At 36.6% G+C, this 72,089-nt stretch overlaps 1 protein-coding gene across 1 annotated transcript in view; it reads right to left on the bottom strand.

The window, feature by feature from the left end:
• Positions 1–1,425, bottom strand: part of LOC131030559 (protein ARABIDILLO 1) — a 1,855-nt gene extending 430 nt beyond the window's left edge. Inside the window, exons 1-2 of the mRNA XM_057961422.1 lie at positions 1,223–1,425; positions 1–1,065 (exon numbers count right to left, since the gene is read on the bottom strand). The exon at positions 1–1,065 is cut by the window's left edge and continues 430 nt beyond it. Of these exons, the coding sequence (XP_057817405.1) occupies positions 1–1,065; positions 1,223–1,277 (1,120 nt within the window). The 5' untranslated portion in view covers positions 1,278–1,425. The remainder of the gene's footprint in view (positions 1,066–1,222) is intronic.
• Between the last annotated feature and the right edge of the window lie 70,664 nt (positions 1,426–72,089).

Below are 72,089 nucleotides of genomic sequence, written 5' to 3'. Positions count from 1 at the left end.
TCATGATGGCTCCTGCTGCTTTCTCCTGAACAAGAGGAGAGTTGGACAGCAACAAATCAGAGAGCCTCTGCGGGACTCCATGAATGGAAGAAATCTTAATCTTGTTGGCTGTGGTGGTGTTGGAGAGGTTCCAAAGTAGACTACAAGCACTAGACTGTGCAGCAAGGGATTCATGGAAGAGTAAAGCTGCAACCTTCTCCAATGCTCTGTTCTGTTCGAGTATTTTTTCTTTGTTAATTTGATTGAAAGAGAGGCTTTCTAATGCCTTAACTGAATTTCCCCTCACAGAGGAGGAATCCGATTCTAAAAAAGCTGTGAGCCTCTGGATGGCCAAGTCATGAGAGGCTATTTTTACCTCATTCTCCTCAGGCATGGAGAGCATGTACAATGCCTCAATGGCTTTCTCAAGCACTGTAGTGGAACCAGAGTTTAGCAATTTAACCAGTCTTGATATAGCACCTTCATGTGATGCAAGCTGCAGAAAGACAATAGATTGAGAGAACCCCAGCAGCAAGTCCAGCCCTCTGATCTGATATGTTTCAAAACCACAATCTAGCATTGAGACACACCACCCCATAACCATTGGGGAGTTGCAATTCTCAGACCTTTCCAAAGCCTTGACCTGTGCAGGCATATCAAAGCTTTCTATCAAATACAATAATCCTTCTGCAATTCCTTCAGTTGATGAAACTTTACTTCTCATGTCCTCATTCTTGCATAGATTTTGCAGGAGTGCTGCTGCACAGAATTCAATCACAGAAGAAGAACAAGAACACCCACAAAAACGAACCAGTCTTTCAAACAGCACATCGTCATTAACAATTGTGTTAGCTATCCTATAATTCATTTCTTCATAAACAGAAAATTCCCACAGAAGTCCTAGAACATTTTCCTGTACCTGAACATTACATGAACTGCAAGCCAGAATCCTTAACAAAGCAGCCATGGCAGCTGGCTGGAAAGCCTTTTTCACAACATTCTCCTCATTGTTTCTCATCAATGACCTCAGCAAGGCCACAGCTTCATGCAGATGATCACCACCACCAGACAAAGCCATCACAGATCCTATCAAATCCACAGCACCAGGATTATCATTATTGTTAGCATGCCTAATGTTAATAATCCTTTTCTTCATATTCTCATTCTTAGCTGCAATAATCCCAAGAAACTTCAATGCCTGTATTTGGACAGACTCTGAATTGGAAGAACACAACAAACATACCAAAGCCTCCAATCCCCCTGCCCTGCAAAACTGCTCCATCTCCTCCTGCTCCCATTTCTGCACTTCCTCTGTACTAACCTTCTTAGTTCTCAATTTTGCAACAACTTTAAGAATCCTCTTTGGACAAGGCCCCTGTATTGGTTCAAAACCAATCTTGTCCTGTTCCAGCTTTTTCAAGCATTCCCACATATTCACCAGATCCTCATCAACTGTAGTAATACTTCTCATGGGCATAACTGGATTAATCGACAGTGGTGTCCCCTTATTGCAATAAGTATTGTATAGACTAACTGCATGCTTCATCTTGCTTCTAGACTCTGCCAATCTGAGGCTGAAGGATCCAGTGTGAAGAAGAGATGCAACCACAGAGATCATGTACTCATCCAGAGTATCTCTGGCTTCCTCCAAAGCCTTACACATCAGTTTTAAGACTCTGTAGAAGTTTCTATCATGATAAATGTTCCCTGTGTTGAGTGTAGGGAGGCTTTCCATTATAAGTGTAGGGAGAAGGCTTAGGTCTGCCTGCAGCTCCATCGCAACAGGCTCCTTAAACCTCAATTCATTCAGGAGGATGTCTACATGATTATAGATGGTAACAAAAGAAGATACAGCTGCTGAGATTTGTGAGATTGTTGAAGTTTGGTCCTTCATTTTTCTTCATCACAATTGCACAAAATCTAACATTCTCTCAGCTTTTTTGTTCACATTCTAGCTCAAAACAAATGTGGGTATTGCATCATCTATCATTCTATCAGTTTTGTTGGTCACATTCCAACTAAGTAAGTCTTTTAAGTATTAGATAATATATCATTCTGTCAGCTTTGCTGTTCACATTGGCTCAGAATAAGTTAAGTGTAAAGCAAGTATAAAGCAAAGGTAGTGATCAGCAGACAGTCTTTGTGTAAAGAGAGGTTTATGTGCTTCTGCATGCTTTGCTTTCATGGCGGGGAAGGAACATTCTGCTTTATTTTTGTAGATTGAATTTGGAATTGAAAGGAGGATTGAAGATCGCTTGTTTCTTAATCAAAGTATATTAAAGTCCAGAATTTATTAGTTGGTTTACCAGCTGCTGGTCCATCTTCCTTTCCTTTTCTTTTTCTTTTTCTTTTTATTTCCTGCCTCATTTTATTCAATTTTATTTTAAGCAAAGATCCATGCGAATATGATTTTAATGGGCCTCTTTAATCTGACATTCATGGTGTATGGGAATGAAAACACCTTAACCTAAATATGTTGTAAATAATTAAACATAATGAAGTTTAAGCTTTAGAGTTGATATTTACACATAATAATTATAAATCTAAATTTATTGTAAATGAATAAATTAAATTAAATATTAAATTGGAGTTAGAGTTTATTAAAGATGTCGAAAATAAACTCTTTAATATATAGAAAATAATTTTTTGTCAAGATGAATGCTTCTAAATACATAAATTAATTATAATATATTATAGTTCAAACATATACTTTAAAAAAAAAAAATTATATTTATAAAAGCGTACTTCAGATACAAATATGCTTACACCTCTATTGTCTTAAAAGATGCACCCACATTTTCATGTATCTTTCCTCAAGAGAGTCATGGTGCACACCACACAAGTTTCAAACTAAAATTCCTCATTGAATGAGGAGGAACCCATATTTTTAGAACTGAAGATCTTACACAAGCACGCAAAACAATTTTATTATCATGTTATCAAACATGTATTAGTCCAACGAAAAGGTATGCAAGTTGAAGATAGCATGTGGGAGCCTATTGACATTATATCCAAGTTTATGCATGTCAATCTTTTAGGAGAAAGGTTTTTGAAGGGGAAGCCAAAGTTAGAAGCCTCATTATAATAAAAGTATTGGTATTAGTTAGTACAAGCTTGGGTCTATATGTTTTATAGGTCATCTCATATGTTAAATTAGATAGGATTGAAGTAGTTTTCTTTAGCTAGACTCTGCATATTAAAATGAATTGTCATGTGTAAAACATCTTGAATATTGTGTTTGGAGTTTATACTCTTTGGGAGAATTTTTCACTTGTGGCACCGCAAACATAACATACAAGCATTTTCTTGCTTTTATTTTATATGTATACCTATGTATTATTTTTATTTTCTTTGCGGGTTCCTTGCAAAATCAATATAATAATTATTCATATGATCTCTATCAATAAGTGTATATTTCTTACCAAAATTATCATGTTCACAATGTGCATCAAGATTTTTATCCTGGCTTGAAATATCTTAACACATGCTTTTGTATTTTTATTATGAGGAGCAACTAAAATATTGACCTTATCATAGATATCATCTACATGAATCAAATTGTTGTTTATCAAAACTTTCACTTTACGTTTCAAACTCATGCATCCGCAAATACAATGACCATTATGTTAGGATAGTGTGATATCAAATTGCAATCCTAATGTATAAAGGGTATTTTTCTAACATCTTATGAATAGGTGTTTGGATGCTATTGAAGGCTTTAAGAGAAAAACTTATTAGTATCATTCTTGGAACTTGAGACATCAATTATAATGGTATTTACTAGGTGAATCATATTAAGAGGAGTTACAATCATCATTGTCATAAGGAGTAATTGTTCATCCTAACACTTGGGAGTTGCTTTGTGATAATAAACCATCTTGATGGTTCCCATGTGAGTTGTCTACTCCATTTTGGAGCGCTATACTTTAATATGTGTGCATTTAGGATCTATAAGTAAAGATATTATTAATGGATGGTGGACTTGCATCCTATTTTAGGAGGTTGACCAGGTCGAATGGGTGTTGGATCTTTGGAAGAGGTTTCATGGTGTAGTGTCATAAAATTGCGACCCTAGCAATTTTAACCACATTTGAGGTCCTCACCTTGGCAACGACATCTTCCTTCCCAATTGAGACCTCTCACTGCACTTTCCCCTTGAGGTCCTCTTGTTTGAACCCTGTGACTGCCTCAAGACCCTGTCCAAGCCCCAAGATAGGGAAGGACAAGGGCGTGGCACCCCTGTCCCCCCTAGGACAGGAGCATGGTGCCCTTGTCCCCATTGGACAAGGGTGTGGCACTCATGTCCTCCCTCTTAGGGAGGTGCTAAGATGGGTCCCTCTGGTCCCTTTCACTTAATTCGCTCTTCGGGGTTTTCAATCTCCCCGATGTCGGCCTTTGCTGAGATGAATTAATCTTCTGAGGCATGTATAAAAGGGAGTTGGTCCTCTCATTGGAATAGACACAGATAGGCGATACACGAAATACATGATAGGCAGAATTCAAGCAAAAGGTCTTCATCAAGCATTCAAGCATTCAAGTCTTCTTCATTCACCCCTTGGAGAAACATTGCAACATTTATTTGCAAGCATGTGTGTGTGTTAGGGTTTTGTCATGTTACATGCCATTTCATGTTGTTAATCCTATGAGGACTCGGTTAATACTGAGAGGGGGGGGGGGTGAATCAGTATTAAGACCAATTGCAACTTTCAATCCAAAATCAAACTTATATCAGATCTGAAACCATTTAACAAATATCTCAACGTCTTTAATCAAATCTAACAACCTCTTTATCAAATTTTCTTAACACATTAATCAAATCATTTACCACAACTATCAATACTTTCACCACCAAAGCAATCATATAAAATTGATCATTTACCAACTCATTAACCCTATCAATCAGATCAAAAACTTTCTCAAATGATTCTTTATCAGTACCGATAACCTTTGATAAACTTCTGATAAAACATCATAACTGGTGTCTCAAAAATAATGCATGAAATGAAACATAAACAAGAACATCAAATGAAAACATTCCACACATGAACACCATAATTTTTTGATGTGGAAACCCAAATAGGGAAAAACCACGGTGGGAGTTGGCACCCACATTTATATTTGTACTCTTTTGAAGTATGCCATGTTAGGAGCTTAGCCCTGTTAGGAGCTTACAATAGACCCGGTTAGGAGTAGACCCTGTTAGGAGTCACTTGGTTAAGGGATTTGCCTAGTACCCTAGTTAGGAGCTTGATGATATGTTAGGATCAACCTCGTGAGAGGATTTAACACTCTTTTGAGAGTTTCCCTATTAGGGGACTTAAATGTTTAAGGCCTGTTAGGACCTACCCGGTTAAGAGATTTAACCTGCTGCAACTGTTAGGGAACAACAGTAAGAAAATGATATGTTTACTTGCACTTCTCTACTTGCTTGATCAGATCCAATTATATACAACACTCTGCAACTCTCAGGCATTCTCAGGCATATCTCACACTTCACTTGAACAGCTTAACACATTCTCTAAGACCACCAACACAATAAACATCAATTGTGTCATCCTAAATAGCCATCTCAACTAGGTCGGCCACAAAACCCTAATTACATCGTGAATTTACAATTCAAATCATAAGAGATCATCACATATTGTTATACAGATCATTACAATAAATTAAAATGCAATATCAACCCTTGGTTGATCGTAACCCATCACAAAAATCCAATCTGTACCAAAGTCAAACCCTCAAAACACTCTACTAAGTGTTTCATTGATTCCCAAGAAATTCTTCCTTGAATCGCACCAAAATAAAAATTAAATCTTTCATAGGGGTTGTGTCGTGTTACCAACTTCATGTAGACTCGTCGTCGATCACCGTCATAACATAAATCATTACCAGTTTGATGATTTCTTCACCGGTCTTAAACCCTACTTAAACCTTAGCAAAATTTCATCAGAAATTTGAAACATGCCTTTTGGTAATCTCCACAAGTTCTGGTTCTAGTCAGATACACCTTTCCTTGATACTGTAAGGAAGTTAAGTAGCGGAAACAACTTCCTACACTAACCTTGAGAGGAGGGTAATGCAAAACTTTTCAGATCATTACAACAGTTACAGAAAATAGAAATAGATATAATAACATTCATACCACAACACAATGATTTACGTGGGGAAAACCCTTTCGGGAGAAAAACCCCACCCTCCAAAAGCAGCTCAATATTTTATTCAGCAATCAAAAACAGATTACAACATACTTGCAGAGCAAGCTCTTCGCAGGAGTACCACTAATCAGAGATTCAAAAGCAACTCAATAGCCATGAGACTCTTACACACAACCTCTATCTCACACACCTCATAAATAGGAGATACAATACAAGAAACCGTCAAACGGTATTACAAAACCATGGGCTAAAACCACCCAATAAGGTGTAGCCGACCTTATCTCCCTTCTAGATGCCCTATGACATGTTAAAGCACACATCAACACGTGTTGCTCCCTTTTACAGCTCATTTATGTATCTGATACAAATTATTTTTCCTATTTCAGGAGTACAAACTTCCGGAGGCCATAACTTGAGAACCGGGTGTCCGATTGACGAACCGTTTGAAGCGTCGGAAAGCTCGCGAAGTGCTCTATCACCTCATAACCCACTTCACCGGTTACGGCCACTTTTCAAGGCGTTTCGGAGCCTCTAAAGTCCCCAAAATTAAGTTTAAACATTTTATTGCACCCCTCCAAGATGAAAACTTTAATATCTTCAAAACTAGCTGTGACCTTGCGACGAAACTTTACCGGAATGCTTATCTAGCCAACCAGAAGCTTCAAGGAGAGTTTCGCACCATTTCGTGCTCAAATAAAAACTTACTATAAATAGTAACCTCACATAAATGCAAGGTTGAGACACCATTTTTCCCAATAGATACAAGTTCACCATCCAAACCTCAAATCACCAATCATCGTCGATCGTCTTATCCAATCAAAACAACTCTGCTTTAATGGTTAAAGTCCTATTTCACAAACTTTAGTTCTCTACCAATAAACCTTGTCTTCCGGTAAACCAAATCACTAAGATGAAAAAATAAAACATCAGCAGCATCAATTGACATCAGTTTCCATCAATGACAAGACAAATAACTGATCATGTCATATATTCATAGAATCTCAATCTCTTCATCACAAATAGACTTTTATACTTTACAGATGCAGTCATCCAACTTCAACTGCATCACCTGTATCTGTATCAGTTATGCCACAATGCCAACAATCTCCCCCTTTGGCATTGATGGAAACACTAATCAAATATACAATCAGAGTAACATCATCATCTGCAACTTGCTCGCCGGTATCACATCATCTGTCGGTTCTCTTCCTTTTATCATCTCCCCTTAACCAATGTTTCTCTCAATCTGATCTTTAACTTAAACTTCTCCCATATCTTCCATATTGGATTTCTATTCTTCTCTTCTCCCTCTTTGACAACAATGTCAAAGATGTAAATGCAACACTTGTCTTCAATTCTTTTGTTGCCTCTTCCAACATCATCGCTACTCAAATCAGAAAAATTATAACAGAGCATTAAATCAGAACTTTACATCAAAATTTCTCCCCCAAAGGAGTATCCTTCACCTTCATCAATCCTTAGTCAAAAATAAACATGAAATCCATAGGATTGATGGATCTCTTTCATTCTAGTTCTTTCGGTGTAGGGGTCTAACACCTACTTTACCTTTAAGAAACTCAAAGGTAGCCTTCGGTAAGGGCTTAGTAAAGATATCAGCTAACTAATCTTTACTCTTCACATATTCCATCTTCACCTCTTTTTCTTGAACTCTTTCCCTTAGGAAGCAATACTTCAATTCAATGTGCTTGGTTCTGGAATGAAGTACAAGATTCTTAGAAATGTTTATTGCACTTGTATTATCACAATAGATAGTCACTGGTTCAAACATATCTATCTTGAATCCTTCTAGCACATGTCTCATCCATATTTCCTGCGTACAATTCATGGATGCAGCTACATACTCTGCTTCAGTTGTACATTGAGAAACACAAGTTTGTTTTTTGCTCGTCCATGCCACTAATCTTCCTCCAAGTAGAGAAGCTCCACCAATTGTGCTTTTCCAACTACATACTCTGCTTCAGTTGTACATCGAGAAACACAAGTTTGTTTTTTGCTCTTCCATGCCACTAATCTTCCTCCAAGTAGAGAAGCTCCACCGATTGTGCTTTACCATTCATCCACATTACCTGCCCAATCAACATCAGTAAAGAGATCCAAAGTAAAATATCCTTTATAGGGATACCATAAACCATACTTTATTGTGCCTTTGAGATACCGAAAAATTCTCTTCACAGCCACCATGTGACTCTCTTTAGGCTCTTTTTGAAATCTAGCCACTAATCCAACAGCATGAGCAATGTCCGGTCTACTATGACCAACATAGTGTAGCTTGCCAATCATAGATTTGTACTCTTTTTCACTAACAACAGGGGAATCATCTTCCTTTGACAACTTGCAACCTGTCCCCATCGGTGTTCCTATCGGTTTGCAGTCTTCCATGCTAAAAGTCTTCAACACCTTTTTGATATACTTGGTCTGACAAATAAAAATACCACCATCCAGTTGTTGAACCTGTAAGCCAATAAAGAACTTAATTTCACCGATTAGAGACATTTCAAATTCCTCTTTCATTATATCAGCAAAGTCCATACACATATCATCATTTCCACCAAAAATTATGTCATCAACAAATACTTCTGCTATCAACATCTTGTCTACATCAGTATTCAAATAAATGTTGTTGTCCTCACTGGTACGTTGAAATCCATTTTTGATCAAATGTGCATGTAATCTCTCATACCATACCCTTGGTGCCTACTTTAGACCATATAGTGCTTTGTGCAATTTACACACCATGTCTTTATCTTCGGTCAAGGAAAATCCATCTACTTGTGCAATGTATACTTCTTCTAGAATCCTATTTAGAAAGGATGACTTGACATCCATCTAGTAAACTTTGAATCCCTTATATGTAGCAAATGCCATCGACATCCTTACTCCTTCTAATCTAGCAACAGGTGCAAATGTTTCACCATAATCCTCACCTTCCTCTTGAGCATACCCTTTGCAAACTAACCTTGCCTTGTTTCTTACAATCTTTCCTTCTTCATCCAATTTATTCCTAAACACCCATTTTTTTCCAATTACATTCTTATCCTCTGGTCTAGGAACAAGTGACCATGTCTAATTCTTCTCAATTTGATCTAATTCTTCATTCATTGCATTCACCCAATCGTCACCCTTTAGAGCTTCCTTAATTGTCTTGGGTTCAATTGTAGATATCAAACATGAGTTCTCTCGGATCTTTCTCCCAATTTGCACACATGCATTCTTATGACCAATTATCTACTCTTGTGAATGATTCAATCTGACATATCTAGGTATTGCATGTGTCAGTTTTGCATCTTCTTCATTAGGTTCTTCATCTTCTTCCTCATTGTCATCACTTATCGGTTGATCATTCAATTATGCATTTGTTGGTTCTTCATTATTTTTTGTCTCTGGTTCAATGATCACAAACTTTTCCTCATTATCATCCTTTTCAGGTTCTAATCTGCTTGTACCTTCAAACTTATCAGATAGATCATCAAATTTTACATTATCACTTTCAACAATTTTCTTAGTTCTCTTATTGTAACAAATATATGCCTTACTCTTAGAAGAGTAACCAAGAAAAATTCCCTCATCAGATTTTGCATCAAATTTCTCAGTGTAGTTATCTCTCTTAATAAAACATTGACTTCCAAAAAATTTAAAATAACTTACACAAGGATTTTTTCCATACCATAGCTCATAGGGTGTCTTATTGTTACCTCTCTTTACTAGTACCTTGTTTAGAGTGTATACAATAGTACTAACCGCTTCTCTCCGAAACATTTTGGATACATTACCCTGCAATAACATGGTTCTTGCAACTTCAACTATTGTTATGTTCATCCTTTCTGCTATGCCATTTTGTTGTGGTGTCCATGGAGCAGACATTTGTCTCTTTATACCCTGTTCATCACAATACTTAACAAATTCATCAGATGTGAATTCAACTCCTCGATCTGATCTTAAACACTTCAAGTTCTTACCGGTTTCCTTCTCAACCAGAGCTTTAAATGATTTCAATTTATTAAATGCTTCTGATTTCTCTCTCAAAAATGTCACCCACATCATTTTAGAATAGTCATCAGTGAAGATCATGAAATACCTATCACCATAATAACTCTTTGTTCTCATAGGGCCACAAAGATCAGTATGTACCAAATCTAAAATATTCTCAGAAATACAATTCTTTCTCTTGAAAGAAATAGAGGTCATCTTACCGATTTGACAATCTTTGCATATCACACTATCTGGTTTGACAAGTTGGGGTAATCCTCTTACAACACTTGACTTGCTTATCTTAACCAAATTATCAAAATTAACATGACAACATCTTCTATGCCACAACCAACTGCCTTCCATTCTTGCAACGAGATAAGTATTAATATTACTATTCAAATGGAATAATTTACCTCTAGTTTGCTTCCCGATAGCCATTAGTTCACCATTACCTCCGAGAATTCTGCAGACTCCACTTTTAAACTCAAGCAAATAACCTTTATCATTGAGATGACCAACACTTAAAAGATTATGCTTAAGACCATCAACCCAAAATACATCATCAACATTACTCTTCCCATTTAGAGAGATTGAACCTTTACCTTTCACCATGCAAGGAGAGTTATTTCCAAATCTAACAACACCTCCATCAAATTCATTAAGGGTTATGAACTTACTTTTATCTCCGGTCATGTGGTGTGAGCAGCCATTATCTATAATCCATTCATCATTATTCTCCATATGAGATACTGCTACCTTTTCATCTGACAATTCCTCCTTCATGACTAAAAACACAATTTCTTCATTGTCATCTTCTTCCAACTCCTCATCGGTCACACCTTCATCTACTGCAGCATAACAATGTTTCTTGCCCTTTCCTTTGAATCTTCTAAATTTCTCTTTCTTATTAGTGTTAGGGCAATTAGCAGCAATATGACCAATTTTACTACAAGAGAAACACTTCAAAGGTAGCTTTCCTTTATATTTACCAGTGCCTCGAGTTCCATCACTTGATCTTAATTGTCTTCATTTCCCTAGTTACTTCCATGGCTTTTCCTGCACTCATGATTTTGACATATATCTTTTCCTTTTGTAGAAGATGAACCGATAATAGAAGCTTTAAAGCCAGATTCAGTAGATTTTGTCACACTATTGTCAAAATTATTTAACTCAAAATTTGTAAGCTTACCAATCAATGAATCAACAGTTAATTTATCCTTTGAAATAGATCTAAGTTCTTGGATTGTTGATACTCTTATAGCATACTGAGGTTGAAGAGTTCTAGGCATTTTACTTACTATTGCATCATCTTCTATTTTACCTCCCGCACTCTTTATGCCGCTAACAACTTCTTTGATTCTCTGACCATACTGTGAAATATTCTCTCCTTCAAGCATTCTCATGTCATCAAACTTTCTTCTCAAGCTTTCCTCTTTGGTTCTTTGAACATGCTCATCTCCTCCATAGATTGTCTCTAACTTTTCCCAAACCTCACCTGCAGTTTCCAATTCTTGAACATCAATATATTATGAATTAGATAAAGTACTTACAATAGCTTCTAGGGCTTGCATGTTATCTTATTGCTCTCTGATTTCATCTGGTGTCAAGGGAGTAGTGGTAGGAGCAACATATGTTGTTTCAACTTGCTTCCAATATTGTGCACCAAGACCTTTGATTTACATCTTCATTCTATCCTTCTAGATCTTGTAGTTATCCATGTTCAACTTAGGACCCTCTTTCTTCGTCATCTTGACTTCCGTAGAACCTTTTCCTCAATTGGTTAGGCTTTCTGCACACAGAGGACCAAAGCTCTGATACCAATTGTTAATCCTATGAGGATCCAATTAATATTGAGAGGGGGGGGTGAATCAATATTAAAACTAATTGCAACTTTGAATCCAAAATCAAACTTATATCAAATTTAAAACCATTTAACAAATATCTCAACTTCTTTAATCAGATCTAATAACCTCTTTATCATATTTGCTTAACACATTAATCAAATCATTTACCACAACTATCAATACTTTCACCACCAAAGAAACCATATAAACTTGATCATTTACCAACTCATTAACCTTATCAATCAGATCAAAAAATTTCTCAAGCAACTCCTTATCAGTACCGGTAACCTCTGATAAACTTCTGATAAAACATCATAACCGGTGTCTCAGAAATAATGCATGAAATGAAACATAAACAAGAACATGTCACATGAAAAACATTCCACACATGAGCACCACAAGTTTTTGACGTGGAAACCCAAATAGGGAAAAACCATGGTGGGAGTTGTCACCCACAAATATTTGTACTCTTTTGAAGTACATCCTATTAGGAGCTTACAATATGCCCGGTTAGGAGCAGACCCTATTAGGAGTCACCCGGTTAAGGGATTTGCCTAGCAGCCCAGTTAGGAGCTTGATGATCTGTTAGGATCAACCTTGTGAGAGGATTTAACACTCTTTTGAGAGCTACCCTGTTAGGGGACTTAAATGTTTAAGGCTTGTTAGGACCTACCCGGTTAAGGGATTTAACCTGCTACAACTTGTAGGGACCAACAGTAAGAAAATTATATGTTTACTTGCACTTATCTACTTGCTTGATTAGATTTAGCTATACATAGCACTCTGCAACTCTTAGGCAAATCTCACACTTCACTTGGACAACTTAACACATTCTCTAAGACCACTGACACAATAAACATCAATTGTGTCATCCTAAATAGCCATCTCAACTAGGTCGGCCACAAAACCCTAATTACATCATGAATTTACAATTCAAACCATAAGAGATCATCACAAATCATTATAAAGATCATTACAACAAATTACAATGCAATATCAACCATTGGTTGATCGTAACCTATAACAAAAATCTGATCTGTACCAAAGTCAAACCCTCAAAAAACTCTACTAAGTGTTTAGCTAATTTCCAAGAAATTATTCCTTAAAATGTGCCAAAACAACAATTAAATCTCTCACGCTGGTTGTGTTTTGTTCCCAACTTCATGTGGACTCATCGTTGATCACCGTCATTACAAAAATCATTATCGGTTTGATGATTTCTTCACCGGTCTTAAACCCTACTAAAACCTTAGTAAAACTTCATCAGAATTTTGAAACATGCCTTCCAATAATCTCCACAAGTTCCAATTCCGGTCAGATACACCTTTCCATGATACAAGTTCACCATCCAAACCTCAAATCACCAATCATCACCGATCGTCTGATCCAATCAAAACAAATCTGCTTTACTGGTTAAAGTCCAATTTCACAGACATTAGTTCTTTGTCGGTAAACCTCGTCTTTCGATAAACCAAGTCACTAAGATGATAAAACAAAACATTAGGAACATCAATTGACATCAATTGCCATCAATGACAACACAAATAATTGATCATGTCATCTATTCATAGAATCTCAATCTCTTCATTACAAATAGACTTCTATCCTTTACTAGTGCAATCATCCAACTTCAACTGCATCAACAGTATCTATATCAGTTATGCCAAATGTAAACACATGTGACACTTGTGATTTCATTCAAGAAGCAATGCAACCATCATCGACAAATTGCAGATCTACAAGGTATACATTTCCATTATCTACATTCAAGCATTTGCAATTAATTTCTTTCAAGGTTGATTCCTCAATCGAGGTTTGACTGAGGCAAACCCCTATCCACAACCCTTCTTCCCTTCTTTTATGTGTGTAGGTTGCAGGTGTGCAGCTGTATTTTCATATTTGGATTCCATTTGCAGAGGCAGAAATACCCTTTTCATTTTGCAGATTTTTCGGAGGACCGTGTACACTTTCAACACGGCCCCGACAACTTTTCTCCAAATTTACAAGGTAGACCCGTATCAGTCTAAATATCTCAGATCCAAAGTTACAGTGCAATCCAGAACTGTTAGCTCCTCATTTCACTCATTTTATCTCCCTTTTCCACATAGTCAACAAGTCAACTTTCTCATTTGTAAAAGAGGGCAAATCACACTTAAACCCTTGTAATCCACTTAGAATTCACATCTTTGTTTCCCTTGGATTTGGATCTAGTGGATTCAAGCCCTTCTTTTGAATGTAGATTTCCTTCAAGTGAAAATCATCCTAGTGACTTCCTTTCTCTCTCCTAGGTGGGAGTCACTAGGGTTCAATTTTCCACTTTACACATGGGCACCTAGTTATAGCTGATTGTATTTACTCCTTGTACCATAAATCATATGTGATTCAAAAGTTTCTTAATAATGGTTGTTGTAAGAAAGTATAGTTGTAAAATATGCTTCTTACACTAATATATGAGAGAGGGTATGTGCAAAAATGAAACTAATCATATAATTACAAAGAAATAAACACGAATATAACATATCATAGCATTGCAATTTACACAGGGAAGAAATTTCAAGAGAAAAAACCCATGCTCCAAAGCAACTCAATTAATTATTTAGTAATCAATGGTTGCCATATACTTGCAAAGTCCAAGCCTTTACTAGTAAATAAGATCTAGAATAATTTGGATATCATTAAAATACCTACAAAACTTATTATATAGTATCCATCTTAAACACCCAATATAGGACAATAAATACATGAAAACATAAAATAATAATTAGGAAACCATGAGGTAAAGACACCTAATCATGGTGCCCAAATCCCTAGTTAAAAATTTAATATCTAAATCTAAGATGAGTCGACAAGCTTGAAATATTTTATTCCTTCTACTTTTCATAAGATCACCATAATCTACTCTCTAATTTGGGTGCTCCATTATCTCTATTGAAAAGTTCTTTACGATGTGTCATATCATGGGTCATAAGTTGATCAACAAGTATAATTATATCTTGCAATACTCCTAAGCATCATATATTATCTTTCATATTTTATGTGGGAGGCTAACTTCTAAAGGCCATAACTTTTGCTATGGGCAGTCAATTAAGCCCAATTTTTTGAAAATTGTAGATCTTGAAGATATCCACCTCTCTATAACTAAGCACTCAAATATAGAGTACTCTAACATTTTTTAAAGGCCAAAAATAACCTTTGTAACCTTAAAAGTATATATTTTATGTTCACAACATTAGGATGCAAGATTAAGACACTTTTCCTAGCATTCTCACATTTGTTGAACATATTAGAAAATGAAGTACCAACACTATCAAGTAATTGCTAGGGACAAAATACCCATAGACTAATAAAACCACCTAAACTTCTATGTTCTCACTAACTTCATTAATGCATCTACTACATTTTGTAATGTGTCAACTTTATTCATCATCGCCTTTCCATCCAATACCATACCATGATTTTGTTTTACTAGATATCAAAATGCTTCCTCCTCAAATGTTGGGTTCTTTTCTAGACATATATTGTACTCTAACTATCACATTAAACTCTAATACTCCTTGATTCAACTACACATCTACGCATAATATCTTAAGCCAAATGAACTACTTATACGCATAACTAGAAACCATGCACTCAACCTCTATAGTAGATAAGTGATGATATCATATTACTTACTTATCCAATTAATAACACCATCAAATAAATTCAACACACATACATTTGTGGATCTTCTACTATTAACATTTTATGCCCAATTAGAATCCATAAATATAAGGATTACAACCAATTATTAGTTCCTCATAGGATCACCTAATAACAAATAGTTTTCAAAGATACAATACAAATATCTAAAGACCATCTCAAGTGCATTACAATGATAAATCTCCCAAAGCATAAGGTGTTTAAGTCATATTTTCCATCTCATTGGATGAACTCAAATACAATTCTAGAGATCATTTGCTTTCTACTAAGATAGGAATACACAAGGGTCTAAAAGTTACCATGTTAAATCTCTCCAACATTGATTTTGTTGGCATAATTGATGGAGATGATGATGAGATGAGAAGATGATTGGTAAAGCTGATATGATGGGCAGATTGTTGGCATAACTGATGGAGATGATGATATAGTTGTAATAGGTTGTTTTATGATTATTGTTAAAATTGATAGAGATTGTTGTTTGATGACCTTATTTGTGTTGTCATTGATGGCAACCATGATGGTTTAGTCATCTAGGTCATCTAGAACAACCGATAGTGGAATCAGTTAGACAACAAAACTCCTAAGTTGTTGACAACCGATAAATAGGAACAAAGCGATGATCAAGAGACTGGTATAGATGATTGGAGAAGATTCAGGTGTTGCGGTTCAGAATATATATTCATAACATTGGCATGAGTATGTGATTGAAATTGCATCAAGTTTGGTGAACTGAAAAGCACATTTATAATTTACTGATATGAACTTTGTGAAGAAGAATGAATATCGGTATTAGATCTTTAACCGGTAATTATTTATGGTTTGGTGGTGGATCTTATCATGATCATAACTTAGTGATTATGTGTCATAATCTGTGTGTAATGATAAGATGGTATTTGAGCATGCATAAGGATCAGATTTCTTGGGAAACAACAAAGTGCTTAGAACAATGAAACAAGGGTTTGATTGCTTATCAAATCGATGTGCGATGATCATTCAACAGCGGAAGTCATCTAGAAATTTGTTGTAATGACCTGTAATGTAAATTCATTGTATGTTGTTGATGTAATTAGGGTTTGTAGTCATCCTAACTAAAAAGTGTATTTAGGGCTAGTTGGAGAAAGGTTTTAGTGTCGGTGGTTTGAGAAGAAGGTATTGTCGAGCCAGATTGAAGTGTATGCATGTGTGTAGAAGAGTTGTGTTTAAAAGGATCTATACTAGCAAGAAAGGAAGTATTGTAATTAGATCATTTGCCTTGTCATTCCCTAACACTTACAACAATTTGAAATCCCTTAATCGGGTAGACCCTAACAAGTCTGATATTGTAAATCCCTTCACTGGGTGGCTCATTAACTTGAGTTTGAAATCTTCTAACAAGGTAGAGCTCCTAATAGGGCTAAGGCAAAATCCATTGACCGGGTGACTCCTAATAGGGTCTTCTCTTAACTGGTCATATTGTAAGCGCATTCCAAAAGAGTGCAAATATATATTGTGGGTGCTAATTCCCACCGTGGTTTTTCCAGTTGGGTTTCCATTTGAAAAATCTTTCTGTTCATGTGGTGGATGCATTGTTGATTTGTGCATTTGATATCTTTACTTTGTTTGCATATTGATGAACACTTGAGTGGATGGTTTGTTAAATCATCTTAAGAGATTGTTTGAGTACTTACCGGTATAGTTTTGTGAAGTATTGCAGATTTGTTTTATTACTAATTCACACCCCCCACCCCTCTCAGTAATAACTGGATCCTCGTAATAACAGATTTAACACATTTTTTTGCCACCTGACCAAATCTTTATGTTTTCTCTATTACTTCTATTCTCCATACCATATACTATTTGGTGGTATGTTTCCACCAATTTGAAGTTGATGAATATAGTGCAACATATGAGGGCCCAAATCACTATAATTTTATTAATTATCAATCAAATACATGTTAATTCACCACCAATTTATTTATAACAAATTTATAATTATTAGTTTTTGCCACAGTAACCTACACACTTGTAATGATGAATAACCTATAGTTTCAAAGGTATATTTTAATTTATTGACAAATTCACTAATGTCACTAAAAGATCACCATCTATAATGACCGATTTCACCAATAGCAATACAATTTCAGGCTAACTATAGGGCCATAATATTCTTGAGAATTATAATATATATTTTCTTATCACATCTAATTCACCCAATATTTACATGGGTTATTTCACAATAGCACGTGATACACTAAATGTTTACTACATCATTTATAATCATGCAAACATTTGCTAAATTTGTACTCTACTATTTTACAATTAGACTACAAGATTCACTGACTATGAATTCATATAAATAAAATTGAAACTTTGATTTAATCTTTTATACATTTTGTTCTAAGTTTTCCTCCCGATTTAAATCATAGATAAGTTACAACTATAGCCATTTGTGAGTCAGTGAAAGGAAAATGATATTTTTTTTATTATTTTATGATAATTATTACTCATGTTTATTCATCACTTTTTCAATTAGGTTTCACTATTACAAATGATATTGAGTGGGGATATATCTAGGCCCAAGTGATCTATATTTTAAAATGATTTTTTATTAATTTTGTTGGTTTACTTATTTTTTATTGGCCCAAATAATTTATTTGAAGAAAAGATGGTGAGCGAACTGAAGGCAGAGCAAAAAAGAGCAAGTGATCTAGCAAGTTAGGTGTGGGTTGACATGAACTTTGTGAATGAGGAAGCAATCAAATGCAATAAGGCAACGGTTGGAGATGATCATGTCCTATAGTGGGTCTTTGAGGGAGGTCAATGGGTAGATAAGTGCCTCCTACATCAACAAGAAGAACCCAAGAGTAGATCGTAGAAAGGGTTTCTTAGGAGGAGAGGATTTCAAAGTTTTGGAGTTGATAATCGTTAGCAAGGAGGCAATGATAGATAAAAAAGAAACTTCCAAAACAACAAGATGGGTTTCATAGATCACCATAATCTAAGAAACCCTCAATTTTGCAAGCATGGGAGGCTTTGGAAAAAATGACACAGTAACGTAGACACTTTGGAGAAGCCGAGAGTGAATGCACACCAAAGTAAGGATTTTAGGGGAACGACTAATCAATGGAAAGGTAAACAACTAATGTTTCAAAAAACAGAGTTGAAATCAAAATGAATTCATAAGAATGAACATGAGGTGGAAGGATGACATCAAGATACACATAAACAATAGGGATGTTAAGAGGAAACATGTTCACAAGAAAGAAAAATATAAATACAAGGTCATGGTACTCCCCTCCAAGGTGATGATTATCGTATAGGAGCACCTGAGATGTTGTGATTTCTTTATGAAATGGTGCAAACCAAATTTTCCTTTGGATCAAATTATGAATTGGTGGACCAACAACTTTGGTGAATGGTTAAGTGTCCAACCCTCAAATCAAGGTTTCTTTCTAGTAGAATGTATTAATGAACTTTTGAAAAGAGAAATTATGTTGGGAAAGCCTCTTTTTTTCAAAAGATTTTGCTTTTACCTAACAAATTGGGAGCCAAAGTTTAGCCTCACAAACATCAAATGAAACAAAATTCAAAATGTATCAAACTAAGTAATTTACCCATTGAATATTGGGGGTTGGAAACAATTAGTTCGAGAAGAGCTAAGAATCTTCAGTGGAATTGATGAAGATTTTTTCTTTGGTAAGCTAGAGTCATATGCCAAAATCTATGTGGCAATAAATACAATATCAAAAACCCTAGACAACCTAGAAATCATTACAGAAAAGGGCATTTGGCTGCAAGATGTTCAATTAGATTCAAATCCATAGGGTGGTAGGTGTATTCTAAAGAGGGATTTTATGCATCGACCTCGAGTGATCTAAATCCAAGACAAGCCATTCCTAAGACATTTAATTATTCAAAGATAAATCCCACTTTAGGCTAGAGAGATGGATCTATGAATATAGATAAATATAAAAGTAAGGATCCTTTAATAGTAGAAAGTCTAGGCGAAGGGGTCAAGAAGAGAAAGATAATTTCATTGGGTTGTGGGTTTCCTTGAAAATTATAATTCGCAATAGGATTTGCACCTCCTTGTAGATTACTTATACCTTGTCCCCTTAACTTGCAATATTCATGTTCTAATTTGGTAATGGGTTTGGTTGAGGATTTAGGGATGCATTCGTGTTTCCTACAGGAGTGTAAGAGTAACCTAGAATTGAGGCAATATATTTAGCTTGTAAGGTTTCAAGCATTAATTTCATATCATCTTTGATCAAAAAAACTTATAAATATTCTAACTCATCTTGTAGATCTTTTACCTCTTGTCACAACTTATATTCTTTTGGTGATGGTAACCCTAATGTTGAACCCTTATTGCGCCCTTGAATATTTTCCATATTAACTGATGGTTTGGTTGTGGTATTTATTGACTTCATGTATATTAAATTCTTAAATGAATTTGTATGTCAATTATTTTAGTAAAAATCAAACTAATCCTTTTGTCTTTTTGCTTCTTGTCTTTCATAGTTCTCTTGAATTTTAGCTTCGACTGAACTGAAAGGATGATTATTGAATCTATTCCCTAATAATGGGATAGTTCCACTACTTTCACTCTTTAATGAAAATGGATCATTTTGAGCTAAAGATCTTCTTCCATCTTTATAAGAGATATTTCAAAGTCACCACCCAATAAGTTGGTATTTTGATGTTATAACTGATTTGACCAAACTAGAGAACTTTTCTTTACAACTCCCGACTAGATTCACCTATCTATTGGTGTTTCTAATTAATATTTTGATTATCTCTATAAATAAGATATCTTTATTCCTCGATACTCTCAAATCAGTGGGTGATGGATAGGAAACTAATATTTGTTCTCCTCTACACTTTAGGTTCTAGAAGACCTAGGGGTAGCCCTTTTTAAAATATCTAAAATAATAGATATTGTATTATGAGATATTGTTTGAAGTAGAATATTCTCACAAGTTTTATTATGGTCTAAATGATGTTTATCACATTAGGTAGATCCTTAATGACTCTTCATTTTAGAACGGTGAGAGCATAGAACTGTGTATGGTGAAAATGGATAACAATAACAACAATATTGAAAGGCTAAATGAATTCAACCACCAAACCCTAGCCTAACAACAACAAAGATCCACCATAACATATGAAGATTACCTAAGACAATGCAAATCAAATGAAATCACAAAGATTATACCATCACATGTCCAATAGGGTTTTGATCTCCATTCTTCCTATCTCCATTGATCTTGCTTGATATATTTGCTCTCAGATTTTTATATGCACAAGAGCTCAACAAAGAACGGAATGTGGTTGCAAGTAGGATCGTAGTGTAGCCAAGTACTCCCAAATTGTCGATTAGTCATTAGGCATTAGTGATTAGGGTTTGATAATGAAGGAAGCATCTCCTTATATAGAAGACACAATATGAAATGGAGGGTTAAGATTGAGAGGTGTAAAAGGAGGTCGGCTATGATTAGAGGGTAGGTAGAAGAAATACCAAAATAATGAAAGGGGTAGGTAGTGTATGAATTAAGAGATAAATGACATGTGTCATGTGTAGAAAAAGATAATGAATTAATTAAATAAATAAAGATTTATTTAATTAATAGAAGAAGTAGGACAATTAAATAAATAAAATATTTATTTAATTTAGGAAGAGGATAATTTAAATAAATAAATGTATTTATTTAAATGAGAAATAAGGCTAGAAGAGGATAAATGAATTAATTAAATAAATAAAGATTTATTTAATTAAATAAATAGAAGAATTAGGCTTAGATAATTAAATAAATAAAATATTTATTTAATTAGACATGACAATTTTGAGTGTCTACATTTTGCCCCTCTTTGAGACAATGCGGCTTGTCGCGTTGTTTCAAAGAAGATAAGATGAACTGATACAGAGTTGCCCCAGGATGGGAATAATATGCTCCCTCGAGAGATTGGATGAAAATGTCTGGAAAGATTGCAGACAATCTCTCGATAAGAAAGAGAGGCTAGAATAGATTGACCAGATAAAGTGACAAAGTCACGGGATAAAGAAGATTGACTCGGGAAACGAAGGCTAGGGGTAGTCTATAAGATAGACCACGGGGGAAAATACATCCTCATTGTCATCTACACATCCACGAGAGCACAGTGCAGAGCGAAAATAAAGCAGCAACAGTCAGCAGCGATGGCTTTCGTGCATAGATTCGACCGTGTTCGTCGATTTCAGAGGCCAGCAGAGGCTGGAGAGCCAGTAAGTACGACAAAACCTCCTTGTACTTTGATGCATTTATTGTTGTCATTAATGCATACTAGGTAATGTAATAAATGCACATTTATGTCAGGAAAGCGCGTTTGCATTTGAAAAGTATGAATTTGCATCTTCTAGGTCAAATCGACAGTTCTGTGATGAACATACGCTGTCGATTGGATAAGCTGCTGAGAGGATTCACTCAAGCAGGTCCTCTAGGAAGACTAGGATAGATCAAGGCACTTTGTGATGAACAGTGAGTACCAAGATAGAGTACTTTGTGATGAACAGGGAGTACTGAAATATGAGCAGCACTTTGTGATGAACAGGGAGTGCAAATGTGAGTAACACTTTGTGATGAACAGGGAGTGTCACACACGTAGTACTTTGTGATGAACAGGGAGTACCACTAGGATAATCAGCAACACTTTGTGATGAACAGTGAGTGTCACTAGGGTAGATAGCCATATGCATTTAGATAGCGAGTAGCATTTTGTGATAAACAGTGAATGCCACTATAACTGACATGATTGAGTTGCTTGACTGCAGGAGTATTTGCCGATGCTAGAGTCAGGGGAGAGATTCCCGTTGACCCAGAGGTTGTGACCGAAATTGTTGTTCGAGGACCGAGCTGCCATCGAGGAGATGGGCTTGAGACATGTACTATATGTGCCTGAGTTTCGGGCAAACATGGGTTTGCTGACTGCACTGGCGGAGAGATGGCACTCCGAGACTTTCACGTTTCACTTGCCTATGGGAGAGATGACAGTGACCCTCGAGGATGTGTACAGGATACTGCATATACCGATCGATGGAGAGCTAATTCCATATGATCGAGATGGAGACAGGGAGGCGCTTAGACGGGTATTCCAGGATCTCGGTTTGGAGATGAGAGCAGGGCACGTGGCATGGGATACCATGACCGCGACAAGGTTAGCACTGCCAGCTGTTATTGGAGGAGCCATCAGTGGTTTCTTGTGTCCAGACAGGGCTACACGGGGATTGGCAGTGGGTTGGGGAGGAGCACTGGAGATACTGGTGACTGAGCACACCCGATATGCATGGGGGCCATGTGTCCTGGCACACTTATATTATGAGCTGCATCAGTTTGTCTATCACGGATCAGTAGGACTGGGCTGCGGAGTGACTCTGTTACAGGTGTGGGCATATGAGCACCTTCCTATCACACGGCCTATTCATTTCAGGGGCAGAGGACATGGACGGAGTTTTGTTCATTTGTATGATATGATTACGTCACAGCCTCGGATTGGCCAGCTGGAGCACTGGAGGCGGGTTATAGATGACATTGACATGGTCATCTGGAGGCCGTACCTGGGGTGCGAGGAGTGGGAGGACGATGCCGTGGAGCTGCCCTATACGTTCAGGAGCAGGTATCTGATTGGGCGTACGCCCTACATACTGGAGAGGCAGCTGGTTGACAGGGTTGGGAGACAGTTCGGCGGGATCCAGAGGATGCCGCGAGGCTCGGGCATGTATGCCCGCACAGTCAGGGATCAGGCTCAGTTCGGACCACTATTATCATATGATCAGGCCATGACACAGATGACAGAGATGCTGCCACTACCTTGGGATATGTGGCCAGAGGTGGAGGATGCAGGGATGGACGCAGAGTATGCTGCGTATTGGGCAGAGCATCCATTTCCGAGGTTGACAGATCCGGGAGAGCTGTTGGAGGGAGAGGTTGGAGGGGATGATGATGATGATGGTGGAGGGGATGGAGGCAGGGGTCGATGGAGGCGGAGGGGAGTAGTGGGGGAGAGGCGAGTGGCACCTCGGAGGGAGGGAGGATAGGAGGGAGCAGCCTAGGTGGTGAGGGGTCGAGGTGGATTGCCCCTACATGTACCAGCAGCACAGGGTCCTAGAGCACAGGGATCTAGACAGGTGCAGGGACAGGGACAGGTGCAGAAACAGGTGCAGGCTCCTAGGCAGGGTCAGAGACAAGTACCTATTCAGGCACCTAGACAGGTACAGGGGGAGGCACAGGTGCAGGCACCTGCAGAGGAGGAGCCACAGGCAGAGGCTGAGGGTGGTGATCCTGAGGAGGATGAGCTGCTAGAGCTGAGAGAGATCTGCCAAGGCCAGGCAGACGAGATCCAGGAGTTGGAGCGGGAGAGGGATTGCCTCAGGATCAGGCTCAGGGACACAGAGCGAGAGAGAGACCAGGCCATCCAGCAATATACTGAGGCCGAGGCAGCTCTGAGGGCAGGGAGGTAGGCAGCAGAGGATGCAGGGGCAGGCTACGCATATGTACTACGAGCCGGAGAGGAGATTGGGTATTGGAGGGACCTGTACTATGGTGTCATGCCAGTGGATCAGTGGGCGAGGAGCTTCCATAGATCGTCGCGCACAGTGACGGCTACGGGAGGGAGTCGTAGGAGGCAGGCATCTAGCGGTGGGGTCATGGGTCCTCCACCACCACCAGACAGGCAGGGCAATCCTGAAGCGGGTCCATCTATAGCTCAGCGTCCGTCGAGGCCAGGCGGCTCCGAGGGAGGGAGTTCATCATAGCCATAGAGGGCTCCCCTTGTATCAGTATATGTACCATTTTTGTATTGTAGACACCTACGGGTGATTTTGTAGCCATATGATTCTTTTGACATCATTGTATCATGACACATTTTTGATTATATATGAGAGATGATCCATTTTTGCAGCAGCTATATGCATGTGTACCTTATGTGATGAAATGTTCTTATGTGATACATGTTTTATGATATGGATGCTTATATGATGCAATGTAATATATTTTTGTTCTTTTATGTTGTATATGCGATGCATGATGCAAATGTGAATGTATGTAATGCAAATGATTATTTACATAATGAAAATGTGAGATGTACTAACATGTGTTGTATGCAGGATGTGATGCAATTGTGATATCTATATGTATGTATGAAATGCTTATATGTGGTGATGTAGGTGTAACTATATGAAATACAAATGTTTTTGGTGTGTCATTATACTCAGTCATGTGATAGCGGGCTACGCAGACTCGAGAAGGACGATGGAAGTCAATCAAGAAAGGGGGGATGAAAGACAAAAGATATGAAAGTGAAAGAGCTTCTTGTGCATTATCATCATTGAGCTTTATTATGGCAAGTAGGTTATGACAATCGAGGCATATGTTCGACCTAGAAAGTCATTGTACTTGTTTGCATGGAGATAAGACAGTCACAAACAAGGAATGCCCCAGTTCATACTAGACTCACAGTGTCCTCATATCCTTGGACAAGTCATAGCATTACTAAAAGACAATCCACAAACAGCAAATGCAAATAGGTGACGATACCCCATCCTCGCCTTTCTAGTCAAAGACATCCTGGAGATAGAATCTCTAGTCAAAGACATCCCAGAAAAGCTAAAAGACATGTCACCAAAAGATAAAATCAAAAGAAAACCAAGACTCAACACCAACATCCACTGTAGTCCTCAAGTTTAGTGTCTCTTGTCACTTGTTTAAGTCTTATTCGATTGTGGTCACAATGTTCACTTTCACAAAAAGGATAGATAGCACTAAACCATATGTTGTTTGAGTCTGTTGAAAGATTTGATTTGTTGAAGCCCATTGTTGCTGCTGTGTCTCATCTGAAACTGAATGAATCCATGAAACTGATACTTTATTACAGAGAAGACGAAACTTTATTGCGGATCTGTGATGCAAATGTTGCTTTATTGTGGATTGTGTGCGGACAGACTGAAGGAAGCTGGAAGAAACTGTACTCCTTGAAACATGTGATGTTCTCATTTCCACACCCATCACTAGACGTAGGATTTGCCTTAGCCACAGATAGGATCTGATTTATTATGGATGGAAAGGGATGCGAAAAGGGAGATTTATTATGAATGGCTAACCAATCTTAGGTAGATCAATAACAAGCCATGATGGGAATGGGTAAGTTTATTGTGGATGAATTGGTCGTGAGTGTGTGCAAAGTGAAATGATGAAAGAGAATCCTGAAGGAGGGAGGAGCAATGTCTCTACGCATGGCGCTGGGAACCCAGTTTTCACCATGGTACTTGCCCAGGGTGCCACCGAAGTGGTTTTCACCGTTGGACGAAATTATTTCTCTTTACTTTTTTCGATTTTTCAATTTTTTTGTGTCATAAGGCGCCTGTTTGCCAGGTTTTCACCAAGTAACGATTTTTTTGTTTTATAATTTTTTTTTGTATTTTTTGATTTTTTTTTTTTTTTTTTGTATTTTTGAATTAGGATACTCTGAAGAGCTATGTGTAAAACCGGCGAAGGTGCATGCTGTTGATAGGGTCCTCCAAAGGTTCACCTTCTGTAGTTGAGAGCTGATATGCCCTAGATCCATATACCGCTGTGATGATGTAAGGACCAAGCCAGTTTGGTTCGAACTTGCCCTTCTTATCTCTGTCTTGCTGATTCTTGGGGTTCTCTCTGAGGACTAAGTCACCTACTTCAAATGTACGAGGCTTGACTTTGTGATTGTAACTACGACTCATTCTTTGTTGGTAAGCCTTGAGATGATTAAAAGCAGTGTGTCTTCGTTCCTCCAGCAGTTCTAGTTCTTGTAAGCAAGAGACCCTGTAATCTTCATCGTTGATTATGTTTCTCAAAGAGACCCGTAAAGAAGGTAACTCGACCTCAATAGGCAAGATGGCTTCAGCGCCGTAGACAAGTGAGTAGGGTGTAGCTCCTATAGGTGTGCGGACACTTGTACGATAGGCCCAAAGTGCAGGATTGAGTTGGATATGCCAGTTACGGCCAGCGTCGTCGACTGTCTTTTTAAGGATTTTGAGAATTGTTTTATTAGACGCCTCAGCTTGGCCATTACCTTGGGGTTAATATGGTGTGGAGAAATAGTGAGAGATATGGAAGCGGTCACAGAGTTCACGAACATCCTGATTTTTGAAGGGACGCCCGTTATCAGTAATAATGGAAGTAGGAATCCCATATCGGCAAATGATGTAGTTCAAAATGAAGGTAGCGATTTGTTTCCCAGTAACTTGTGTGAGAGGCATGGCTTCAATCCACTTTGTGAAATACTCTGTGGCTGTGATAATGAATTTATGTCCATTGGAAGAAGGAGGGTGAATCTTGCCTATGAGATCGAGTCCCCACTGACAAAAGGGCCAAGGAGATGCAAGTGGTTGTAGTTCCTGCACTGGTGCATGTATGAGGTCTCCATGAATTTGACACTGCTTACACTTTTTGACAAACTGATATGCATCTTTTTCCATAGTAGGCCAGTAGTATCCCATCCTGATAAGTTTCTTGGCCAAGGTAGGACCACTAGTATGCGGGCCACATATCCCTTCATGCACTTCTCGTAACGCAATCTGAGCTTCGTCATTCTCTAAACATCTAAGAAGGGTGCCATCTAGACCTCGTCGGTATAGGATATCAGCTAAAATGACGTATCGAGAGGATTGGCGAATGAAAGTGCGGTGTTGATTGTTTGATAGATCGGGAGGTAAGATATTATCACGAAGGTATGTGAATATGGAACCATATAACTGGGATTCAGGACCAACAACACATATCATTTCCATAGGAGTGATCTCATATGATGGAATCAGCAAGTTGTCTACCAGGAACTCATAGCAGGTCTCATTTTGCGGCAGATCAATGAGCGAAGCAATTGTAGCCATGGCATCTGCAGCACGATTCTGTTCTCTTGGTATCTGCTCAAACTCTATCTTTGCGAAGTGCTGTTTCAGATCATCTACCAGTTGTTTGTAGGGCATTAGTTTTTCATCTTTTGTTTGGTAATCATCAGTTGCTTGCCATATGACCAGTTGAGAATCCCCAAAAACACGAAGCTCTTGGATCTTCCACTGAACTGCAATTCTTAATCCAGTTGTTAATGCCTGATATTCCGCTATATTGTTGGTGCAAGGAAATGATAAGCGGTATGATTTTGGTATAGAATCGCCTTGAGGAGTTATAAAGAGTATACCCGCTCCTGCCCCATGTTGTGTATATGAGCCGTCAAAATATAATTGCCATGGCTTTGCAGGTGATATTGTTAGAATGGACTCATCTGGAAATTCTGACTGTAGAGGAACATCATCTATCATGGGAGCATCTGCCAATTGATCTGCAATGGCTTGTCCTTTGATTGCTTTCCTGTCCACGTATTCGATGTCAAATTCACTCAGAATCATTACCCACTTGGCCAGCCGCCCAGTAAGTGTAGCTTTGTTGAGAAGATATTTTAGTGGATCAATTCTAGCAATCAACTTAGTCTTGTGAGTGAGCATATAATGTCGTAACTTCTGTGAAGCAAAGACCACAGCGAGACATGCACGTTCGATTGGAGTGTAGTTTAGCTCATATCCCACCAATGTGCGACCGATATAGTAGACTACTTTTTCCTTGCCGTCAGGTATTTGTTGTGCTAGGAGTGCCCCCAGTGCCGTTGGAGTAGCTGATATGTAAAGTAGCAACGGTTGATCTGGAATGGGTGGCATTAAGACTGGTGGGTTCAAAAGATAGTCTTTGAGCGTCTGAAAAGCCTGTTGACAGTTCTCATCCCATTTGAACTTGATATTTTTATGTAGCAGGTGCTGGAAAGGATTACACTTATCTGCAAGTTGTGCTATGAATCTTCGTATGGACTGAAGTCTCCCTTGTAAAGATCGAAGTTGACTGATATTCTTGGGTGGCGGCATGTCCAAGATAGCCTTTACTTTCGCTGGATCGGCCTTGATTCCTCTTTTAGACACAATGAATCCTAGGAGCTTCTCGGAGGTTACTCCAAAGACGCATTTCTTTGGATTTAGTCTTACCTTGTACTTTTCCAGCCGATCAAAGACAACTGCAAGTATGTCTAAGTGTGTATCTCTATCTATTGACTTTCCTAAAAGATCATCAACATAATCTTCCACGGTTATGTGCATGAGATCATGAAAGATAGTAGTCATCGCTCGTTGATAAGTGGCGCCTGCATTTTTCAGCCCAAAGGGCATGACGCTCCAACAGAAGGTTCCCCATGGACAAGTGAATGATGTTTTATGTTGATCTTCAGGTGCAATCCTGATTTGATTATATCCAGAAAATCCATCCATTAAGGATAACATTTCATGACCTACTGTGAGATCAACGATCAAGTCTATGTTTGGTAATGGGAAATCGTCCTTTGGACAAGCCTTGTTGATATCTCTGAAGTCTGTACATATTCGGATACTACGATCTGGCTTGCTGACAGGTACTAAATTGGAAATCCATTCAGGATAATCAATTGGGCGTATGAATCCGACATCCAATAATTTCTCCAGTTCTGCCTTGACGAGTAATGCCACTTGTGGATGCATTTTCCTCAATTTCTGTTTTACTGGTTTTGCCCCCGGTTTGACTGTCAAATGATGCATAACCAAATCCGGATCCAGTCCAGGCATATCAGCATATGACCATGCAAAGTTGACTTGTCGTTCCTTGAAGAAGCTTATGAATCTTGCCCTCTCAGACTCTGTCAATGATTGCACCAAGAATATGTTGTGTGGAACCTCTTCTGTACCAATATTTGTCTTTATAGTCTCCTCTACCAACATGGATGATTTTTCCTCATATGATGCTGGGAGAATGTCGAGCCTTCCATCTTCGGGTGCCTCAGAGAGGTTTTCGCCCTTAGATACGTCCTTTCTTTTTACTTTTTTGGGGTCAGATAGCGCCACAGTGTGGTTTTCGCCATAAGACCCTTGTTTTGTTCTTATTTTCACATTTTTGCGACTAGAAGGCCCGACACCCTCACCGAAGTATGCCATGTTGTTGAGTTCTATGGTGTATCCTTCTTTGTGGTCTCCAGGGGGAAGATCATCTCGAATGCCAAGATAGTCGACAATAGCTTCGTCATTTTGAAATGTATCAAATTGTGCTGGTCCTTCATGATCCCAGTCAATGAGTTGGGGGTGAACAAGGGGAAGGTCATTAGTGTTTTCAGAGTTTGCTGGACTAATAGTGAAGATGTGGTTATATTCAGGTATGTCAAGGCAATCATCGAGGTCATCGATGGCACTCTCCTCATCAGTTTCGATCGTGAGCGAATCCAAATTGTCATCACTAGTAGTGCCTTCTGGGACAGGTGTCCTCATCCTATGCGATTTCAACCTAGGACCTTGAAACGAAGACTGTGTGGGATCCTTATGGGTTGGTTCTTGACCAACTCTGAACTTTTTGTAAAATTCCTCCTCCTCTGTAGGTTCATCTGGCTCTCTGAATGTCTCGGTAAGCTCATAGTCACTGGAGGATTTGTCTGAACCCCATTCCCACTCATTAGAATCTGTGGAAGGATAATCCTCTTGTTGAACTTCGGCAACTTTGATTCGCCATGCCTCTTTTGTTCTTTTATTGTGAATCTTGGAATTCAGAAAACCAAGTCCCTTGGAGCGTTCTCTTCTTGTAGTTAGCTCAGGTCGTAAGGGCTCCATGACACCTTCTTTGCATAACCTGAGAGGGCTTTTTCCATCATACCCGAATTTTTGTAGAATTTTAAAGCCTTTGCCATAGTTCTCACAGGGTATAATAGTCTGATCATGTGTGTCCTCTTCACTATCCTTATAAAGCATTTTGTATAAATTTTCCTCTTCTAGTTTGCCCCATCTTTGAAAGATGGTAGGATCCCATTTGAGTATCATGATGGAGATTTTCTTGTTAGGATGTGGCCTCCCATATTCTTTTGGAGAGCTCATGACTTGTCGTAAAAACATTGTTTGATTCAAAGTGTATTCTCCCATGCCTTTGTCTTGAAACTTGCCTCTAAGTTCACCTTGTTTGGATGTCGAGGGTTTTAATGACTCAGGATCAATGTATGCTGAAGAAGGAGTAGCCTCATGATTACTGGGAATGATAGTTTCAGTATGTGACCTCAAGTTATTGCAATATATGAACAGATTTGGATCACTGTTGACTGTTACCTCGACTCCATTATGAGGAAACTTAATGCATTGATGGTATGTTGATGGGACTGCCCTCATTTCATGAATCCACGGACGTCCTAGCAATATGTTATACGTGAGATCTAGATCTAGGACTTGACAAACCACATCCTTTGTGACTGGTCCTATTCTTAGCAGTAAGGTGACTGTGCCCTTGGACGAACGCTCTTCATCATCATAAGCCTTAATGGTGATTTGGTTTGTAGAATTCACAGCCTTGTCAGAATATCCTAATTGTCTTATGGTACTCAAGGTACAAATGTTTAGACCTGCTCCTCCATCTATCAGGACTCGTTTGATTCTATGTTTATGTATGAAAGCTTCAACGTGTAAAGGTGCATTATGTGGCTGACTTATGGAGGCGTCATTGGCTTTTGTGAATGTAAGGGAATGTGGAATGGAAAGGTATCCCACCATGGCTTGAAACTGGTCCACGTTCAGATCAGTAGGAACGGTAGTGTCTCTCAAGATTTTGTCAAGGATAGCTTTATGAGCGGGGGATATGTGTAAGAGCTCAAGAATAGAGATGAGCGTGGGTGTCTTCCCTAACTATTCTACAAGGTCGTACTCAGGCTTGGTTGATGAAGGATTGGTATTCTTAGTGGAGGCACCTGGCAACGTGATTTTACCTCAACGAGTTGTAACATGACATTCAGAGGTATGCTCAGAAGAAGATCCCACACCCCTTAGGACAATCTTGGGTCGCTGAGGAGGATTCTCAGGATTTTTGTTCTTGATGGTAATGGTAGAGATATGATTGTCCATTGAGATATGATTGATAGTAGAATCATAATTGTAAGGTGCTCTAGTGTTATTGGCTTGATCATCTGTGACTTTGGCTTTTCCCTTGTCATGCTTTGGGAATGGTTCCTTAAACATCTCATGTTCTTGATTAGATGAGTGTCCCTCAATCTCAATATCACCTCTATCAATGAGATCTTGCACAATGTTCTTCAGTCGATGGCAATTTCCTGTCTTATGACCCTTGCTCTTATGAAACTCACAATACTCATCATCATTCCACCAATTTGGTTTGACCTTTGGTTCATATGGAGGAAAATCTGGAACTGTGATCACTTTGTTTGCCACAAGCTTTTTGAATACTGATTCAAGTGGTTCTCCCAATGGGGTGTACTTCCTTCGCGGTTTAGCAGTTGTTTGATTGTTCACCTGATTGTTGGTAGAACTTGATCCAGAAAAGATAAACTTTGGTCTCACTGTATTGGCATCAACAACACCATCATTAACTGTGTTCTTGTTCTTGTTCCAAAATTTTGGTTTGTCCTTTCCTTTAAAGTCCTCTTTGTTTTCTTTGAATAGTTTGATAACTCCTTGTTCAATTAAGACTTTTTCTGTTGCTAGGCCCTTTTCAATAACATCCTTGAATGTAGATAAACAAGCTTTTCTGAGATCATAGCCAATAGCCTTGTTAACATTTTGTGTGAACATTTCCACCATTTGTTTCTGCGGGATTTCGCAAGAGCATCTGCTAGCTAAGTTTCTCCATCTCTGTAAAAATGTTGCGAAAGATTCTCCTTCCTTTTGTTTCGTATTGCACAAGGTAGTAACTGAGACATCTGTTTCAATGTTGTAAGAGAAATGCTGAATGAATGCCTCTGCCAAGTCGCCCCATGACTTAATACCAGGAGGTAATTGAGAAAACCATTCCATAGCTTGATCTCCTAAGCTCTGTGGGAACAACCTCATCAAGTATGTTTCTTCTGCCGCTACCTCAATGCAAGCTGTGAAGAATTGTCGTATGTGTGCCTTGGGGTCTCCTCTCCCTCTATATTTGTCAAATTTTGGCGTTACAAAGTGTCGAGGAAATGGAGGCATTGGAATGCTCTTATCAAAGGGATAAGGACATATATCTCTCATAGTGTATGTAGGTTTTGATGTACTCATGTCCTCCATCTTCTTTTGTAAATCCCTTATTTGTTGCTCCAAATTATTCTTGGGAGGAGATTGATTTCTTGTAGCATACCCCATGTTTGAAATGCCCATTTGAGGAGGAGCTTGTTGCATGTATGGATGATACTGATCGTAGACATGTCCATATGGAGGTCTATATTGTTGCGACATATATGGAGCACTTGGCATAACTTCATGTTGAGGGACTCCATATCTGTTTTGTGTATATAAACCATATTCAATAGGCCTTTCATTTTCCATTGTGTTGCCCCCAATTTTGACATGAGGTCTCCTTGTGTCAAAATTTTGAGGATGTCCTTGAGTATCCACTTGTTTTGATTGATCCACACCTTGAGCATGTGTTTGAGCATAAGGCCTCCATGATGGTCTTTGAGTGTAAGTATCATATGTTTGAGCTTGTGTATGTGGGATTGCTGGTTTTTGAAGCAAAACCGATGGTGACTCAGGCATCATATTATTCGGTCCTCTATTTCCTCCACTATTTGGTCTCTTTTGATCCATGTTGAGTTGAGTTTGCTGTGAGGGTCGACTTTCTATAAGTTGAGATAAGTCAAAATCATGCGGTATTTTAGCTCCACTTTGTGCCATCATGTGTAAAAAGTATTGACGATCTCTCCTCATTATCTCTTCAACCAATCTATTGAATTGAGGATTCATTATGGATTCTTCTATGTCTGTTGATAGTATTGAAGAATTGTCAACATTGTCATTGTGTGTAGCATTGTTGTTTATAGTGTTTGTGCTTTCCACATTTGGATTATGTCTATAAACATTCATGTCTGGTAATGTAGTGTGCTTAGGATTGTAGAATACATCATTGTCATACTCATAAGAACTCATGTTTACAGATTCTTGAGCTTCTTTAGCTATTCTCCTAGATTTTTGAAGGCGGGTTTCAACCATGAACTAGGTGTTTGACCAATATGTGAGAGACTAGATGAAAAATGACAAGAGTATGGAAGACCAAGAGTTGTATGGAGTGTAAATGAATCTTGAGGTGTACTTGCAATGTCCAAAGTGTAAGACCAAGTAGGTAAGTAGTAGAGTAGGTGTGACTTCCAAAGAGAGGATCATTTCTCTTGATGAGGTAAGCTGACCTTGACTCTAAGTAAGACCAAATGAGACCCAAAGGTAAGAAACCTTGATGAGGGACCACTTAGCAAAGTGTAGTAGTATGTAGTGTGTTGACAAAGTATGATGAGGACAAGCAAGTGACCTTTTGACTCAAGTTCTGACAAGTATGAATGTAAAATGAGATGTAAAGCAATGATGGACTGTATGAAACCTTAGAACCAGCTGAACGCTAGATGAAACCTAAAGAGACAACCTAGGAAGCTCAAGTATACCGAAACTGATTTTCTTTTGTTTGCTGGACTGTTAAAGTTTTCAATTCCTGACACAGACGCCTCTATATACTTCACAGACGCGATTCCCAGACACAGACGCCTCTCTATTTGACACAGACGCTATTCTGGGATTTTCCTATTGATGTTTGCTGGACTGTAAAGTGTTTTTGCAATTCTGGACACAGACGCTTCTGTATACTGCACAGACGCGATTCCCAGACACAGACATGTCTCTGTTCGACACAGATGCTGATAAAAACACAGACGCTATTCTGCCCTTCACAGACGCGCTTAGATGACCCAGACGCAGTTAAAACAGACACAGACGCGTTTCTGTAAACTTTGTGCAATTTTTCCAATCTGTGAAGTTGTTTTGCTGTGACCCAATCTGACTTTTTGACTGTTTTTCGTGACAAGAGGACACAATGTTGATGAGGACTCAATGTTTGCTAGTGTTTTAGACTCCAAAATGACTCCAAGAAAAGTGTGTTGTTTGATGTAAAAAATGTTTTGCATACACTTGAAGACACAAAAGACACAATGTTTTGTTGTTTGGTCTTGAATGTTTGAATGTTTAGCATAAGACAAGCACAAATCTTAGGGCTGGCCAAGACAATAGTTGTTGATCCCACATAGGGTTTTACCCCCGAGGCTACACTATTCAGAGCGGATACTTAGATGCTTGACCTCATTGGCTCCACCCTCGGCACTCACTTCTCGGGTCAGCCAAGCATCAGTCCCCATGAAAACTCCCCATGGCGAACTTTGTATCTCTACTAAGAACCGTATGTGTGTGGGCCGCTACCAGAGGTCCGACCTCCTACCTCAACAACTAGAAGGATTTGGGCTTCTAAAACAAAAAGGTGCTAGTAAGGGCATCCGCTCGTGTGGCCATACATGCGGCACTTTCAGCTCTGTAAATACAGAAGGCTCCCAGCCGGTAGGGGTTACGCCCTACAAATGATCAAATAAATTTGATCAAACGGGTTTATGGGGAGACATAGTGTCGGTATGAACTAATCAGCACACGTTATTCATAGTTTTCACCATGAATACATTTGATTATAGTGGTTTGGATGAGGTGGGTTTTCCTCGCTACCACTTGGGTCATTCTCTTCTCACTAGTAGTCCTAATGACCACACGGGAAGACAGGCCCTCTAAAGATTAAACAAAAAGAGCCTATTGTTCAAGACACAAAAGACAATGATTCAATTTTAGTGCACCAATGGAAGTGTTTGCTAATCTATGAAAACAAGGCACACAACAAAACTACAAAACCCTAGCTAAGGCCCTGCAACAAAATTGTTAGTAGTTTGGGTTGTTTCAAATGATCACCCCTTCCTACAAGCACACAAGTTAGGTAAATTTTAGAAAACCCAAAAGACTTTGTGAAAAAGGGGCCTTCAACAAAAACGTTTTTTTGCCTCCAAAGCAAGCTGCACAAACTTGGTTAGCTAGATCTGCAAGGGTTAGCCGAAAATAAACCAGATCTGAAACTCTAAGCACAAAATCCGAAAACCCGAATCAAAGAAAATTGACAAATTTGCAAAACAGAAAACACAGACGCAATTATACCAGACACAGACGTGTCTGTACAACACAGAAGCGGTTCTGTAATGCACAGACACGCTTGGATACCGCAGAAGCTATTCCCGAACACAGACGCGATAAGATCAATCACAGACGCGGTTCCAGAAACCTGCAAAAATAAAATCTGGCAAAAACACAGACGCGATTCAAGATATTGCAGACGCTTCTGAAACACAAAAACGCGATCCGAACGCTCGCAGATGCGGAAAAACCTAAAATATCGTCGAAAATTGTCCGATCTGCAACTTCAAAAATGCCAAATCTGCAATAAAAATGTTAAATGCAAAGGGACAAGAGTCCCACCGGGCGTGCCAAAATGTGTATGGTGAAAATGGATAACAATAACAACAATATTGAAAGGCTAAATGAATTCAACCACCAAACCCTAGCCTAACAACAACAAAGATCCACCATAACATATGAAGATTACCTAAGACAATGCAAATCAAATGAAATCACAAAGATTATACCATCACATGTCCAATAGGGTTTTGATCTCAATTCTTCCTATCTCCATTGATCTTGCTTGATATATTTGCTCTCAGATTTTTATATGCACAAGAGCTCAACAAAGAACGGAATGTGGTTGCAAGTAGGATCGTAGTGTAGCCAAGTACTCCCAAATTGTCGATTAGTCATTAGGCATTAGTGATTAGGGTTTGATAATGAAGGAAGCATCTCCTTATATAGAAGACACAATATGAAATGGAGGGTTAAGATTGAGAGGTGTAAAAGGAGGTCGGCTATGATTAGAGGGTAGGTAGAAGAAATACCAAAATAATGAAAGGGGTAGGTAGTGTATGAATTAAGAGATAAATGACATGTGTCATGTGTAGAAAAAGATAATGAATTAATTAAATAAATAAATATTTATTTAATTAATAGAAGAAGTAGGACAATTAAATAAATAAAATATTTATTTAATTTAGGAAGAGGATAATTTAAATAAATAAATGTATTTATTTAAATGAGAAATAAGGCTAGAAGAGGATAAATGAATTAATTAAATAAATAAAGATTTATTTAATTAATAGAAGAATTAGGCTTAGATAATTAAATAAATAAAATATTTATTTAATTAGACATGACAATTTTGAGTGTCTACAAGAACAACTTGAACTCATTGAAAGAAATAAAATGTTGTTTTATATTCTAGGGTTTTAGAACCTAGTTTTTGGACCATGAATATTCTTAGATCGGTGCCAATCCAAGACTACAATGTCAAATTATCACATATAATTTCCTTCTTCTAACAACAAAAATTTCATACTTGTAGCATCATAAAATTGGAACCCTAGCAATTTTCCACCGTATTAGGGTCCTCACGCATGCAAAATCAAACCCCTAGCCTGATTGGAGACCGGAGGCTGCTCAACCCCCAAAAAATGCTTCTCCCTTTCCCTCTGCACCACCCTATCTGCACTCTGCCCTAGAGAAAAGGGTAGGATAGGGGCATGGTGCCCCTGTCCCTACTCTACTTTGGGGTAGGACCTTCCTTGGGTTTGCATAGAAGGTTATGCAGTGAGTGGGAAAACTTCCCCAATGTCAGTGTGTGATGAAAATCAGTTTCATTGACCCTAATTGACAAGCATAAAATTTATGTTTGACCTCTCATTTGTAAAAGTTAGTTAAGCGATAAAATAGATACATGAGATCATGCATTCAAGCATTCAAGAGTATTCAAGCATTCCTTTGTAGCATTGAGCATTCTCAAGTCTCCCTTCAAGGCTAGGTGTTGCATTCAAGTCAAGGATTCAACCATTGAAGAGGAGATTCATTCTAAAATTCAACTACATACAAGCATTTCAATCAACATTTCTATTACAACCTCCCTTGAGGTTGCAGGTGCGCAGCTGTACTTTCGAATTTGGATTCCATTTGCAGAGGCAGAAAAACCCTTTTTCATTTCACGGATTTTTCAGAGGACCATGTACATTCCTGCTATAGTCTGGGCACCTTTTCCTCAAATTCCCAGACCGGCTTCATCTCAACATATTACTGCCAGATAGAGGTGCACAACTTCATCCCACGCTTCGATCTCAAGTTATTATTAGTTCTTTGTCACTTTTGCACTTAGTCTTTGTACATAATTCAATCAATTCCTTTTCCATTTCAAATAGAAGAGGGGATTAACTTATCATTCTCATTTCATTCAGAATTCTATCTTCTTCTTTGGAGGTTGAATCTAGTGTATTCCTCTCCCCTCTTCCAATGTAATGCGTGAAAAGTGTTTGAAGGGAAATCTGTAGTGAAACTCTCATCTCTCCTTGGAGGGAAAGGGTAGCTTTCCTCTTGATCACCCATTCACACATTTTTCACCCACCATTACATTTTGGCGAACCTGACGTCTTGCATTCTTTCCTTTGAACAAAATTGCATATTTTTCATTTGCAAGTTTCAAATTTCTGCAAACTTAGTGGTTAGATCATTAAAAACCCTAGTTTATAAAATTAAAATTGAACTTGTGATTTGTAAAAATTGCTTGTGGTTATCTCAGATCTGAAAATTGTTTTGTTTGTTAAATTCAATTTCCTCATTGTCTTGTTCAATTTGCAAATCAAATTTACAAAATTAAGCGGTTACTTGTTAAAACCCCAATTTTCAAATATTATCTTGAACTTGTGCAAAAAATGGATTTCCATTTAATTTTTAGATTTGTGATTGTTCTTAGACTTGTTTTCATTCCTACAATTAAAATTTTCAATTTCCCTCCTTTTTCCCAAAATTCAAATTTCAAAATTAAGTGGTTAGGTCATAAAACCCTAACTTTCAAATTTAATTGGATTTTGTGCAAATTTCAATCAATTTCATTCAAATTCAGATTTCTAAACATTTTCCAAGGTGTCCTTATCCATTAGGTTTGACCTTTCTCAAATTTGCAATTTAATTCCTCTTTTTCTTCAAAACCCTAATAGGGTCCTATTTTTACATTTGAACCTTCATTTCACCTATCTCGAAATCATAAAATTTGCCAATTTTGGGGGGTTAGCTTTAAAATCATCGTAATATTCATCCTTGAAAGTTTTGAAAAAAATTGGTTGGACCGTGTGCATTCCTGCCACAGTCCTCGGCTTTTTTCCTGAAATTTTGGGAGACTGTTATGATTGTATTTAATAGCCTAAATCCAGAAGATTGGTTGATTTTGTCGATTTTTTATCCCTCTAGAATAAAAAATACCTCCAAAATTCAACATTTCAAATTTTTTTTTTTGTATTAAGTATCATAGAATCACAAAGTTCATTTTTTGCTCATTCAAGCATCCACGTTACAAACTTATTACAAATACCAACTCCTTTCAAGCAAACTTATTACAAATACTAGCTCCTTTCGAGCACCAAACTAGAAACAACAATTGGAAGACCAAGAGTCACAACTTAGAATTATACACAAAGGTGTCCCTCATGGGAGTTGAACTTGGGTCTCCACATTGAGAACTCGACGCTTTAACCAACTAAGCTCAACCCCTTGGACAACATTTCAAATTTCAAGAAAGTTTTTTAAATTAAGAGGTTAATTATAGTCTGCCCTGATTTTAAACATTCTAATTTTAAAATTAAGTGGTATTCCCGTGGCCCTAACTTTAAAATTCCAATTTCCTTTCATTTTTGGAAATTGTGTCATCATCTTCTTCCAACAAAGTTCAAATTCTTTAATCAGTATTTTCTTAAATTTTGCATTAATCAATTTTGTACGCTTTGTTCCAAATTCAAAATCCAAATTTTCCCTCTAGTGCATGAGTTTTACCACTATTAGTCCTACCTATACTATTTTATTTTAATTAAAATCCTATTTTCTCTCACCCACCAAACCCACTTCCATCCTAAACCTCTTCTAGATTCTTCTAATTCATTCCAAATTAGCTTAATCACCCTCCCCAATTATTGTCACATTTCTAGGCAAAGAGAAGTCACTTCTTAAAGCCTCCAAAGTCTTTGAAATGCATTAAAGGCTTTATATCCTCCAGCAAGTTAACCCACAAAGTCTTCCAAACCATTTATGGTTCTTACATAACCATTTGTGGGTCTTACATAACCATTAATAGTTAAACTCAACTCACCCACATGGTTAGAGACTTTCCCTCTAACTCAAACCTCATTTAACTCATGAGTCTCTTCAAGCATTTATTGATTTGACCACGGTTATCCCCACTAACTCTTGCACAAGAGTTTGTCCATTGGATAAAGGCATTATTCATTGGATAAAATATTTATTCATTAACTCAAGCCTAACCAAACCCTCCCAAGGTAACCTTCATGTCATCTCAAGCATTTAATGCTTCTTCCCTCTCCTCTCAAGCCATCCCATGTTGACATTTGTCATCATGGGATTGGGTTGAAAGCCATCACATGGATCATGAAACCCATCAATCCTAGCCCTTGCTAAGATTACTTAATCTTGACCATCCATTGCCCTATTTCCCCTATTAATAGAGCTCTTATTCTTCATTTTCAAAAAGGGAGAAGTCTTTATTCATCAAACTTATAGTCATTTTTAAGAGAGCATTTTAGAAGCATTAACATTGTTATTCTACTAAAATTTACATAGACTAATTAGGTGCTTTCTCATAGTAATTTATTTACACTTGCATAGGCATTTGTTCTCATTTTCATAAACATCTTGAATCTTCATAAGACATCCATAGATAGTGCAAAAAGCTGAGAGCTACACTCATGTGGGACTTGGAGAGGAGAGGAACAAGGGAGGAGCAATTATGAGCATTGTGGGGAGCATCTTAGGGGGTTTTCTTTCCCTCTTTCATTTGTATATACTTCTTCATGTATTCTTTTTATCTCTCTTGATATGCATGTTTAGATTCATAAGTTCATTTGTGTTTCATTTTTATTGTCACTAATATACTAACGATTTGAACTTGTCTTGTGCCTCATTTTTAGCGTGCATCATAAGATCTAGGAGAGATGCAATTGTAGCCATTGCGTCGGCAGCTTGATTATGATCGTGTGGTACTTTATCAAATGTGATAGTTGTAAATGATTCTTTGAAACTATCCACCATCCATTTGTATGACATGGGTTTATCACCCTTTGTCTAGTATTCATCGGTGACTTGTCAGATGACCAGCTGGGAATCTCCATATACCTGTAGCTCTTTTAAATTTCATTGTTTGGCCAATCTTAGTCCTGTGATCAAGACCTCATATTCTGCTATATTATTTGTGCATGGGAAAGTGAGCCTGTACGACTTTGGGATGATGTCACCTTGAGGTGTGATAGAAAGAATACTTGTCCTCGAGCCATGTCTGGTGTATGAGCCATCAAAATATAGCTTCCAGGGTTGTGTAGTTGTGATCATGAAGATTTCTTCATCCAGAAAGTTTGAAATAAGAGGATGGTCACCTTTCAGTGGTGTGTTAGCCAACTGATCTACAATAACATGTCCCTTGATAGCTTTGTGGTCCACATACTCAATGTCAAATTCACTCAGAATCATAACCCATTTGGCCAAGCGACCTGTCAATGCTGCCTTGCTGAGTAGGTACTTGAGTGGGTCTATCTTGGCAATAAGTTGTACCTTGTGTGTTAACATGTAGTGCCTTAGTGTGGTGGCTACCAAGATAATTGTTAGGCAAACTCTCTCAATAGGTGTGTAATTGAGTTCATAGTCGGCCAGTGTTCGAGAGATGTAGTAGACAACACATTCTTTTCCTTTTGCATTATGATGTGCTAGCAGTACTCCTAATGTCGTGTTTGTAGCTGAAATGTATAACAATAGAGGTCTGCTTGGATTTGGTGGAATCAACAATGGTGTATTCATTAGGTAGTCTTTAATCATTTGGAATGCTTGTTGGCATTTTGCATCCCATTGAAAGCAGATATTTTTGTGTAACAGATGGGTGAAGGGATGACATTTATCAACCAATTGTGCAATGAACCATCAAATGGATTGTAGCTACCCTTGTAATGTCCTCAACTGACTGATATTCTTTGGAGGTGGCATGTCCATGATTGCCTTGACTTTCGCAGGATATTCGTCAATGCCTTTACTTGAGACAACGTATCCTAAGAAATTCCCAGAATTTACTCCAAAGACACATTTCTTTGGATTGAGACGGACGTGGTATTGTTCTAATCTATTGAAGATTATATCCAGTACTGTAAGATGACACTATCTTGTTAATGATTTAGCTAGTAAATCATTGACATAATCTTCCATTATGGTGTGCATCATATCGTGGAGGATGGTAGTCATGGCTCTTTGATATGTTGCCCCTGCATTCTTTAGACCAAATGGAATCACATTCCAATAGTACGTTCTACATGGACATGTGAAAGCAGTTTTGTGTTGATCCTCTAGAGCAATTTTAATGTGGTTGTACCCTAAAAAATCCATCCATAAGAGAAAGCATTGCATGACCTGTTGTTAAATCGACAATCATGTCAATTTTTGGTAAGGGGAAATCATCTTTAGGACATGCTTTGTTCAAATCTTTGAAATCCATACAGATACGGATGCCCCCATTAGGCTTACCAATAGGTACAATATTGGAGATCCACTCTGCATAATCAATTGGTCTAATGAAACCAACATCGAAGAGATTTTTAAGTTCAGCCTTGACAAGAATAGTAATCTGTGGGTGCATCTTTCTGAGCTTTTGTTTGACAAGTTTAGCTCCTTCTGCTAGAGTTAGGTGATGCATGACCAAATCTAGATCTAAGCTAGGCATGTTTGCATAAGACCATTCAAAGTTGATTTGGTGCTTCTGGAAGAATTCCACAAATTTTGGTTTTCTTCTAGAGTTAATAGAGATGCTAAATGTATCTTGTGAGGGGTCTCAGGGGTCCCCACATTGAATTCTTTTGTTTCTTCTATTAGGATAGTTTATCTCTACTGATTTGTACTAAAGCAGAGGATGTCAAACCTTTCATCCTTAGGCACCTCAGAGAGGTTTTCACCTTTGGATACACTCTTTGTTTTTACTTTTTGGGGATCAACTAGTTCCATGGTGTGGTTTTCACTAGAAGATCCATGTTTTATTGTAATATTTTTGCAGCTGAAAGGTTTGGCATCTGCCCCAAAGGATGTTGTGTTGTTAAGTTCAATGGAAAACCCAACTTTATGATCACCACTTGGTATGTTATCCTATAATTATAGAAAGTCTATGAGTGCCTCATCATTTTGGAAATGGTCAAGGCATGGGGGATTTGGTTGGTTCCATTCAATGAGTTTGGGATGAATGATAGGCATTACTTCGTTGATTAAGTTGAGTTAGTGAGAGGCATCAATGAGGGTTAATACGAAGGTGTAAAGTTCATCGATGGTACTCTCCTTGTCAAATTTTAGTGTAGGATTTGACGTAGGGCCTGTGGAAGTTGCTTCTAGATCAAGAACCAAAAAATTTTAATCCATGCTTCTCCATAAACGAGTATATCCTTACGAGGTGGAGGGAGTGATTTTTCTTCCTTGTCTGAAGTATTTAAGTGCACTGAATCCCATTCCCACTCATGTGAGTCCATCTCTGAATCACTCTCTAGTATCCGATTACTGTACCAAGTTGGGATGTCTTTTGAATTGAATAGTGCATTAGTTACTGGCTTATGTATTTTTGGAGGTGGGATTGTTGATGTTGTTGGTGTTGTTGATGGGGTTGTTGGTGGTACTGATGTTGTTGGTGTCGCTAATAGGGTTGTTGATGCTGTAGATATAGTCAAGAATTGCATCCTTGGAGTAATTATCTTATACACGAGTTTGCTAGTTTTTCCTTTGAATCGAAGCTTGGGAAGAGATTCTCTTTGAAAACCTACTCCAGTTTTATCTCTTGGTTTCAATTCTAGTTGTAAGGGCTCTTGTCATCATTGTTTGCAAGGTCCCAAAGCACTGTGGCCATCATAGCCCATTCTTTGCATTATAGTGAAACCTTTTCCATATTTTTAGTGCGGAGCTTTGCCTTCAAGTTTTCTTTGTCGATAGGGTCTGTGTAGATCCATTCTGCCAAGTCTTCATCCATGGTTTCCTCCTCTTGAATTTTACCAGGGGGTGAATTTTGCCAAATTGCAAGTTCTTTTGGCCAGCGGTGTTTGAAGAAAACCATGGGGTTTGCCATGAGTTCTAGGGGATGTGAAAAACTCCCCAACACAAAAGAGTTGGCTAAGATTATATTCCCCATGACCTTCCTCAGCCATTTTCATTTTTAATTTCTCCTATTTTGGTGTAGGGGTTGTTAAGCTCAAAAGAGAGGTTGGATTAACATATGATGAGGAAGGGATAGCTTTTATGTTGTTAGATACGGTGATTTATGGCTGATGGTGAATATTATTAAAATATGCAAATGAATTAGCATCACCAAGGATTGTAATTTCTACCCCATTATGTGGAAACTTGATACATTTGTGATAGGTAGATGGGACTGCTTGCATGGCATATATCCAAGGTCTTCCTAACAATAGATTGTACGGCAAAGGAAGGTCTAGAACTTGGCAAACTATATACTTCACTACTGGACCAGCCTTGATGGGTAATATAATAGCTCCTTTGGAAGAATGTTATGCATCATCATATGCTTTGATGGTTATTTTCTAGCTGACATCCATTGATTCTACTACATAACCCAATGTTGTGACTAACTGCAAGGTGCATATGTTTAAGTTAGCTTCATTGTCAATCAAGACTCGCTTGATTCTATGTTGGTTTACGAATCCTTCAATATGGAGGGAGGCATTATGGGGTTGTTGGAAGGATGTGTTGTCACTTTCGGTAAAAGTGAGACATGGGAATGACTTTAGACTACCAACCATGGCTTGAAATTGATCTATGTTGAGGTTGGTGGGGACGGACACTTCTTGGAGAGCTTGATCCAAGATTGTTTAATGGGAGGGGGATAAGTGTAAAAGCTCTAATATGGAAATGAGGGTTGGCGTCTTATCCAATTGCTCTACAAGATTATATTGTTTGGGGAGGGGTGTTGTTCCTTGTGGTGCCGCTCGAATAGTAATCTTGCTACAAAGCATAAGAACGTTGCATGTAGGATTTTGATCTTTTATGATAAGAGTTGCAACTTGTTCATCATCATCATAAAGGTGACTCACAGTATAATTGTATGCAGCTTGTGTATAATTGGTTGTGGTATCTGTGTTTCTCCCTAAAGTAGAAGGACCCCTTTGATCATGTGATGGAAGTGGATTCTTGAACATTAAGTGATCATCATTGGATGTTTTAGGGTCATGTACTTGAATATCAATTTCTCCTTTGTCAATAAGATCCTGAACAAGATCTTTTAGTCGATAGCAATTGCTTGTCTTATGCCCTCTTCCTTGGTGAAATTCACAATGTTCGTGATCTCGCCACCATGGAGGCTTGACCTGAGGCTCATAATTGGATGTTTTTGGTAAGGCCACAAGATTGGAGGATACCAATTGGCATAAGATCATTTCAATAGGTTCCCTAAGGGTGTATATGTGTGTTTTGGCTTGTAGTTTTGTTGCTTTTGTTTTGGTTCATCTTGTTGTGTATTGCGACCTTGATTTTGTGGATTATTGATGATGTTGTTGTTAGGAGGGGGATTTTGTCCTGCAAACCTGACTATAGGTTGTGCAATTTTCACTGTTCTTGTGTCTACTATCCCGTCATTGACAACATTCTTGTTTTTGTTCTAAAATTTTGGTTTATCACTATTATAATGTGGACAAGGACCATCTTTGGGTTCATTGTAAATTTTGATAAGTCCCTTTTTGATGAGGGATCTTTCACATTTGAGCCCTTGAATGATCATTTCTTCAAAGGATTTTTTACCCTTCATGTCCAAATAAAATTACATTTCATCATTAATTTGGAAATGAAAATTTCCACTAGTTATTGCTTAGGTAGATTAAGGGAGCGTCTGCTAGACAATTGCCTCCACCATTGTAGGAAAGTGGAGAACAACTCCCCTGGTTTTGTTTGGTGTTGCACAAATCTGCCATGGTGACATCACGTTCTATGTTGTGTGCATGATGAGCGATGAATTTTTGGACCATTTCTTCAAATTTTCTAATGCCACCTAGCAGTTGTGAAAACCATTGTGTGGTTGTGCCTCCCAAAATTTGAGGAAAGAGGTGCATCAGACATGTGTCCTCATAGGCCACCTCTAAGCAAGCGGAGTGAAATTCTCACACATGATCCCTAGGATCTCCTTGGCCTTTATACTTTTCAAATTTGGGTGTTTCGAACCCTCATGGAAAAGGTGGCATAAGCATGTTCCTATCAAAAGGATAGGGACAAAAGCAATTAAGTGACAACCAAGTAGTCTTCACACCACTATTAAGTTGTTGGGCGAGAGTTTCTACTTGTTGCCTCAACATGTCTATTTCTGAAGGAGGGGGAGGAGGTGGAGGATTCCCTTGATGATTAGGGTCATAGTGAAAGTAGTCTCGACCTCCTCCACCATCGTGATGCTATGTTGCTCAGATGTTTTCAAGTGTTGTATCAAAATTTGAGGGAAGTTTGGCACCCTCTTGAGAAAGTCTTAAGAAATGAGCATTTGCATTGTTTCTAAGAATTTCATCAAAGACTCTTTTAAATTTTGGATCATGTTGTGCTCTTTCTATATCTTCTAGAGTTGGAGTGTTGTGATCTTCCTCATTAGTGCCTCCTCCAAAGGCCTCATGAAAATCGTTGAGGTTTTCTTCCTCCTCTTCAATTTCTGGTTGTCGATTCCTCATTGATATTGTTTGAGCCATGTTTTTGAAAGTTGATATTTGTAAAAATGACTATGAGGTGGTGATGAAATGTTTCGATGGAAGACAAGTTTTGTGAAATTTTTGGTGGAAGATAGATCTCTGATACTAAAGGTTAAATGTGAACAGAGTTCTTTTGTGAATTGCTCTTGTGTTTTTCAACAATTTTGATGTAATGAGGTATAACAAGGTTTGAGATGCGTTACAATCCAAGCTACCTAGTAATGAGAGGATGCACTCATAAACTAGTTTTAACCTATCTAGATGTGTAGAAATTCCTCTTAGGATGATTGATCCTAGATGTAGAGACACCCTAAAATGATTTGTTGGTTTGGTTTAAGCAATATCTAAAAGTACTAATGACAGAACCTCTTTGTGTTGAGAGTTGAGTGATTTGTGATTTCTGAATGTGAAAGTGGGTAGGATATGTGTCTCAATAAAATTCTTCTGTTATGAAGGGGTTTTCTACTTCGTCCTCTCTTATAGAGGTTGGTGTTTCCCCTCGAGCTTCATTGTATGTCATACAAATTTGAGGAAAGAAAGCAGGATTGATCTTGCCCCCTTTGTTCTTGTGATAATCAAAAGCTTTATACTGAGTGAAAGCTCTCTTGCTCAAAGGCTCTTTGTCAAATTCATTGGATTTGCCCTAAAGGTACAAGTGCATATGATGCAAGAATACTCTATGTGAGAGAAAGAGTTGTCTATTGATATAGAAAAAAATCCTTTTCTTGATAAAAGCCTTTGAACCAAGTTGTCTCTTCTTCAATTTGGTCTTTTGATGAAGATTTTCTTTTCTCAAGATATGAGTGATGGTCATACAAACTGATCGATGTTTCAATTGTTGATGTTGTTTTTGTTTATCAATGTTGGTGTAGATTTGTTTTCAATGTTGATGTAGATTTGTTGGATGGATATTTTGTTTCAATTTGTTTTAAATTCTTTGACAAGAAAACACAGTAAGCACACAAGCACAATAATCTTGCCCCTTTTCAATAAAGGCACAATAGGTGTGGGTCTAAATTAACCCAATCATGAACAGTTTGAACCTTTATAAATGTATTTTATGTTCCCAAAGCCTAAAGTCGGCCTAAATTTTTATTGGTCTGAAACAAGATGAAGACAACTCAAACACTTTTTATCCCTAAGGTCATGGCCACTTGTGATATTTTTAGCCCACATCTTGATATTCCTTCGACTTTGGTACTACATACCTTATGTATCCCATCATAGCAGATAAGGATGTGATATAATAAGTCTTGTGCGAGCATAACAGATAGATGATCCCTATGATGGGGGAGTCACCACCTTCATCAAGGTACAAGTAGCCTTTCAAAAAGCCTTGTTTATACTCAAGGAAATATGTATGGTGATTATCTTGGGAGCAAAACCATCTATGCTCTTTCACTAAACTTTTCACAAATATCCTCAATCAATAAAACGGGTGGGATTCTAAAATAAGAGGTGTCTAGTAATGTTCGATGTCTTTGGACATAAGTTCATTCTGTAGTGACTCACTTAAGAGCCTTGTAACTTGTGGTGGGGCCCTTATGTCCTTTCGGCAAGTTACACTGTAGGAATAGCTACACCCAAGGCTACAACATTCGCTCTCACTTGATTTCTATAGCGGCTCAAAGGATTTACCATGTAAGGTCATTCCCAAGAGTGATGTGTCTCTTGGCAGGCCTCTCTTAAAAATAGAAAAATTTGGAGCGTTACTAACACTTTTCTCTTGCACCCAGGACCATGAGAGCCAAGGGGGAGGATAGTGTATGTTATAAATGGGACCACTCTATAGATTTGCACAAGCGTGCCAAACACAAAAAACACTTGTTCTTTTTAGCATTTTATTGCAATATGATCTATATTCTATTTGGAGATGTTGCTCCAACAGACATGATGTTCTTTTTAATTCCACAAAGCAATTTGTTTTCTAACTAGGAAAGTGAAATCCTGGTCAACAAAATTGAAAGCACGCTATGAGTTTTTGGTAGAACAACTTTGGATCCTCGCTTATGATATCCCTGAATCTGAAATGATATGTCACCTTGTCGGTTCTGACTCCCCATGGTACGGTGAGTTTTTCACTTACCTACGTGACCACACACTTCCCCCTAACCAATCAAACAACCAACGAAAAACCTAACCGCTCGATACACCATCATTGTTCAAACCCTATATAGGTGAAGTCTTGATGGTACTCTCCTTCGATGTTTGGAACAAGATGAGATAACAAAGGCCTTGGAAGAGGTACATGAAGGAATTTGTGGGGCTCACTCAAGCGATCCTTCACTAGAAAAGAAAATCATGCGAGCCAGATACTATTGGCCCTCCATGGAAAAAGACTCCTACTATTTTGTCAAAAAGTTTAAGAAGTGTCAAGTTCACGAAAATCTGATACATGCCCCAACACAAGAATCACAACCTATCACAAGACCATGGCCCTTTTGTCAATGGGGACTTGACCTTGTGGGTAAAATCCATCCATCTTCATCCAACAGTCATAAATTTATCATTACCACCACATAATACTTCACAAAGTGGATTGAAGTCATTCCACTCACCCAAGTCACCAGCAACTAGATCGCCGCATTCATCCTCAATTAAATCATTTGGCGGTATGGTGTACCCATGTCCATCATCACAGATAATGACCTTCCTTTCAAAAATTAGGATGTCCATGAACTTTGTGAGAAGTTTCATATCCAACTCCGTTTTTCCACTCCATATTACCCACAAGGCAATGGTCAAGCCGAAGCAGTCAATAAGAATATATTGAGGATCATCAAAAAGATAGTCAATGATGTTGGTCATGATTGGCACATTCGATTAAATCTAGCACTATGGACATATCGAACTAGCATTCGAACCCCTACAGGCGCAACTCCCTACTCACTAGTTTATGGAGCAGAAGCCATCCTGCCTATTGAGGTTGAAATACTATCTCTACGAGTCTCCTTACACAATATGATAGATGATGAAGCATACCAAGTCTCACGTCTTCAAGACTTGGAACTGTTTGATGAAAACCAACAAGCTGCCTACAATCACCTAAAAGCCTATCAGCAGCGCATGAGCAGAAGCAACAATCATCAGGTCAAACCTCCCACATTTGAAGTAGGAGATCTTGTTCTCAAGGAGAATCCTTGCAATCAACCGAATAGAGAACACCAGGGCAAGTTTGAATCCAATTGGCTGGGTCCATATGTCATCACTTCTGTCTTCAGGTCTGGGGCATATCAGTTATCAACTTCAAAAGGAGAACCACTAGCAGATCCAATCAACAACATGCATTTAAAAAGGTTTCATACATAAGTTGTGTAGAGCATCAAGATCATCCAATATCACAAATACCAAAAAACATTCAGAAAACAGTCCTAAATAAAATACAAAAAATCAAGAAAATAGTAAAGAAAAATCATTCATCCAAATGGTGAAAACCACTTCGGTGGCGCCTTGGGTAAGTACGGTGGTGAAAACCTAGCAAACAGGCACCATTCATAAAGGATATGGATCCATTGTATTTCAAACTTGTTGCGATCACATCCATTGCATCCATCCAACCATCATTTATCCCATGGCTTGTTATTGATTTGCAATCAGGGTGGTTACTTCATGTATCCCACGTCACGCTTTTATAGCGACATCTAATTGGGGGCAATGCTCTTAACCTACTGATGGAAGTGGATTCTACATTTCTTGTGATTCATTGAGTTTCTCATTCAAAAACATCTTGAAATAATACCAAAAACATTCATAAAATCCTTGAAAAACCCAAAAATATTTGCAAAAAAGTCCTAAAGATAATACCAAAAACATTCACAACATTCAAAAAATCCAAAAAACATGACAAAAACATCAAAATCAATCAAACACATTGCAAAGTATATTATTCCTTGTACATACACATCACAACAAACACAACACAATATTTTGAGCTACTCAAATGAGGACCACTTATCAAATCAACCAACCAATCAAAACATCTGCACACAACCATCTTCACAAGGATGCATCCTTCCTCATAAACAAGACATGGTAACATTTTCTTTGACAAAAAATTTGTTTGGCTGATAAGTACTTGATTGATTTGTTATTTGTTCATTTGGATCACTTTCCTACACTACTCCAGGATATCCACAAGTGATTAGAGTAGCCGAGATGGTTCCTGATATCTTTTTTTTGTTTGTTGTCTACAGATTGTTCCCATGAAGCTCTAGGGCATGTACTAATGGTGTCTACGTGGGAAGTTCACTAAGCTACGTGATCCTATGCAAAAATACGGTCATGGATCACTATGGATTACTAACTATAGCATATACCTCGACCATTTGTACATGAACCAGAATGGAGGGGAACTTTCCTTGGCTGCAATGTTTGCTTACAAGTGAAACGCTCAACCTTGGTTTCTGCTACCTCAACCAAGATCGATACTACCATGCTCAAAGATGAAAGTTAAGCACTATGAATAATTTATGGATCATCATCTCATCTGATCTGTTTATATTGTGTTTTGTTGCATATCACCCATCCATTTGCTCATTCATTGTTCATATCTGTTGTTTGCATGCAAGTAATTCAGGTTTCTATGAGAAAGCTAAGCCTAATATAAATTTGTCTTGGGTACAATCACAACGGAATTCTCCGATACATCATCTCACATCTCCATTCCACATCTACAATTTCTCACCAACTTGCATTCATATATCATGAAGGCATGGCATTATCATTTAGTTGCATCAAATGCATTCATTTCATTATCATTTACTTGCATTTAGATTCATTAAATACATTCAGTCATTCATTTAAGTACATTTAATCATTAAGTGCATTCAGATATTCATTTAAGTGCATTTGTTTATTCATCAATAAGGTGCATCCAAAACATCAAGTGCATTTATTATCATTTACTTGCATTTCATCATTTCATTTATTTAGTTGCATTAAGTGCATTTAGATTCATTTAGATGCATTTCACATCATTTATTTTAGCTGCATTAAGTGCATTCATTCTATGCATTTAAGTACATTTCTTTATTCATTAAATACTTTCATTCTCATTTAGTTTCATTTCAAATCATTTCATTCTTTCACTTCCATTTTAGTTACATTTTAGTCATTAACGTACATTCATTTAGTCATTAAGGTGCATTTACTATCATTTAGTTGCATCTCAATCATTAAGTTGCAGTCATCTAATCATTAAAATTCATTCATCATCATTTAGTTGTTTAGTACATTCCTTTATCATCATTTAGTTACACTAAGTGCATTTGTTTTCAAATCATTCATTTATCCATTAAAGTGCAGTAATTTAGTCATTCATTACATGCATTCATCATCATTTACTCACATTAAGTGCATTTGTTTTCAAATCATTCATTTAATCATTAAAATGCATTCATCATCATTTAGTTGCATTTTATTTATTAAGTGCATTTATTCATTAAGTACATTCACTCATTCATTTAAGTGCATTCATCTAGAAACAAACATAACATTTGTATAAACATTTTCATTCATTTAGATTCATCTTAAAAACATGCATCGTTTACTAATATCATCATCTCATCATATAAAACATGTATAGTATTATCTATCAAAATATCATTATTCATTATCTCATCTCATCCTTTAGCATAAAATCATCATCATTTCATCACATTAATAGCATTACAAAAGAATCATCCATCTATTAACCTGCATACACATGTTAGAAAATCATCCATATCATACATATAGAAATCATATCATCAACATGTACATCTAGAAAAATAAGCATCTCCATAACATGTATCTAAGCATAACTCATATCATCATCCTACATAAAGTGCACATATCATCACATGGATACATATCATATCATCACCACAAAAATGAGATCTCATCATATATCGCATCAAAAAGAATACATGTATCAGAGTACAATGATGTCTAAAAAAATATATATCGGCTACCAAGAGCCATCCAAGTATCAGTCTAGTAACAATGTAACAAATGCATAAGAAACACCTCAAATGGCACTTTGGCTAGATGTTGCTCTCCCACCACCCTCACCATCTCGCCGAGGAGGACCCATAACACCATAGCTGCTCTGAACCCTCTGAGACCACTTTGATTTCGCCCACTGCATCTGAGAGTAGTTCATCACTCACTAACTAATTTTCACAACCTGCTCATATAATCCCTGCCAATAGTCAATCTCTACCCCTGCCAGCCGCATCTCCCTCAACACCTCCCCAGTTGAACCCTGTCCCTATGCTCCCTTCAAAAATTGAACTCTATCCTGTAGCTCCCTCACTCTATCCAATAGATCATCTCTCTCTCCCACAACTACAGCCAACTCAGCCTCCCGTGCAAAAAGATGGACATCCCTGGCTGCAATCTCTGCATCCATATCCTCCAACTATTCCTCCGCTACTGTCAGCCGAGTCTGCAACCATAATATCATAAATTCTCGCAGGTCTCCCTCTCCTCCACCTATGGCTCCCTCTCCCATCTCCATAGGCTCCTCTCCTCCACCTGTGACTCCCTCTCCCATCTCCATAGGCTCCTCTCCACCACCAACGACTCCCTGTCCCATCTCCATCACCTCACCACCACCCTCTCCCCCACCGACATCTCTCCCTCCTGCTCTCGTCGCTCCCTGTATCAGCAGACCCTGTGACAGTCGTAAAGGCTGCCACCTTTGCCTCTCATCTATAAATGTTCTCCTCCACCATGTCCACCTCCAAATCAACATCCACCCCCAAATCATCCTCCCCCACCACCTCCTCCTCCTCCTCCAACACCTCTGCCACCCTTGCCTCCTCTCCTCCTCCGTCGTCATGCTCTGTCATCCTCAAATGGTGGTATGGGCTCTGCAAGATCTGAAATCCATGGAATCGGATGAGCGGCATGATACTGTGTATACTCCATTGTCACCCTCGCATCTACAATCTTTGGCCTCATCTGTCATGGTCTCACCTGTAATGTCTAGAACTCTGCAAGGGCCTGATCATAGGGCAAATCTGGCCCCCACTGCCATCTCTCTTGCACTACCGTGCATACTCCCCTGAACCCCTCAGCATACTACCTCCGCCCAAATTGTCTCATCACTCTTCTTGGCAACTGTCTCTCCACAACATAGGATGTGCGACCAATCAAAAAATGAGTCACATACACATACGGTAAGGCCTCTCCATCATCCTCCCATACCTCATAGTTAGTATAAGGCCTCCATATGATCATATCCAAGTCATCTAATGCCCGTCGTCAAAACTCCAACTTCCCCAGATGGGGCTGGGTCATCAAACCTCCATACATAAAACATAGGGTTGATCTATCACCCTAAACCTAAAACATACCGGTTGTGTGATTGGCAAGTGCTCACAAGCCCAAATATGTAATAAAGTGATCCCTACCCCTAGTGATCTACTCTCTCGGTACATTGCCTTGTGCAAATCCCTATAAAGGTGCGCTAACAAACATGGCCCACATGCATAGCGGGTCCCCTCTGTCGCCATCTACTCTATCACCTAGCCCCAACCAACGACCAATCCATGCGAATGTCGATCGGGGAAAAGCAAACCCCCAATGATACCTGCTAGTACTAATGGTAGGGGCTCATAGAGTGCTGCTATATCCTCCCATGCCACTGAGCCATCGTCAATGTATACATCCTCAATGAATATCCTCTGCACAACTGCCATCCCCAACTGACGATCATATCTCACAAGCTCCCCTCTAATCGGGATATGCAATATCCTCCAAACATCCTCTGAGGTCACCGTCATCTCTCCCATCACCAAATAAAAGGAGCACATCTTGTTGTGCCATCACTCGACCAACAGTGTCAGTAGTCCGCGATTCGTCTGAATCACGGGTAAGTACATCATGTCATATAAACCAGCTGCACATACACAATCGATCTCTACCTCCGACAATTGCTCACGCAACTGTTGTGTCACAGGGTGTTTCTCCCGCATCTATAAGACAGGAAGATCCTCCTACACATATCAACACATATCAGTTGTTTTGCTACCAACTTTATTAAGTTTCAACCTAGACTATCAACAGATAATCCTAGACTACAACAAGCATTTATTACAATGACCTAGTCTCAACGGGGCTGATATGACTCATCAAAACAACCAATCAATCCATCAACATAGTCATCAAGAGATATTTTATCTAACACTGGGGCATTTTTTATCGCAATCGTGCCACTCTGCTGACAATAGCTCTACAACTGAAGCACAAATGCACTAAAACAATAATAGCGCTACAAAAAGTATACCATCGTGCTATTTTATCACAACAACTATACAACAGTGCTATACGAACAACAATGCTAAAATAACTATGCAAAAGTGCCATTGCGACACTAAAGTGCTAATTTAGGCGACAAAAGCACTAAAACTCAGGTTTAGCGCTATTGTCTTACTTGGACTTTGACGCTTGAAAAAACATGATAAAGATGCATCAAAAGCAAAATTCAAGATTTGCGTACCGTTGGTATGTAGTCCTCTGGCTGCTGGTATCGACGGATCTCCTCTAGCCAGTGATCTGCTATAGGCACGACCATGATGACTGTTGCTCACTCCTTTGCAAAAGGTCACTATCAGAGCTCCAAACTGCCAAGGAGATAGGTGCAAATGAGACTGTTTTACCCCTTCCCCTCCAAACATACCCCACCCTCAACCCTAAACCTACTTCACCCCACTCACCACCGTGGTCCCTGTGAATTTCAAAAGCCTCTCATTTCTCCGTATTAACTCTGTTTTCTCTCATTCTTTCCCTATTATTTCTAATTTCTTCTCTTCTACCTTCCCCTAACTTCTTTCTCTTTTTCAAGAGATCACCCGATTTTTCAAAAAAAACAGCTCATCTCTCAAGGGGGTATGCCACCCACTAAATTAACATTTATGGGGCACATTTCTCATACCTTTCTTTCTTTCTTTGAAACGACGCAATAAACTGCATCGTCTCAAAGAGGGGCAAATGTAGACACATAAATCTGTCCACTTAATTAAATGAATATTTAGTATTTATTTGATCATTTAACCATCAGTCAACAGTTAATTAAATTAATATTTAATTAATTCATCCTCAACCTCTTCTTCTATTAACTAAATAAATTATCCAATTTATTTAAATTAATTCATGAAACCACACTCTAACAAATTAATTAAATGAATAAAGCATATTTGTTTAATTTGACCCCTTTCCTCATTTAAATAAATAAATAAATATTTATTTAAATCTCTAAACCCCCCTCCCACTTGCATTCTCCTACAAATGCAAGTTGCATAATTGTAGTTAAAATGAATGAATTTATTTTAATTAAAATCCTATTTTCTCTCATCCACCAAACCCAGTTGCATCCTAAACCCCTTCTAGATTCTTCTAATCCATTCCAAATTAGCTTAATCACCCTCCCTAATTATTGTCACATTCCTTAACAAAGAGAAGTCACTTCTCAAAGCCTCCAAAGTCTTTGAAATGCATTAAAGGCTTTATATCCTCCAACAAGTTAACCCCCAAAGTCTTCGAAACCATTTATGGTTCTTACATAACCATTTGTGGCTCTTACATAACCATTAATAGTTAAACTCAACTCACCCACATGGTTAGAGACTTTCTCTCTAACTCAACCCTCATTTAACTCATGAGTCTCTTCAAGCATTTATTGCTTTGACCACAGTTATCCCCACTAACTCTTGCACAAGAGTTTGTCCATTGGATAAAGACATTATTCATTGGATAAAAGCTTTATTCATTAACTCAAGCCTAACCAAACCCTCCCAGGGTAACCTTCATGTCATCTCAAGCATTTAATGCTTCTTCCCTCTCCTCTCAAGCCATCTCATGTTGACATTTGTCATCATGGGATTGGGTTGAAAGCCATCACATGGATCATGAAACCCATCAATCTTGTCCCTTGCTAAGATTACTCAATCTTGACCATCCATTGCCCCATTTCCCCTATAAATAGAGCTCTTATTCTTCATTTTCAAAAAGGGAGAAGTCTTTATGCATCAAACTTATAGTCATTTTTAAGAGAGCATTTTAGAAGCATTAGCATTGTTATTTTACTAAAATTCACATAGACTAATTAGGTGCTTTCTCATAGTAATTTATTTACACTTGCATAGGCATTTGTTCTCATTTTCATAAACATCTTGAATCTTCATAAGACATCCATAGATAGTGCAAAATGCTGAGAGCTACACTCATGTGGGACTTGGAGAGAAGAGGAACAAAGGAGGAGCAACTATGAGCATTGTTGGGAGCATCTTAGGGGGTTTTCTTTCCCTCTTTCGTTTGTGTATACTTCTTCTTGTATGCTTTTTATCTCTCTTGATATGCATGTTTAGGTTCATAATTTCATTTGTGTTTCATTTTTATTGTCACTAACATACTAATGATTTGAACTTGTCTTGTGCCTCCTCTTTAGTGTGAATCAACTTCTATGCTTAAGGTTCGTAGAAAGGGTTCCATTTAGTGTGTCAAAGGTAAATTCCCTTAGGAGGCTTCCCAACCTTTAGAACAAAGGCTTTACGTATTGCAAGGATAGTGGGGGAGGTCTATCAATGCAAAACTACCATTGGACATGATTTTCATAATATCCACATTTGATTATAGTGGGTTGGATTACTTGGCGTTAATCGTTCCCCACATAGGTCATTCTCCTCTCACCGGCCTTATGGGCTTCTCATGAGGGAAGGCCTACTAAAGGAGTTATCCTAATTGCAATAAAGTAAAATTAAGCAAAAAGAGTGGGTTTGGCTATTTGATCACCCAATTAAGGGGAGAGCATATGCATATTTAACTTTGAAGCACGGTAGTTAATTGTTCCTTTTATCCTATCATTGCAATATTGTCTAAAAATGCTACTTGGAGATGGTGCTCCAACAAACATGGGTTTTTTTAATCCAAGATAGCAAAATGAGTTGTTCTTTTTAACCAACAATTGCAATGTTTGAACTTCTCTGAAAAACTAGGAAAGTAAACCTGGTCAACAAAATAAACTCATGTAGCAAATAGAAACGTGATTTGTTCTTTTTACCTTGCAAATGAAATGTGAGATGTTCTTTTTATCCCTTTGTAGCAAACAAGTAAAATTTGTTGTTCTTTTTAGATTGCACCAAAGGAAATGAAATTCTTTTTAGCCTTGCAAAAAGAAAGTTTGTTTGTTGTTCTTTTTAAACCTCTTTGCAAAATGAAAATGAGATTCTTTTTGCTTGCACCAAACTGAAATGTTGAGTTCTTTTTAGCTTACACCAAAGTGAAATATGAGGTTCTTTTTAACTTTGCAAGAAAATAAAATTTGTTTTTTGTTCTTTTTAAACCCTTTGCAAAAAGCAAAAAATGTGGTTCTTTTTAAACACCAAAGGAAATGAAGTTCTGTTTAGGTCCTAAAAAGAAAATGAGTTATTTTAAATCCCTTTGGAAAAATAAATAAAAAAATTGTAACTTAAAAGTAAAATAAACTGAACTAACTCCTTCAGAACCTACACACAACATTAGTACATGCAAAACATTCAAAGTGTTAGTCTAAATGGTCAGCTCAAAAGCCTAAAAATTTCTTTGAGGTTACAATTTTCGGCTTCTACCTATTACAAAAGTGCAAGATTGGTAAGAATACGAAAGCACTAGAATAGAGAGCGAAAGTGCTAGTCTACGCAACAAAGCGATAAAATATAACTAAAGTGCTATTTAACTATTTTAAAAAAGTGATATACTAAAAAAAAAAAGACAGTTATAAGAAAGAAAAAATGACAGTAGTAGAAGCGCTTAAACGCAACACGAAAGCCCTACTACGAGCAACACATGTGCTAATCCGCGTGACAAAAGCGCTAAAGCACAACTTGGGCATGAAATCTGTAATTTTTCAAAAAGGTTAGTTAAACAAATTAAATTTTAGTGTTGGATTCACTTCTGGTTCACCAAAATTATGCATGGAAAAGGGGACATAGTCACAAACAAAGCTCAAGTGTTAATATGTTAGTTTCTAACCAAAACTATAACAAATGAACCAAAACCTCCAAAATGCATATCAAAAGAGTTAAGCATACAAAATGAAGCATAAACACAACAAAAGAGAGAAGATACTCCCTAAAATGCTCCCATGTTGTTTGATAGCTCTCCCTTGTTCTTCTCATCTCCAAGATCCAAAGCTATGCTTGAGTATGGCCCTCAGTTTTAGCATGTAGCCATGGATGCCAATGAAGGATTGAAATGCTTGAAAATGAAACACTTATGCTATACAAACGCTTAAACTAGTGTTGTTATGAGAAAGCTTAGTATGAGTGCTATTCAACTATAGTAACAATGATAAAAATGCTTCCTCCTTTGCTTGAGGATGAGAGTTCTATTTATAGGCAAAATGGTTAAATGAATAGTCAAGATTGATTGGGCTTGTGAAGGACTAGGATTGCATGATTCTCAATCCATGTGATAGTTTTCAAACTAATCCCATGTTGACAAATGGGAATATGAGAGGGCTTGAGAGGAGAGGGAAGAAGCATTTAATGCCTGAGGGGACATGAGGGTAACCTCATGTGGTTGGGTTATTGGATAAAGCTATTATCAAAGGGTAATGTTAATATCCAATGGGTAAACTCTTGTGCAAAGTTTACCCATGGTTAGGATTTGACCAAAGGGACAAAACCCATGTGGGTTAGTTTGTTGAAGAAGCAAAACATTTAAGACTCTATAAGAGTCCTTCATGGGCGAGATGATGAGTTGAGGATTAGCTTGGGGTTAGGATTGTGCAAATGATTAGAAGGGGGATTAGGCTAATTTAGAAGGGCTTAGAAGAATCTAGAAGGGGGTTAGTGAGCAAGAGGGTTTGACAAGTGGGTGAGGATAAATATGATTTTTAATTAAATGTTTTATTTAATTAAAACAGGGAGTGCAACTTGCATTTGTAGGAGAATGCAAGTGGATGGGATTTTAGATAAATATTTGATTTATTTAAATAGGGATTTGGTTAAAGATTTTAAATAAATGTTTAATTTATTTAAATGAATGGAAAGGGGGAATTAAATAAATTTATTATATATTGGACTATAGTTAGTAATTAAATAAATTTATGAAAAATTATTTAATTAGATTAGAAGAGTAGGTTGAAATGAATTTGTTAAATGTAAGATTAATTAATAGAAGAATATTAGTGTATTAAACAAATAATAAATATTTATTTAATTTAGTGGACAGATTTATGTATCTACAGAAATAATGAAAATCGGGTCAACTAGAACAAGTGTGTGTCACCCATAAGATTATGCAATTCATTACAAGAGAAACAAATAATCCAAGAAAAAAAATATTGTGACAATAAATTAACTATGATAATCAATATAAATATGAAATTATAATGTAAAAGACTAAGTATGATAACTAGAATGATATGTAAATGGAAAGATGAGTAAAGAATGTGTTGCCACTTAATTTCACACTTCTTAAATTCTTAAATATTCAACTTTGAGTTGATATGCAACATTCCCTTTTTTAGCCTTAGAATGGTGAGGTGGTTGGAAAGTTAATTTTCAATTTTTTTGGGCTTAATGATTGAATTTAGAAGCATGGGATAATTCATGTGTGAGTGTATGTACTTCTATTTTTTATTTTGAGTCATTCGATCATGAATTAGGTCTAAAACTATGATTTGGTTATGCCTAACCTATTTAAATGGATCACTATTTAAAATTGGTTATACGATTTTATCAATTGGACATGTCTCGACAGATCATCGTGAATCTTCAATCCAAATTCCAAATCTATTAGACAAGATTTGTGCTCACAAATATTCTATTATCTAACCAGAATCAATAGTATTCATAAACTCAATGACGAAATTTCTATTTCATAAATTTTGATAGATATACAAGAAATGGTAATTTTTATATTAGTTTTTAATTCTATTAACTAAATAGCATATCTAAAACATTAATGCCATGAAGTTGGCACCTAATCATTTAATTGTTGATATAATTTTAAGAAAAAGAATTTTATGCAATTTTCAAATTGAACGAATACAATTTCAACTAAAATTTATTTGATTTTAAAAAAAAAAATAGACTTTGAAAACAAAGATGAACTAAGTCACTTTAATGTGTCAGCTAGGATGTATTGTCAAATGTCATTTTAAAATTGCAAGTGAGAAGGGCAATTTTTAGGAGATTAAAACTAAAATAGGAAAATATGTGTAAAGTTTACTTCAATGAATTTTATTATAATTAAATTATAATCTTCTACCATCTCATCTCATCTCAAAGTGCCCTATTTCACTCCCCAAAATACAACGAAGCATTGGAAAGTCTTTTGATTATAATAAGAACAAATAAATATAAAGGAATGTCATGTGGAGTGATGTCCAATCACTCAACATTAAGAAACCAGCATGTGCTTCTCACTATATTCCTTAGAGTTGACTGAAGACTTTATTATACTTGTTTTTTTTTTTGGTAATTTTGTTGCAGCCTAGGTGTCATACAAGGATATGTGAGGCATGTGATTGGAATGAAATAAATGCTACACAACATTTGAAGCAACACTAATGTAATTGAGGATCCATATTTCATTATTGCAAATCTTGTAGCTTTAAAGGGAAGCGTGGGGTATTGAGCAAATGTTTTATTTTGTGACTCCATGTGCAACAACAATAAAAGTACATACACGAATGAAAAGTGTGTTTATTGTTGCCTATAGGACTTTTCCAAAAGAAGGGATGTTGAACATTGACTATTATTGTTGACTATGAAATATGAAAAATAAAATAAAATATCACATTTATATTTGGTTGGGAGGCATGGAAAATGGTAGAATATGTCATTGATATCATTTCAATAGGGGAAGAGCACCTGTTACTGTTCATGTTCTAATAACCGTTCATTCACTCTTTGCTCACCTAGCTTTCCAATTATTAACTTTAAAGAAACAAAAAAAACAATTAAAAGTCCATTAATAAGTTTCACATGTAACAATAGCTAGCCAGTTTTTAGCATTGTTAGATCATAGTTAGCTCATCTATGCACTTGTATTGGTACCCATAGCACAACTACTAGGGCATTTGTGCATTAGTTTTGGCAATTTTAAGTTCACAATTATTGGGGCATCTTTTAGCAGGTATCAGGTGACGGTTTGAATTGTGTACTATTTGACCCTTGCATGCATAGCAGATCCCATGGTGTACATTGTTACTACCCAAAAACCAAAATAATAGCTATAAGTGGTCGAGTTGCATGCTAAGACAACCAAAAAAAAAGTTGTCAAAATCCGATATACCATTTAGAATTTGTGAATGTGTAAAAATAGATATAATGACTATGGTACACTTCCCCTAAGAGTTGCCACTTTTATTCATTTGTTGAATTTTAAATTACAAATGAAAGTACAAAAATGCATTTAAAAAAAAGTAGCAACAAAGAAATGAAGGGAGAGGCATGTATGTTTTATTTGAACTTTTGTTTTATTTTACAAGTTTTCTAAATTTTGGTGTTTCATATATTATTATTTTTAGCCGATAGGCTATTCCCTATGGGAGGCACTCCCACCGAAATTGTGTCACGTCGATAAATGGTTCTTAGCGGTGTGATGTTGTCGGCAATTTCATCGGGAAACCAAAGTCGTGCTGGTAAAACAATGAATTTGCTCCATGAGCATTTCAAGGAAAGATTGTTCTGGTAAAATTGTCCATGGCATATCGCAGGCCTCGACACGTGCAACGGAAAGAAACCCAACTCACAATCTACATTTAAAAAATATTTTTTGAAATTGTTTACAAACTTGTTGATATAGGTAAATGTCAATGAATGATAATAAATGCGTAAAACCCTGCTCTCACCGCCTGAGTGTAGCAGCTTAGTAAATAAAAAATGTCGGAAGCACAAAGTAAGCCGCCAAGGTCGAAAGGTTTTCTAATGGGATAAACTCTTTTGTTACCTAAAGTACATTTCGCAAGGTAAAAAAAGCAAAATGAATACTATTCTATCAATTAGTCAAAATTATTTCCAATAAAAATCTCTTTCATATTGGATCTCTTATTAGACAAATCTTTTTCAGACTGAACAAATTGTTGGAGGATAATAATCATGAAATAACTTGTAGCCACAACTTTATGCTTTGAATTTAAATGATATGAATTACACTTGCTAGAAATATTCTCATTCATGAAATAACTTGTAGCCACAACTTTATGCTTTGAATTTAAATGATACGAATTACACTTGCTAGAAATATTCTCATTAAATATTCTTAGAATTGCTTTTACTTGAGTTAAGTATTTTGACTCGTGATTGAGCTTAATATGTGCTAATTAAATCATCATTTTAATTAACGTTTGATTTTTGAATAATGATTCAATGAAAGTTGTGTGATTTATTTTTATATATTTTATAAAATGGGATTAATAATTATTTATGTTAAAATTTTATTCTTATATTAATATTTGTATATATTTATGTTTTAAATTCATATATAAATTTATTATATGTGTTTTGATGTATTTATTCGAATGTGCTCTGTGATCAAAATTTGAACAAGCTTGCCAAAAAATTCAAGTATTTTAAAATGGAGGTGGATATTTAAAGATAGAACAAGAAACAAGACATGGAGTTACTATGATTTCTTTGTAATGATTGAAATTTGATCTAAATTTTCTTTTGAAAAGACACATCTCATATTTATTTACTTCTCAATGCACAAAATTACTCATCTTTATATGCAAAGATATTCATTAAAAGTCTCAACTAGGTTGACCCAAATTAGAGTATATAATATTACATAAAAAAAGGCCATCTAGACCAATAATATCCAATGTGATCCTCTCTAAGAGAAAGGGAGGACCCAAAAGAAGCACCACACATCCTTCTAAGTTGATTCCAATGAACTGCATACCCTTACACATCTTCAAAAGATGGTTCCAAACAAAATGTATAGATAAACAATAAAACTCAACATCCAGTTGGCCCAAAGCATCTTTCAATACTGTAATAGATATTAGGAAGATGTCTGGTCACCATTTTGGTTACAGTGACTAGTGAAGAAAATGTATGTTGTACGTCTCCAATTTCATACTATGGAGACCCAATATAGGGGGATATTGATTGGTACTAATACTTTGGGCTGGGAATAAACAATAAGGTGAATAGTATAGATGAATGTTGAATAAAAACGAACTATAATGTATATTTTCTTTCAACAATATGTGGGTGTTGTTCCTTAGTAGTGATTTAATGTCCAACTAAATAAATAAATAAAATATCTATACAATATTTTCAATAAATAAAATAACAAAATAGTTCTTAAATAGTTATAAAGTAGAATAAAACAACTCAATATTCATGTCTAGATGTATTTAAGATATGTATATTAGATAATACATATTATTTTGATTACATTAAAACAATGAATAACTTATATTGAGGAGACAAATTTAAAACATAGATGATAAACTAGCATCTTAGAAGCTAGAATTTTATTCATAATGATTGTTAAAAAATATACTAACATTTTCTTTGCAATATCACAAGTACAATTTAAATTAAGAAAACTGATAGCACTTTTGAACACCTACACTATTTGTTGGAGTATTGTCATTAATGTCAAAGGAAATATCTAAGGACATCATGTTGCCACTTAAGGAGGGCCAATGGAGAAGTTTTATACTAAAGCAACATTAAATAAAAAATAAGAAATCAAATTAATTTCTTATTTTGGGCTGACCCCTTCTACTTTGGCACTCAATTTAGAGTTTTAAAAAGTGCTTAACATAAATGAATTCACATTTATCGTGTTGGATAGCCCTTGATACTTGTGTTCTCCTCCTTATAATTGACAAGTAGTGCAACTAAAATGCGACAAGCATGCACTTTAAACCAAATTAATACTTGACAAGTAAGAGAACCATGTGATAGGAAATGGATTAGAATCAATGTATTTTTATTCTATTTTGTTATTTATCTTTCATAAATTGCATCTAGTCATGCAGTTTCACATGTTCATAGTTTTTGATTTTCTCTTTTATATTTCATAGTTACAAGAATTTAAATGATGCATTGGATTTTTCAATTGTAGTTATTGAAAGTTCAATACATGATTAGGAATTCTCATGATACGTAGTTCCTACCTATCAATGCATGCTCTCAAAAAATTTGACAATTGGTCTACAATGGTCACAATTCACACATTTATATTTGAAGGTTATCTATAATGTAATATTTTGTGAATAGGACGTTTTTTCTTAGATGAATTAAATTTTTTTAAAGTTAAAGAAATTCTAATAGGAAACTTGGATACACAAATTAAAAATGTGTCATAATTCTGAAATATTACTAAATTATTATTTTCATACTAGATTCACAATTTTACATGTCAAAATTGCATACCCCCAATTCCTTATCACCCTCCAACCAATAGAAGATCTAATCATAAAGACATCTTATATTAACCAAATAAAACTTGTGCATTTTGTAAATTTGATAGTAAATTAGACAAATCTAAATCTAAAATATACTATTTAAATCCAACAATAAATTAAGCAAACCATTCCAACTCAATACAAAACTAAAAAAACAGACACATAGACGGAGATTTACATGGTTGCTAAAGTGAAGCTCACTAATTTCAATTGAATATTGGAGTTCAGTTATTGCCCATTGTATTTAACATTTTCTACATAAAACATTGACTTTTTGGGTATATGGCTTGTGTTGACAAGAACATAGATTATTTTAATCTAACTATGTGAGCAGATGGCTTGTGCTGACAAAAACATAAATTAATTTAATCCAACAAAATTCTCACTGCTTCGGACTTACCATTACCCTCCACTTCACCTAAGAGGGAAATCTCTCCACAAATCTTCTTTCGGTCTTGGATAGGGGAATGTTGTTGGACAATGTGTTTGAAATGATTTTAAGATTTTGAACGCACGATAAGTTTAATATCAATTTTTTTGGATATATTCTATGAACTATTATGAGGATCATATTTTTTTTCTAATTCTTAATTCATTCTTATATTATATTTTTACATTTTCATTTAATAATATTAGTAAAGAAAAAAAATATATATTTTAAAATTATATAAAATACTATCAGCTTACCCATTGCACCTCATTCAGATGCAAGCGCTAGTTATCTTTTGTTGGAAATAAGGCATAAGATTTAGATTGGTAGAGGCTTCTAAGTGAGTTTTTCAGCAAGAGAATATTAAAATATGAGTATGATTATTTTTGTGGCAAAAGAGAATATTCAAAATTAAGTGTACAAAAGAGAGGCACCACATATTTTGTGGCTGCATTTTTTTGAACTCTAATTTTTTTTTAAGAATGAGAGGAGACACCATATATTAGTAGACATTTTCTTTGAAATCTATCTCGTAAGAGGTCTATTTGAAACAAACAAGGAAATGCAAATGTAAAATAATAAAGCAAAGGTTATACATGTAAATTATTTTGATAAAATATTTCATATATTGAAAGTTAAATAAAGATTTAGAGTGAAAATGTGAAAATCTTTTTTCATTTTATTATAATTTTTTAAAACCTTTTAGACATGTAAAATATGTGTCAAATATGAAAGTACATATAGAGTATGAAAAATACTTGACAAAATATCTCACTTTAAAATGTTTTCTAGCTACATGTAATATTCTATAAAGGGATGTAGATTGGATGCATGTAATATTTCACTCCAATGTAAAACTTCAGTAGGAATTGTTTTGCATATATCTAATCCAAACATTTTATAGTAACATAGGTTCTCATGTGCATAGTAAATATTTGCACAAGAAATTTATTTCACTTTTCTAGAATGAAGATGAGAACAAATCAAAAGATGTTATTGGCATATTATGTATGTCCATGAGCAATTGAATGTGAACGGTTTGGATGGTGCCAAATGTCAATATATTCAATCTAGCACCTTTTCTTCTCTTTAATTGTAGTTTTTGAGTATTATTTAGGGGTTGATTTTTGTCTCTCATATGATTAATTCTTGAGCACTTGGGCCAATCTAGGATCTATTTCCAAATTAGCTCTATGTATAGGTGTAAATATCCATGTTAATTTTATTGTAAACCAAATCTTTGTATTGACACTATTTTTCATTCTATATAAGTCAATAAGATATTTTTATTTTTGCAGTGCAATTTATCTAAATTTATTATTTGGTTCTTTATAAAATATTGTAAATTATTAAGTGTGCATATGTTGTATTTATACCAAATATTAGTTAGTTTGCATTCAAGAAATGTAGTAAATCTTTCTACTAGTAATGCATCTTGATAGATAATGTTTTTAACCTAATATGTGGGATGTTTGAACTAGGAATGAATAACTAATAATAACTGTATTGTTCAGGGAAATGTGACATTTGAGGGTCTAATATTTCCAAGATATAGCCATTTTAGTTATACTTATCTTAAATTGTAAATTATTGTCTTTGTTGTTGTTAGTTAAGATTGAAATCTTTTCCCATAGGATTAGGAATTGATCTATATTGATTGTAGATAATCCAATATCATGCATTTATAAATCAAGAACATCTACAAAATATATAACTTATGGATGTCTATTTATCTTCATGTAGTTTAAAGGTACAAAGGAAGAACCTCAATGTATGTTGATTCCTCAACACTTTCCATGATAAAAATGAAGATAAGTTGGCTTTCGGAAAGTATTTATTCACAAACTTTATAAAGGTACCTAGGATCATACCTACACTTACTAAATAGAAAATACATTATTCGTAAATCATTAAATTTATAAATCATCTACATGTTTAAGGTCTAAAGGTACAAATATATCTAAAACCAAGACATCATGGGTTAATGACAGTATATTAGAAGTATACTCAAAAGACCCATATCATTCTTTTAGGCCTTCATTAGGATCGCCCTCTTGAGTCCTATAAAGCTCAAAGTGTATAAGACAAAGTCCAATCTTGTCACATTGGCCTTTACTTGTCATTGGTTTAACCAATGGTTTTTCATTCTTTCTTGGTCAATTGATCATTGGGTCTAGGTTTTGTGTTATCCACATCATAATTGAGGGTTGCAAAAGTAATCCTAAAACAATGGTGTCACTCTTGGGGATGCAATATTTTGGTTCATATGTTGAAGACCTTTATGGATAATTGAATAAAATTGTTTAAAGTTATTCTTTTTTTTGTGGAGTTGTCATCTTTTCAACTTCCAATGAGATAATATCATTGTTAATATTCGAAGAATTATAGAAGCTTGTTTTTAAAGACTCTACTATATTATGAATCAATTTAATGATTTTTTTGGTACCTAATGTGATGATCCAATGATATAGTTCAATTTGGTGCAATAGAAGGCATTAAGATTTTATATTGAAAATATTAAGGCTCTACTAGTGGATCAAGCTTAGAAGTTATTTTTCCTTTGTAATATGTAGTTTGTTCAAAATTTCTATGACAATGTTGTCACAATTATTGAAGATTTACCTCTATGGGTTCAAGGTTCTTGTATTGAACTATAAAATATTTAGTCAAAGTTTAAATTCGTTCTATAATGTATTCTAGGAGTTCTTATTTTGCCTCACAATCAATATTCAATGGATGAAATCATTCTTACATAAGAATCATACTTGTGAAGTGACTTCATGAATTATTTCATTACCCTAATATATGTGAACTTATATCTGAAAGGGAATTAAAATAAATATACACCTAACTGCTTTTGAAAAGAAATCATGGAAAATGTGGGTATACTTATAAATCTTGTGTAGTATGTGATGAGCATGAGAGGACTGTTTATTTATTTCTACATTTTTGTAAGAAAATGAGAATTTAGATTTTAATATTTTCTTCATTTTTAAAGGAATAGAAATTTACCATATAGAGAATATGTGTGTGTTAAAGAAATACACGTATTCATGCATCCATCTCATGAAGGAATCATGCAAGCAAGAAGATATTAAAGGAATTTTATGTTATTTTTCTACTTACACTCCTATAGTTAAAATCTCGCATATATGCATATTCATGGATAATAGTAGTTTCATGGGATAAGGAATATTGATGTGTACACCAATTTTGTAGAGTAGATGAGGAATAAGGTATTTTTTTAAGAATAATATTTAGTAGTAGAGGGATTTTAGATTGAGGTATGATCTTGTTGGTTTCAAAAGGTTGTGTAATCATATGTATGTGAAGAACTATCTGTAAAAATTCTCTTTGTATACATTACATAGCAAAAATATGCATGAGATTATTTTTGTGTGTATAGATGTACTCAAAATTTTCTCAAGATAGAGCACTATCATAGATCTTTTTTATTTCCCCAATCCCTAATCCTCATTCCTATAATGCAAATCACAAAAATAATCTAAAAAATGAAATATTACCATGAAATTTATCATTATAAGTAATTTCTATATTGAATTTAGCCTTGGATTTCTATATTACCATGGAATGAAGAGATATAATGAAGTCACAAAAACAATCTAAAAGTCAATTTTTTTTGTATTTCCATTTATTATATCCCTAAAGATCATAGGCATGATATAAAAGAATGCATTTGTATGTTCAAAGAGGCCTTTCGCGCTAATGTAAGCCTAATTCTACCAAGTTTTAACCCTATAAGATTGGGCAAAACTTTTCAAGGGGAAAATTAGTACATGTATCATATACTATGAATATTATTTCTTCAAATACTAATATGATAAAATGTAAGAAAATGGTGTCTAGCCTAAGAATCCAAAAATTGGAACCATTGTCAAACTCTTTCATTGGGGAATAGCCAATTAGGCTCAACTTTAGTCCTACTAGAGAGTTGACAATTGTGACTGATTGTTCCATTTTGAATTTTGATTCGATATGACTACATTAAAGATGAAAGAACTAGGATAAATGATGCAAAATTGATAAGATTCAACATAAATAGACATAAACATATTAAAAATCTAACATAGAAGTACAAATCTGAAAATAACATATAGAAAGTAACCTATCATTGAAATATAGAGCTAAAAGTTTTAGTCAAGTAAGCACCATAGTCTTGAAGGTGTTTTCATCAACTAAAACTTCAAATTCTATATCAAGATGCCCTATAGATCACTCCCTCAAAAATTCAACCAAAAATTATCAGTCACATGTGCAAATCAACATCTAGTTTAGGGGTTTTCACTTGTTCAATGACTGGAACTATATGTCTCAGTCTAGTATTTGTAGTTCTACAACTTTTGGTTTTCACATCTATAACCTACACACAAAAAACAAGGAAAATTTTGTGTTGTACATAGGAGTTTTCATAAGTAAAACCCCTGGTAGGAATTAACCTCCACTATAGCTATGATTTATTATTAAAGAGATCTTACCCCTAGTATGAAAAAGGTTAAATCTCAATTGAAATGTTGAATTGACAAGATTATACCTTAATATTGATAATTATGGTGATGCAATTCTCTTTAGATAAGTCCTCCAAGTGATAACATGATAATGCATAACAAAATCCATCATGAAAACATACTTGAAGATAACATTTTTTAGCTTGATGCTCCTTGTACTTATATATGCTCTTGAGTAAAGGAATTGAATGCTTGAATGAGACTTGTGGATTATGAAATATGATCAAATAAATTAGAGATGGTGTCTTTATATAGGTTTCTCGAGGTATTTTTACTTTTATGCCGACTTCCAATGTTCATATGACACATTTGAATTTAGGCCTTTTTTCGAGGGACTATGGCACTAGGCTCCCTAGTCCACCAAGAAAAGGGCAAACTAAGGGTGGTTCTAGAGTGCACAGGCCTATGACATTGGATTAACTCACCTCATGAGCATATGATGATAGTTTGGATGGTGGTGGATTGAGATAGGATGAGGGATTAGGATTAGATGGAGGATTAGAATTGGATGCAAGATTCATGTAGGATGAGGTGGATGATGGTGGATTAATGTAGGATGAAGTGGATGATGGATTGAGATAGGATGAAGTGGATGGTGGTGGATTCAAGTGGGATGAGGGATTAGGATTAGATGGAGGATTGAGGTAGGATGGAGGATTAGGATTAGATGAAGGATTGAAGTAGGGTGTAGTATTATGATTGGATGGAGGAATGAAGTAGGATGGGGGATTATGATTATGAATTATGTAATGGATTTGGGAAAAAAATAGATTATGGATTTTTATTATGGATGTAAGTGGTAGTATTGTTGTTATGAAAAGATGAAGGTTGGGATAGGCTCATGGGAGAAGATGGAGACATGGACATTGTATATGAGGGATACACAGATATGATGTATGAGGGAGTTATGGGTGGAAGATATAATGGATTTCCCTTGTTAAAGGTGTGATAAGGATTATGAGTTAATTTGCATGGAGGAATGGTAGGGTAGCTAGGATGAACAGTTGGATTTTGGTAGCTGACACTTGTTGCAAGCTTGCTAAGGATGAAGGCATCAAGTTTTTTAATTTTATATTAATCTTGATCAAGACTCTCACCATCATCAGAATGGGATGACGTGGAATAAAATGAAGGACGGCCAAACTCATCATAATAAAATTATGACATGAGAATTAGTGGATGAGTTGGAAAGATAAAAGATGAAAATGGATGATAGGCTAAAGTTTGGAATAGTATGAATGACAAGCTTAGAATAGGATGGGGACTGACTTTGAGGAAGTTGGAAAGAGGATGAATTTTGATGTTTGGATTGATTACTTAGGAAGAAGGTATTGATGACATAACTTTGGTGGCAATGACGATGGAAAAAAATAATGATTATGATGACACAAATTTGGATGATAATGATGACTATGCTAGGACTAGGATAACAATCATGAAGACACAAATTAGGGACTTTGATGGACATAAGTTTTGACTTCAAATGAGTGATTTTTGAATTGTTCTTTGGCAAAATATAGTTTTGTGACAAAAACACATCAAGCAAAAAATAAATTGGCTGACTCAACTGAAGGATGAGGGCCTAGATTAGCCCAAGTGATAACGATTATTGGTTGAAACATGAAGAAAAATTAGACAAAACAACCTAAGGCTTCGAATATTGATACTACTTGTTGAGTCTCGACTTGGATTTCTTCATATACTAAAACAAGGTGGATAGAAAGATATTTTAGTGGCTTTGGCTCCCCCACCACGGTACACACTTCTTGGGCACACTAAAACCTCATGCCTCGAATATCCGAAGAACTTGTGAATCAAGGGACATATTTCTCAACAATGAATAGTATGATTTGGGGCAGCTTCGGAGTTCCAACCTTCTGCACCAACAAGTATCAAAGGTTTTGGGCTGCTAAAAACATTAGTTCGTAGTGGGGGAACTTTTGAGTTAAATTTGGTGCCTATACATATGGCGGATAGCTCACTTAAGAGATATCCTAGCTTGTAGAATACAGGTTTTCACACATCTGCCACACAAGCACTTGACTTTCATCAAGACCACAAAGGTATTTGCATGTAGATACTAAGGAAAATCATCAGTATAACGCAACTCCACCAGTTAATTATGACTTGTCAAAACTATAATTATTTATATAGTGGACTGAAAGAAAGTATTGCTTGGGTCATTCCCTCTCACTTGGCCTTAAGGTTTTATTGAGAGGTGGGCCCTCTAATAAAAAAGTAAAAACTAAGCATCACTAACACTTTTCTCTTGCACCCAGGACCACGAAAGCCAAGGGAAAGGATGGTGTGTGTTAGTAGTAGGTTCTCTCACACACACAAGTGTGCCAAATATGAAATACAATG

This window comes from Cryptomeria japonica, chromosome 6 (genome assembly GCF_030272615.1).
Source record: "Cryptomeria japonica chromosome 6, Sugi_1.0, whole genome shotgun sequence".
NCBI lineage: Eukaryota > Viridiplantae > Streptophyta > Pinopsida > Cupressales > Cupressaceae > Cryptomeria > Cryptomeria japonica.
This window is presented reverse-complemented; position numbering and strand designations above follow the sequence as displayed.